Source organism: Symsagittifera roscoffensis, chromosome 1 (assembly GCF_963678635.1).
Source record: "Symsagittifera roscoffensis chromosome 1, txSymRosc1.1, whole genome shotgun sequence".
Taxonomy (NCBI): domain Eukaryota; kingdom Metazoa; phylum Xenacoelomorpha; order Acoela; family Convolutidae; genus Symsagittifera; species Symsagittifera roscoffensis.
The window spans coordinates 52,231,803-52,293,121 of record NC_087062.1 but is presented as its reverse complement, the minus strand read 5'-3'; the positions used below and the strand labels follow the sequence as shown (position 1 = coordinate 52,293,121).

General features: G+C 34.8%; 3 protein-coding genes across 3 annotated transcripts in view; all 3 read left to right on the top strand.

Moving 5' to 3' along the window:
- Positions 1 to 5,493: 5,493 nt before the first annotated feature.
- Positions 5,494 to 16,877, top strand: LOC134845492 (regulator of nonsense transcripts 1-like). The gene is made up of 16 exons (XM_063862392.1): positions 5,494 to 5,668; positions 5,754 to 5,986; positions 6,247 to 6,414; positions 7,338 to 7,595; positions 7,763 to 7,935; positions 8,180 to 8,402; positions 9,967 to 10,192; positions 10,381 to 10,521; positions 13,007 to 13,210; positions 13,538 to 13,895; positions 14,115 to 14,232; positions 14,422 to 14,764; positions 14,871 to 15,367; positions 15,446 to 15,548; positions 16,048 to 16,155; positions 16,253 to 16,877. The coding sequence occupies exons 1-16, from the start codon at positions 5,513 to 5,515 to the stop codon at positions 16,367 to 16,369; spliced, it is 3,426 nt and encodes a 1,141-aa protein (XP_063718462.1). The 5' UTR covers positions 5,494 to 5,512; the 3' UTR covers positions 16,370 to 16,877.
- A 7,753-nt stretch (positions 16,878 to 24,630) lies between these two features.
- Positions 24,631 to 32,298, top strand: LOC134845517 (probable E3 ubiquitin-protein ligase HECTD2). Its single transcript, XM_063862445.1, has 4 exons — positions 24,631 to 24,871; positions 27,120 to 28,437; positions 28,824 to 29,004; positions 31,877 to 32,298. The coding sequence occupies exons 1-4, from the start codon at positions 24,694 to 24,696 to the stop codon at positions 32,273 to 32,275; spliced, it is 2,076 nt and encodes a 691-aa protein (XP_063718515.1). The 5' UTR covers positions 24,631 to 24,693; the 3' UTR covers positions 32,276 to 32,298.
- A 6,541-nt stretch (positions 32,299 to 38,839) lies between these two features.
- The window catches only part of LOC134845483 (innexin unc-9-like), a 50,338-nt gene continuing 27,858 nt past the window's right edge, over positions 38,840 to 61,319 (top strand). The window contains exon 1 of the mRNA XM_063862381.1: positions 38,840 to 38,977. Within this exon, the coding sequence (XP_063718451.1) occupies positions 38,895 to 38,977 (83 nt within the window). The 5' untranslated portion in view covers positions 38,840 to 38,894. The remainder of the gene's footprint in view (positions 38,978 to 61,319) is intronic.

The window sequence follows — 61,319 nt, the reverse complement described above, 5'->3', positions numbered from 1 at the left end:
GAAAAAACATCAGTTTGTCACTTTTGTGGCGACTGCTTTCGATTTTGGCTTTCAGTGAATTTTTCGATGTTTCGTTTATGACTTTTTTATGTATTATTTACCATTTTTGAGATGCAGGAATCTGAGTACTGATCTTTCTTCCGAATTTTTTCATTTGGTTTCAATGCTTCGTCCAAATTGTTCCAGTTACTGGTACATGGAAACAACCCATGTATCGGTACTTCCTCAAATTTCTCAATGTGCTGGAGGGTTGCGCAGCTATGAAAGTTCAAAACAGTTTCAGTATCAGTTGATTTTCGATACCATATGCATTTGATCTTCTTTTGGATTTAGACTGTGGTTAATCTAATGTAAATAAATCGACGATGCCGATTGTATAGTTACAGTAAAAAGACTCCCCTTTTTACAATTTCCAACCACCACTCTTCATCTTAACCGAACCCTCTGTGTAACCTCCCCCTATATAGCCCCCCCTACTTAAGCCGAAAAAACCTAAGCGCAATTGCTGCTGAACCACTCAAGAGAAAACCTGTAGATTCTGTTTCCAAGCTCTGCTCAAGTAAAAACATTTGTTCAAAAATGTGGGGTACCGATTTTTTACCTTTACACTTATCTCCTTACGTAAAAATTGGATTTTAGCGATACCCATTTGACCAAACACCCGTCGCCGGTGATCCCATCTAGTTGTCACTTTGCACTGGTCGCCCTATTGGTCGTCTCCTCCCAGTAGTGTCCTCTCCCGATTACCAGATCTCAGTCCTCCAAACCACATTGCTCTCGTCAGGTCATCTCTTCCTGTGAAGTCTCACAGTGGTTCTCCAAGGTTGCACGTCTATCTGAAAACCCTTTCAATGCACCGAGTTCGAGCACCTGCTAAATACTCGCTGTTTCGATCGAAACGATCGGTTTTAATGTAAAACAGTATAAGTATACTATCAATTAATACAAAGGTCTGATCCGCCTAAACTGGAAATCAAAGTCACTGTCCAATTTCAGTTTTTCGAGCTTTTTTCTACCTATTTCTAATTCTCTTTTGTTCTGCTTTTTGTCTTTTACCGTTTTTCTTCCTCTAGCGGCCCCCAATATTCGGTTAGCTAAACCTTCATTGGAAAGCGGACTGAGAAATTTTTACAAGTTTACTTTTAAAGCTATCACGGTACGAACAGAAGGTGGACACATTCCAGTTGAGCCGTACCACCAGTACAATAGAATGGGCATGTAGCCTATAACCATTGGCTCAGGGGTCAGGGACACTATCTTTTGTGCTCTTTTACCTCATTAAGTCGGAGCCAACTCGGTTCGCTTAAGACATGAGACAACAAAATCGTGTTACATCTTAAAGGCCACTACCAAAATATCCCCCCACTCTAGATATAAGAACGTCCCATTGCTAGGTCTCTAAATAGCTAAATCACGCGAACGCCGTTCCAAACGGTAGGTTTTTTCAATTCAAACAGATCCTTCCCAATTTGTTCTTCATCAAACAAGACCGTTATTAGTCAAATTCGGCACATCATCGATCGAACTCCGTGGAATAAAATTTGTTTGCATTGTACTAAATTGGACGTCATTCTGGTCGAATGACACATTTGTCAGATTTTCGATCTTTCAGTTTTCGATTTTTCCATCATCGTTAATCAGTTTCTTTACTTTTTTTGTTTGATCCCGACAATTCCCTTTTTCTTCTGCTTTTTTTCTTTTAAAAAAAAAAATAACACTTTAATTGCACATCGAAATTAATTTCAATACACAAGTGTATGTCAAATGTTTTCTGTTTTTTTTCCTATCAGTTCATAAAAATATTATCACATCATTAGATACACATAGTTACAATAACAATAAACAAAACAAACTCGATTACAATTATCGATGATTACTTTTCACCTGAGAGCTTCAAGATGGTTGGTAAATAAATGTTATTATATAAACTTGAAGCTTTTCCATGAAACTTTACCATGAGTTGCCACAGAGGGGTCTTCTTTAAATAATAATAAATAATAATTTTTGAATTTTATCTTTGCTTTTCTGTATGTTACTATGTCTTTTAAGTTGACTTTATCATCTGTTAGTTTGTTCCAGATTATGACGGACTTTTTAAAGAAGGAATTTTCTATGTATTGCCCATTGTATCTGTCGCCGAAATATAATTTTTTGTTTCTTGTATTAATGTCTATTTGGTGGTTATCATACTCAATGTTATAATAGGCTGGCAATAATTGATGTTGTATTTTCCAAAAGTGACATAATATTTTATAGTCCAGAAACATTGTTACTGGTAATATATTGTGTTTTAGCTTCAAGTCTGAAGATGAGTTGTATTTTGCACGATCGCAGCAAGTTTTTACTGCCCAGCTTAATTGTTTTTCCAGAGATATCATTAGGTTAGCGGATATTCCACTTAAGAGAGTTGCTGGGTAATGCAAATGACTAATTACCAGTGCATGCATTATCAAGAGTCTTGTTTTCACTGGCAATGGCTTTTTGATTGATTGAAGTGTTTTTATTCCGCATGCCATTTTCCTGAGAATATTTTTGATTTCATCTTGGAATGTGAGAAACTGATCTAAAACTACTCCTAGGTATTTAACATTGGTTTTTTCCTCAATTATTTTATCATCTAGAGTTATAGTATACTTTTATCTTTTTTTCTTGAATGTTTTTTGCTGAAAACGATGAGTTCTGTTTTTTTTGCATTCAATTGAAGTGAGTGTTTTAAAAAATAATTTGATAATAGACTGCAATTGGCTTCGAGTGCTTTAATAGCTTTTTGTGGATCGTCATTTTCGCAGAATAGTAATGTATCATCCGCATATTGAACTATTTTACATGTTTTGTCAATTTGTTTGTTGAGATCGTTAATGTAGAGATTGAATATTAGAGGGCCAAGGACAGTGCCCTGTGGGACACCCTGCTCAAGTGTAATCCAATCGGATTCGGTGTTGTTAACAATTGTTTTCTGACTTCGGTTGGTGATAAAGGAATTGATCATTTCTATAGCTTCTTCGGAAAAATTTAACCCTCTTAGTTTTTGTTTAAGATAAGTATGATCAATAGAATCAAATGCTTTAGAGAGATCCAGTAAGGAACATGCTACAGTTTTGTTGTTGTCTATTGCTTTTCTGAATGCTTCAGTGCAATAAAGAATAGCGTCGATTGTTGAATATGATGTTCTGAACCCAAATTGGGTATTACTTAGTAATTTTTGGGATATCAGATATTCGTTGATTTGTTTATATAACAATTTTTCAAAAACTTTTGAAAGAGCCCCAGTTATAGAGATAGGCTTATAATTTTCTGGCAGTTCTGGATCTTCTTTTTTGTATATTGGTGTGACAATTGCTTTTTTGAGCTTGCAAGGATATGTCTTGTTTTTCAAAAACTCATTGTACAGAAATGTCAGATGTGTGTATATTTCATTGCAGCCATCCTTCAGCGCCCAGGCTGGAATTTTGGATGGACCTGGTGCCTTTTGACAATTTAAATTATGTATTTCTTTTTTACATTCAGCTGATGTGATGAATCGGAATGAAAATTTATTATTATTTCGAATTTTGCATGTAGAAGTCGGTGGATTTTGCCTGATTTTTGAATTAGTCTCATAAAAGCATCCAAGAGTTGAGAACTTGTAATTTAGCAGGTTCGCCATCTGTAAATTATTGGTTATGAAATTGTCGAAGGAATTTTTAAGTAATGGAATGAGGTTGGAAGATTTTTTTGAGTTTCTTGTATCGTTTATTATACTCCATTTTTCGCGTTCGCTTTTTTTCGAATTAAACAGTTGGGAAATAAATTTATCATCTTCGTAGTTTACCTTTGGTTTGTCGTTGCGAATGAAAATAGTCTTCTGTGGGGCACATTCCTTAATGGTGTCAGCAATGTTAGATGTGAAGATGTCGAGCATTATTTCGGGATTATTATTGCTATAGAAACTTCTCCAATTTATAGCTGATAGTTTTTGTTTGAATTTGTAATTGGAGTAATTGGATTTGTCATATATTTTACGTTTGATTGGTCTTACATTGTTGTTCAGCTTAAGTTCTGTAATGAATGCTGTTGCTTGGTGGTCGTTCTTAATTGGTGGTGTGAATACTATTGAATTATTTGTTAGATCTTTTATGCCTAGGTCGGTGATAATATAGTCAATTAGTGCTTTTGAGTGAGTAGGTGTTAATTTGTTAGTGACGTCCAGATTATATGGTATTAGGATTGTATCTAAAGACTGTTTGTCGTCTTCGTTGAGATAGTTGAGATTGTAATCTCCTAGTAAAATTAGGTTTGAATTGAATGATTGTGCATGGTCAATTGATTTGGCTAGATCTTCTAAGAAGTCTGTTTTGTTGTTTCTATTAGGATTGTAGGCCAGGTTTAATAGAGTGGTTCTATCATTTTTGTTGAGTCCGGCTTTAAATTCTATCCAGATGCTATCATACTTTTTGTGCATGTTGTTTAAGTCATGTCTTACTTTTGGGTTTAACTTTTTAGGAACCAGTAACATGACCCCTCCACCCTTCAATTTTTTACTCGATTCATAAGTTCTATCACATCGGAACAACTTATGTTTGTCATTGTCTATGGCCCATAGTTTATCGTCATTTGTATCATTGAACCATGTCTCGGAAAATCCGAAAATTGTATTATCATTAAAAGTTTTGATAAGTTGTTTGAGATCTGAACGCTTTCTAGCTAAGCTTCTACAATTCAGATGTAGTACTTTTAAGTTGTTGTTGTAGTTTTCCAGTTTTTTCTTTATTTGACTGAATTGCATGAATGGTCCTGGATTTGGGTGGATATCCCCTGATGTTAGGAGAGTTTTATGAAGGGACCTTTCTTGTTTTTTTTAAGTCTTGCTTGTGTTTTTTATATAATAACTGTAATAGTAATAGCTTATATTATTAAGTGTAGTGCAATAGTATTTGTTCGAGTATATTGTGGCAACCCATGGAAAAAGATACTTTCCTTTTCTTTTATTCAGTACCGCATAAGCTACGAATTGATCGCTTTCGCAGAAGCTGATGACAGATATGCTAGTTAAGGCAAAAAGTAACAGCATATCGCTTTGTAGAACAATTATAATTAAAATTACAAATAACAGTCGTTTATATTATAACAAATTAGTTCTTCGTGGCTCCGAGGTTTTTTTTAGTTGTTAAATTTTCAAGTTTAATAAGTAATAAATAGCAGTAGGAGCTAATTTGTCAGTCGATGCGGAATTTTTTATCCACAGACTATTCAAAAAAATGTTTTTATGATGAAGGACTAGTAAAATAGTTTCGGTCACCATGATATTTTCTGACCTTCGAATTTTATCAAGTCAAATTAATGTTGACTGTAAGGCATGGCCTTTTACAGTCATTTCTCTATTAATTCATTACATAATGAAAGGGATTATACGAATGGGATGACTTCTGACACTGACGGTCGTTGCGCTGATTATAACAAATTAGTTATTATAAAGTAATTAAGTAGAAATTTATGCTCTGAAATATATATTTTTTAGATATTATTTTTGAAAATGAGTGAAATGTTTTCGTATGGCCCGAGCTCACAGAGTCTCACTTTCTTTGACACTGAAGACGATGAAATAGTTGGCGCAGACACACAAGCAGATGACTACGAATTCAATGACTTCACAATTCCCTCTCAAACGCAAAGCCAATTTGAGCCCCAGGTAATTCGTCATAGTGTATGGTTTCTCGTTTTGAGCAATTTTGAAAATCAAAGAATTCGTAATAAATTAAAGTTGATTCACTTAGGCGCACGATGAAATAGAAATAACAATGTCGACCACATCTGATGCCTCCATGAAAGCAGCTGAGCGAGGAATGACAGATCTGACCTTCGAGGAAGAAGAAGATGAGTCGTTTTACTCCAAAGACCTGCCAAAACATGCATGTCGCTACTGTGGAATTCACGAACCTAACACTGTTCTAATGTGCAACATTTGCAAGAAATGGTTCTGCAATGGTCGTGGGAATACGTCCAGCAGGTATAAATTGTTCTGGTTTTTCATCTTTTGCAGAAAGTTATTTCGAATGACTTTTAATCTGAAAAGCGTAAGATTTTAAACGCTTTAACAGTTTCTGTTAATAGGATTTCCGTGATGTATTTTTGCTTTCCAATGTGATTGTAAACTTCAAAAAAGGCGTTTTTACGCCTTTGAACACTGAATCCGTGCAATTATTTTCTATAATAAGTGATACGAAACATCGTATTGTCTCTGTTGTATTGATAAGCGTATTGCTTCAGTCATATTGTAAACCATCTGGTTCGCGCCAAACACAAAGAGGTTTCGCTTCACAAGGACACGCCTTTGGGCGAGAATCTTCTCGAGTGCTACAATTGTTCGTGCAGGAATGTGTTCGTGTTGGGATACATTCCAGCCAAAGCAGATGCTGTTGTTGTTTTGCTCTGTCGGTAAGGATAAGTGTAGATTTTGACTTCCGTTAAAGTATTGTGCTCTCATTTAGTCTCTTTATTTCTGTTGTATAGAAACAGGGGTACTATTAAAATGAATGGGATTTGGTTTTTAAATTATTTTTTGACACGCTTTGGAAAATGTTTTCAACAATTCTCAAAAAAAATAGTTTTTCTCAAAAACATTTTTCGATGTCCAAAAAAGTGGTACCAATGGAAAGACTGTCTACTTCCCTGTGTACCTGTTTGTACGCTTTGTCTCTTTTTACCGTTTCTCTTTTTCTGCAGCCTTCGAAAAAGTTTTTTTTGGGGGGGGGTTTGACCCATATTAAAATTTTTTCATTTTCTCAAAAGAACTACCCTCCAAAATCTGCGATTTTGAGTTCAATGACTACAAAAAGTTGTGGGAAGCTTCCCTGCATAGGCGACAACGGCTAAAAAGTTTTACAAAAAGAGTTATGATCCTTGGAAAAGTCATATTTTTGATTTTTTGACATTTTTTGAAACTTTTCTCGAAAACTAGCCTCCCAAATCTGGGTTTCAGGTTCAATGGAGAAGATTGGTTTTGGGACACTATCCTACAGTAGTGATTGTGCCCAATTTTTTTTCCACATAAGTAAATGGCCCTCGGAAAAAAAATATTTGTTTTAGACCGTTGTTATAATCTTTGTGACTTCGAAAACTACTCTCCCAAATCTGAAATTATAGGTTCAATCAAAAGAACGGGTTCTGGGAAGCTGCCCTGCATAAGCGACTACGCTGATTTTTTAAACCAAGTCATGGCCTTCAAAAAAGCCAATTTTTCTCCTCTAGTTTTAAAATTGATTTGAAATTAGACGCGTTCTTTGTGTCACTGCAACATATTTAGCCCTACTAAATTAGTCTGGTATGCAGGAAGTACATTTTCATATGTTGTTAAATAGATATCCTTGTGCTGCTGCTCCAAGCACAGCCAAGGAGATGCAGTTTGACCACTCCAAGTGGAAGCCACTGATAGAGGACAGGAGCTTTCTCTCGTGGCTGGTCAAAGTGCCCTCGGAGACTGACCAGCTGAGGGCGCGTAAGATCAACGCTTCGCAGATCAACAAGTTAGAGGAGATGTGGAAAGACAACCCCGAAGCTAATTTGGAAGATCTGGAGAAGCCAGGCGTCGACGAGGCACTCCAAAATGTCCTGCTACGGTATACAATTCTCAATTGTATTAGGTTCAACTGAAAATATCGATTTTAAAAAAAAAAAAATTTGCGCAATTGGAAATGCTACATTTCTGGCGAATTGTATTTTTATCTAGTTATATTAGAATTCAAGCGAACTGTGAAGTTTTGTGAGAATAGGGTGTGCATGTTAGGTATGAAGATGCATATCAATATCAGAACATCTTCGGACCCCTGGTGAAATTGGAGTCGGACTATGACAAGCGACTGAAGGAGTCCCAGACGCAGGACAACATAGTGGTCAGATGGGATGTAGGACTCAACAAGCGGAGACTTGCATTCTTTGTACTGCCTGCCTCCGACTCAGGTAGAAATTGAACAAAAATGTTTCATTTAACAAGTTTTAATCATAACACATGTTCTTCAAACCATCAGTAAGAAAAATTAATTTCTCCGGGAGTTCGAATGATTCCTTATGGTCACTGTGCTCATTGTCATTTTCCAAAGATGTGATGCTTGCGCGAAAGTGAGTGGAAGTGTAAAGATTAATTTTTAATATTAGTTTCGGGAAAACTCGGATGTCGATAAAAAAAACCATTGTTACTGTTTAGCGTTCTTTGAGATGCGCCTGATGCAGGGAGACGAGTTGCGCATGGCGTATAAGGGGGAGCTGCATAAGCACTGGAAGGGGGAGGGACACGTGATAAAAGTTCCGAACAGTAATGGAGAGGAGATAGGGGTGGAATTGAGGAGAGCACACGGGGAGATGCCACCGCTACATGTCACACACAACTACTCAGTGGAGTTTGTGTGGAAGTCCACCTCCTTCGACAGGTCATTCAAATGGAGACTAACCTTTATACTGGAGAAATTTTTTACCTCCTTCCCCTCAATTCTTATTGTAATTAATTCAAACGGTTCCCTTTTTACCAGCGCGCAGCGTAGTGTGTATTAGTACGAACTGTCTTTATAGAGCTGCTTTTTGGGTTCGTGGTAGTGTTTGCAAAGCCTCACATCTCTGTTGGGAATATTTTGCCATCTTCATTTAGTCGACTAACCTTAGATTTGGCTCTTTTCCACTTTCCCCCTTCCATCTGAAATTTAGTTTTGAAAAACGATTTGCGATAAAATTTTGCATGGTGAACGAACTAATTATTTTTTATAATAGCGAACTTAAGTGAGCGTTAGTGTTATACTATAACTATTCTTTTTATCTAACCGAATTCCCATATATTGGTGCCACTTTTGGGCATCTTTACGGCTTTTTGATAGCACGTGCTTTGACATTCGAATAGCAATAATTTAACACAGTTGATGATTTTAAATTAATCAAATGAACAAAAAAAAGCTATTTGTTTTTATACAACATAACAATAATTAACTCAATTTATCTCGCAATTTTTTGAAGTGAATGGTTTATACATAATGTGGCTTTATGCTTTCCAATTTATTACGTGCAAAATTGGTGTCGATGCCTTCAGTGTGTTATATTCCAAACTATTAATTGCAAAATTGTGTGTATTTGTGCCACTTTTGCTGCATGGCATTGGGAATTTGTTAGCATATGTAGTTGCTTTATTTTTGACCGGTTGTTAAGCGTTGGTGGCCGATAGGGCAGGGCGTGAGACTCAAACTCTCGAAGCCTCTGTTTCGAAGCCCATACGTAGCAAAATTTTACTAATTCGAGTGACAGGTTTTTTAATACAGGTACTTATGCTCTGTGTGACAGGTTTTTTCTTCATTGCTTACATCGCAACGTCACTTAATATAACTAAGAAATTTTAAAATTTGGGGGTGGGTAGTGGAAAAGAGCCTTAATTTTCTTCAGTCGAAATTTTTGCCAGGGTATGCTAAATTAAAGGGGGATGCCGGGCGAAAAATAATTAGAAAAATGTTTGTTGGCATACAAAAGTATAGCAAAAAATGGTCATTCTAGGGTTTCTCGGGTTTCGACGAAGCTCCTTCGACACTACAAAGTGTTTATTAAAAGTGTTCACTTATTTGGAAATTTCACAGTAGCATTGGAAATTGCATAGCATCTATTCTCCGCTTTATTTGTGGCCTTTGTTTGGTGTCTAGTAAGTTTCCGTGGCTGAGTAGTAAGTGTGTGAGACTGTTAATGATTAGGTCGCAGGTTCGAATCTCAGAGGTAGCAGATTTTTTTTTACTAATTCGAGGCTTATTTCTAATTTTTTTATTGCATTTTATAGAGCTGCTTTTAATCGTCTTCGCGCAAGTGTTAACGAAGCTTCGCCTCTGTGTAAGAACTGAAATGGGTCACCTAAAAAGTCAGCTGAATTTTTTTGGAAGCTCACCTTCCCATATGTCAAAAACTTTCCTGCATAGACTCCTGTTCGTCTGTTTTAGAAAAGGCAGAAACTGTTGTGTTGTTTTGTAGAATGCAGGCGGCGATGAAGACATTCGCTGTGGATATGACATGTGTGTCCGAGTACATATTCCACAGACTACTGGGCCACGACAACAGCTCCACCGGTCCAGATGGGGACAAGGTGTTCAAACTGAATGTGCCCAAGAGGTTCTCAGCACCAGGACTACCCGAACTGAACCACAGCCAGGTCAACGCCGTCAAACAGGTGTTGCAGAGGCCACTCAGTCTGATACAGGTAGCTAGTTGTTGAACCTAACGCACAGTTTTCTTTCAGTCTCAAGAAGTTCGTAAAAAGTAGTAGATTATTGGGGTCGATGGTATCTGATCTATCTTTTCATTTCAAGTTGAATAGTTTTTCTTCCAGGCTCCCAGGCCACATCCCACTGCCACATCATAAGAATTGAATTATTGGTATGTTTCTAGGGACCCCCAGGAACTGGCAAAACTGTGACATCGGCTACCGTGGTGTTCCACTTGGCGAAATTAGGCCAGGTGCTGGTTTGTGCACCCAGCAACATCGCAGTCGACCAGCTCTGTTACAAGATACACCTCACTGGACTCAAGGTAACATAGTGTTTTTTTTTGTATCCTTGAATTCATTCAGACTTTTCCTACTGTCTGCTGCTTATGTTGTGTCGGTCCGCGAGGTTCGCCCAAATGAAGCTGTTTCCTATTGCAGATAACTTATAATTATACAGGCGAGCTTGCGATCATTGTGTTGTGTAACGAGTTTTTTTCCAATCCAACTTGTATAAAATAATGCTCTTTTTGGCGGCAGTTTAGTGCTGTTTTTGGTGTTCTCTCTCCGCTCTGGGTACATGGGAATTATTTTTCAAAACTCTTTACGCTTGCGATTTGCAAGCGTTATCAAATCGGAATATAGACTTTTTTCGGTTTTACAACAGTTTAACAGAGTCAGTTGAATCACTTATGATGCTGCTTTGCAGCTGAGATGCTCAATTTCATGAAACTTCAGGTACTGAAAAGTTCAGGTACAGTAGGTAATAGTTACTAGTGTATGTTATAACAAGAAGTCAAACCATTGTGGGTATAATTATAGTTTCGATACTAATTTTCTGCTTATGATTTTTCGGCTTCATGGTTGTCGACTTAAGCTCTGTCGGTTTAATTTCCAAATTATGTTGTCTACTTTGCATAAGCTTTTTGTATAACTATCCTATGTGGGCGTTACATGCAATTTTTTCCGATATGATTCTTTGACAAAAATTTTTTGGCTCAGTTTCAAGTATTCGGCCGTCGGCTTTATTTTTTTGGCTTATTTACCGACTTTTTCCTTTAAGTGACCGGCAGTCCTTTTATATCGATAAGACTATTTCACCATTTAACTCAAAAATATATATATTTTTGCTTTTTATTATTATGTTTTTTTTTTCGTTTTTCCACTGACGGCGTCAATTCTCAGCTTGTTTGAAGTTCTGTTGGCTAATTTTTGAGCGTAATGTTGCTTTCATCTTATAATTGTTTGATCAGAAGTAGTGCGAAGCTCAGCTTCGCTTCTGTCTTTTAAAGCTACCTCTAGGCGTTCTGTCGCTTTTGTATGCGAAGTGCTGCTTTCATTCTGCGTAGAAAGTTATAGCGTCCTATGAAATTAGACGAAAAGCAAATAATACATGAACGAAAATATTGAATTTAGACGTCGATGCAAAACTCTAAATATAGGAAATTAGATGTAATTGTATTGTTAACGTGCGTGAAATTTGTTTACTGACTACAATTAAGTTTGGCTGACTACAATTAACTTGCGTTCGAGCTTTCTTAAATGCGGCTCTGATTTTCGCATATCGCAATTGTATAATTTATGCATTTCAAATGTTTCATAATATATCGATTAATGTTGTAAAAATTATTTATAATAAATACTTGGATATGCAATGGGATTATAAATTCTTTTTGTATTGGTGAAATTTTGCTTCAAGTGATAAATTTTGTTAGCCCTTTGCTATTCGTTCAAAATGCTAGATTTGCAAAAAAGAATTTATCGTCCAAATTCCATTTTATTGGAGACGTCTAATTTGCTCGTCGCCTAATTTCCTAGCCCCTAAAATTGTATTGGTAGCCAGTTGTTGATATTCATAGTTGGGCCTAGGCAGTTAGACGAAAAGCAATCTAGACTTGACCAAAATAAACTGAAATTAGACATTGATACAAAACTACAAGTTTGGGAAATTAGATGTAATTGTATTGTTAACGTGTGTGAAATTTGTTTACTGGCTACAATTAATTTTCGCTGACTACAATTAACTTTCATTTGAGCTTTTTGCGAATCAGTTTTTCACATGTCTCAATTGTGTAATTTATGCATTTTAAAAATGTTTCATGATCGGATTAATTTTTCATAAATATTTATAGCAAATATTTTGATATGCAAAGGAATTATATTATACCCTTTTTGTAAATGTGAAAATTTGTTTCAAGTAATAAGTTTTGTTAGACCTTTGCTTTTCGTACAAAATTCTAGTTTTGTAGAAAAAATACGTCTAAATTCTGTTTTATTGGATCCATCTAATTTGCTTGTCGACTAATTTCCTCGCCACCATTTATAGTACATTATTACCGACTGTTCAGCGCTGTTGGTGAAGTTAAACATGACCGATATTTTGATGATATCGAATAAAACTATTTCTTTTAAGTTTTGCTTCGGTTTTGCTCATACGTTTTGCATCAGATAAAACTCCTTTTTTTAATGGAATGGATTATAATATTTTTTTGATGATATTATTTTTTTCTACAAAACTCCACTATCGAACAGCATAAGTGTAAAGATCACGAAAAATGTAATTGAATTCTAATTAAAGACAGCCACATTGGGTCGTTGCGACAAATTTGAACCTTAAAATTGCATAGGATACTATGGCTTACTTAAAAGAGAACATCCTTTCAGTCCATTCCCTAACGCAATCGGTATTCAACGCCACTTCACATGTCTCAATCACAGAGCGAATGAGTTTGATACTTGCTAATTGGTTCTGAATGACGTGTCTTGATTGGCAATTTGAAATGTGGCAGAATTGTGTTTGTCTGTATCTAGGTGGTGCGACTGTGTGCGAAGAGTAGGGAGGCGATTGACTCGCCAGTGGCCCACTTGGCACTGCACAACCAGCTGAAGAAGCTGCCGAACAGCACTGAGTTGCGCAAACTCATCCAGCTCAAGGACGAGACAGGCGAGTTGTCTGAGCAGGACGAGCGACAGTATCGCTTCCTCAAGAGAGCAGCCGAGAGCGAATTACTCAAGGCAAGTCCATATTCATACACTTTCAACGCCTCATTTTCCTTAGCTCCATCTACTGCTCTTATTTGGTCTCTATTTCGAATACTTGTTTTTGTAATAGGTTCACGCTCAAATTTGATTTTCCGTGGTGAAGAATCTTATGTTGTGATTTCTTTTTGAGAAAAGTCATGCACACATGCTCAATTTTTTTTTTGAGCTTTGACTTCCGAGTTCTTTCAAAGTGCAGTTCATTTCTTTGTTTAAGGAAAGCAAACTCCACTATCGAACAGCATAAGTGTAAAGATCACGATAAGTGTCACGAGGTGTGGATTCTGTTGTTTTTTGCTATAGAATGCGGATGTGATTTGTTGCACCAGTGTATGTGCGGGAGACCCCAGATTGGCGAGATTCAAGTTCAGGTCCATCCTCATAGACGAGTCCACTCAGGCGACGGAGCCAGAGTGTCTGGTGCCAGTGGTGTTGGGAGTGAAGCAGTTGATCCTAGTGGGAGACCACTGCCAGTTGGGCCCAGTGGTCATGTGCAAGAAGGCAGCCAGCTGTGGCCTCAGCCACTCCATGTTCGAGCGACTGGTGGTGTTGGGTATTCGACCCATCCGACTACAAGTGCAGTACAGGATGCACCCTTCACTCAGTCTCTTCCCCTCCAACGTGTTCTACGAGGGGTCCCTACAGAACGGAGTCAGCGCAGGTCAACACTCAATAGCCTCTCCTTTGATCGAGATTAGCACCAAAACGTTGTCATGACTTGGTCGGAAACTTTCTTGCTAAATGTGCCTGAAATATCACTATCTTAAGTTTTCTAAACTCTGATTTTGATAAAGGTTACTTCAAATTCATGATTTGCGTGTTACGATATTCATTTGATAAAGGCAATTACACTGTTGGTAAGTGAATATGCGCAATTTAGGGGAGAGAAAGAACCCTCAAGTGGATTCGATTTGGCCCAATGCTGAGCTGCCGATGTTCTTCTACAGCTCCACTGGCCAAGAGGAAATTGCATCATCCGGCACATCATACCTCAACAGGTAACTAATTATCCTCTATTGCATCGCTCTTACATTAGATGTTTGTTAGCTTCTTCGATACTTTTATTGCAGTGCATTATTTCATTAGTGACTTCCGGGTGATTGTTTTTCGAATTTAAGTGTAGCGTATTTTTTGTAAGTTATCTAATTGAATTGAGTGGTTTTATAAATAATTTTTGCTGGTTTTAGGACGGAGGCGGGCTACGTGGAGAAGATAGTGACTCGCTTCATGAAAAATGGAGTGGGTCCCGACCAGATAGGAGTGATCACGCCCTACGAGGGTCAGAGGGCTTTCATTGTGGGTCATATGAGTCACAACGGGGCAGCCAATGCCAAACTGTACAACGAGGTCGAAGTGGCCAGTGTAGATGCATTCCAGGGCAGAGAGAAAGACTACATTATACTGTCGTGTGTGAGATCCAACGAGCATCAGGGTATCGGATTCCTCAACGACCCCAGAAGATTGAATGTTGCTTTGACCAGAGCTAAGTTCGGACTGATCGTTGTGGGCAATCCTAAAGTGCTCTCGAAGGTGAATTTAAAAATACATCCAGGCTGAATAGCAATTTTATTATGTGAACAAAAATAGTCTTGTCGAATTGGAATTAGTCTCGCCTGTATGCATGATTTTGTTGCAGCAACCCCTGTGGAACCAGCTGCTGCATCACTTCAAAGAGAACAAAGTTTTGGTTGAGGGTGCTCTCACAAACCTCAAGCTGAGCATGATGACTTTCGCCAAGCCTAAGAAGTTGACGAACATGAACAACCCAGGAGCCAGCTTCATGTCATTTGCCATGTTCGATGCAAGGGAGTTCTCGAGCAATCCCGCGACGTCTTCATTCGACCGCAGTCAACAGCCGCCCAATAACATGCCACCGAATATGCCCTTCAACGGGACCCAACCTCCTATTTTTGCTCCACCCACTCATGACCAGATGGGAATAATGAACCCGGCTATGCAACTGGCACCTATCCAGGGCATGCCTGTGCCGATTAATATGTTCATGCCGCCCCCTCCGCCTGCTGCCTTTTTCCAACAGATGAGTCAGCAGAACTCACAGCAGCAGCAAATGGGCAACCGCATGCCTCAGATGACCAATGGAGTGAGACCGAAACAACCGCCCAGATACAACCGGTTAGTAATCATTGCAGAATTAGACTGCCTTAGAACGCTCTAAAGGTTGAGCTGAATATAATATCTCTCTTATTGCAGAAACATGGCCGGTCGCAACCCCAGCCAAATGGGCTCCTCGCAGCTGAGCCAGGGTCTGTCGCAGCCAGGACTCTCACAGATGTCCATGGGACTACAGAGTCAGGTAAAGAGCTCTTCATTTTGGATAGTGATTTAGTTTGAAGAGACCGAACCGATTGTAGGGGAAGTAACCTTTTGAGTATTAAAAAAAAGTCATCTCTTTGACTGCCTGCTAAAAACGTAAAGATAATCACAATAATACAATTCGGTGTTTTGGGGTTTGACTATTTTAAAGTTCGGCTATTTGCACTTGCCGCACCACACAAGCATCAATTTTATGTTGTAAGATAACCTGATTGTTGACAAGGTTGAGCATGAAGACTAAATAAGCCTTATTGTTTGATCCAAATAACAAATAAGTCTAATTGCTATAGTCGAATTAGTCAGCATGTCAATTGGACAAAGTGAACAAAAAAATTAGCAGACCGGGAAAAGAAAAAGCCTCAACTTCTATTTATTTTCTTTTGCAATTTAAGGTGATCTGTTTTTTTTTTAATCCGAACTCTGGTTTACTTTAGATCATTGGCTTTTTTTCAAATGTCGTTAACTGATTATCATTGCAGGATATGACGCAGTTCTCTCAAGGCTTCCATCAATCAGTGTCGTTCAACGGACAGAACCCGATGGGACAGGGCGGTGGAGGATTGTCACAAGCAGAGATGCTCTCCCAGGTAAAAATTAAGATTATGTGTGTAAAATGATTCGAAAGTTTGTCTACTGGCGAGTAAAGCAATGGCTCGGGGACACATCGGTCTCTTTTTTTTTCAGGAGAGTTTCTACATTGACGACATGCAGTCGCAAGGAGATGTGCTGCTGCTGTCACAGGACTCTAACGTGCACAGTGGACAGGACAGGTCCTACCTCTCATTCAACTCACAATTCTAAACTAGGGCCAGCAGCAGCCACCCTCAAGGCGCACTGCAGACCACACCTCTCACACGCTGGCTGAAAGGCTAGAGAAGGTCACGGTACCCTCCCCACTAAGTGAAACGAGAAAGTGAGTTGGGTTCAATCAGGTGCCAAGAGAGGTGCAGTGTGTCATTTTGTGCTGTGGCTGACATGAAAAAGTGTCTCTTGAAGATCCGAGACCGCTCGGACGAGAATATAACAAAAACTACAATGACAGATGAATTTAACGTGACTATTTTCATTGAATAAACTCATTTGTTTGATCCTATTTGAAAGTGAACAGTAGCTTATACTAGATTTCACTGTTTGCTATTGTAAATATGTAAGCTGCAAGCAACCACTGGAGGTTTGGTATCCTTCTAAACAGTCATCCCAATCAAAACTATTTCCCAAATATCATTATGCTCAAATAAATTGCGGTATATTTTGAATAACGAACTGAATGGTGATTAGGTTAACAACGAGAACGAGGTGATATGTTTAAGCAGCTTGTAACCCTACGTCATATAAAGTCAACTGGCGAGCGAGAGGCGAAGGCTATTGTAGTTAGAAAGTTTCTGTAGTATACTCTGAAGCTTCTAAGAGCAGTGGGAAAGTTGAGGCGTGTCTGTTCATTCATCTGACAGCTTCTTGTCGGCGGATTAATGGTAGAAAGGCGAAAATTCAGTAAATCAAAACCCACGGAAACGTAAAATAAGGATAGCTGGTTGCTGTGCAAGTAGCACAGAATGTTCCGACCATAGTTATACACAAGCAAAGCTGTGTGATTGTTTGAGCACTTTTTTCCAACCTAAGTTGCAAATAATGAACACTCAAAATGTGTTCATTTTGATCAATAACCAGCTATTAAGTACAGCCAATGCTAAGGATATTAAGACAGACTCTTATATTACAAATAGCACTTAAGCTTCAAGGTATCATGGATCTGCACAGCCTTATTTCAATACGGAGAGAAAGCTTTAATACAAAATAATTTTGAAATTGATTTTCTTTATTACGTCTTAGGTTGCCAAATTCCATAATTTAAGTTCCACTGTTCGGCGAATGAAGCTAAGTGACCTTGAATTTTTGCTCCAAATTAGTCTATCTGCGAATGAATCAAACTGAAATTCTCCACGTGAACAGGTTTTTGCAGAGCTTTGTTATTGCAGCTCGAATCAAGCGTGAAAAGCCCATTGAATGATAATAAAAACTGATGTCTCAACATATTTTTAATGTAAGATTTTCATTCATTTAATGTAAGACTCAGTTTTCATGTTCAATCAGAATAGTTACGAAATAATTATTTCTGAGTTTTACTTGCTGTTCACCTTTTTGTCTTTTAGATTAGATAGCAAGCGTTTTAGCTCCTTGTCTTCGTTTTTTCCTTGCTCAGATTCAAGCCCTCTTAGTCGAAAATAAAATTCTCTCAGAATTGAAAAAAAATGGAAAAACGACGGAAAAACCAGGACAATAAAGTTTCACTGGTTGTAAAGGGGGTTTTCAGATTAAAAGTTTTCAATGCGTTTTTTTTATACTCAAATATAAACTGCGCGAAAACTTGAAGTTAGTATTTTTCAAACTTTGCGGTCAAATTTTGAAAAACTACCTTTTGAAAAAAAAATTAGATGAAAAAGTATTTTATGCGAGTTTGCAAAAATTTAAATTATAAAAAATTGTTGTTTGGCAAAAAAAAAACAGTTTGAAGCCTGATATTTTTTGCTGCCACTCATAGCTGTGTTTCGATAAAGTAATTTGTCAAAGTTTCGATTAAGAAATTTTGACATTTTAATTAGGAAATTTTGTCGGCTTTTTTTAAAATTCAGGCAAACAGTATTGTTGTCCTGGGCTGAATTTTTCGTTAACTATGATCTCTTTTTGAGTTATTATTAGGGTTTAAAAACTGACAGTTTTGCCAGTTTGGTATAATTGTCGCGCGTTATCTTTCACGCTGTTTAAGCGTTGGCGGCCAATTAAATCGGTCCAAATGAAGTTGAAGCGAACAGTTTATTTTTATTATTGCGTTACCAGACTTAAAATATGTCACTTTGTACGTAGCGTGAGGGGGGGGGGGGGGGTCAAAACATGAAGAAAAAATATGAAGTTCTCTTACAAATTTCAAATGACGCCCGATGAAATAAAACAATTTTTTTACTTTAAACGGCAATCAGCACTCAGGGTTTTACCTTGATACAAGCAGTCTAGTTCATATTGTAAGCAACATTTTTTGCTTTGGTGAGGCTTATAAATTATAGTGAGGACGTACTTCGATTTGTCTAATCGGGCGTCAAGTAAATGTTTTTGGCGTTTCGAATTTTGCCCAGAAACTTAATTAATAATATTAATGCAATTCTTCTTTAGTGGGTTAACTTTAGGGAAATTGGGGATTGAGATAGCATTCCATGCTAAAACAGGGAAAATAACAAAAACTGTTCCGACCATTGAAAATAAAGAGGAGTTTAAGATTCGAATCTGTATTAATTTTTTTCCACGCAAAATGAAGTACCACAAATAATCATCGAAATGTGCCGAATCATATAATATATGAAAAACCGTTCAGTCGTGATTCGATTTACACAGAAAAATTTGAAAACATTTTTCTCAATGTTGAGAAAAACACGTTGCTTTTGAAATTGTTGATTTTGGGTTAACTTCGAGCAAATGAAGTAAGCGAGCAGACCTAATTGTTTTTCAATCAAAAAAATACTACAAATAGTCATCGTTATGGTTGGAATGATTTATGATATCAAAGCTTTTTCAGTGTTGATGCAAACGACAGTAAAAAAAATCGAAAAGATCCCAATATCGAAAAAAACTGGTTTGAGTTATTTTGAATTTTAGTCGAGTTCCGAAAGAACAAAGCAAATAAATGGATTGCTGTGCATCGCCATTTTAGATATCTTTGATTTTTTAATTTGTTATTCTTTCGAATCATTTTTTGACAAAAAGTGTTGCCTGATATGGCTGTTTTTCTGTGACTGTCGAATACGCTAAACTTCAGGTTTTCATCAGATCTTTTCATCAAACCGCGCTGAAAAAAATAAGCATTTTTATGTGCTTTTTTAATAACAAATTAGTTGGAGTATTCTGTGCCAATTGCACAGCAACCGGATATCCTTTTTATAGTTTAATTTTTGCCGATCTGACTGTTTTTTTTATAAGCATCCCAGATATCAGAGCTGTTTATAACCAGACTGCTCGCAGGGCAAACCGACTGCCACATAATCAGAATCGATCAGTTTTTGTTGAAAAAAGTCGAAAAATTAGATAATATAAAACATCAAGTGAGCGTCGTATGAAGTTGCTACAGCGGATAAGTTTGCCTCAATTTAATGAATATCAATGTTGTTGTGCGGGCCGCGGGGTAGTTTACCAAAAAAAAATTGCGTTACGCTTTGAGTTTCACAGTACACATAAAATAGCCCAGCGCAGTCAAATGGGCAATTTTCAAACCCTCAAGTTTTCTACAAAAAATATGATTTAAAAATTTTTCTCATATTTGAATTATGAAAGTCAATATCGTCGATGGGGTTTTTAAAAAGTTTATTGAAAACTGATATTTTGAATGCCAAAACCGACTGAAGAAATACACTATTCCAATCCTAAAGTTTTTTTTTCAGGGTCTAGGACCAAATAGTAGTCTAGAATCAATTTTTAAGGATCTAGAATCAAATAATCCGAGAAAAAATCCCAGGGCAGATTTCATCGAATACAGTATCTTAGAATAACACTTCAATCTTTTATCCTGTAAAAATAAATAAAACATTCTTCTGGATTATAATTTTCTTGAGTTGAGTGCCACTGAAATATGCATCGCCATTTTACTTTTCCAAAAAGTTTTAACTAGCTACGTGGCACAGTCAGCAAGACAAATTAATGAGAAAATCTGTTGATCCATTGAGCGTGCAATTGTATCCTAAATATGATGATTTGTGGGATCGATTAAATCAATTTCTTTTAGAAAAACAAGACACAAAAATTCCGCACTCCCACTGTAGGTATGATGAGAACAGAAGTCCTCGAATACTAAAAAACCGATGCGTCAAAAACTCAGATCTCAAGGACCAAAAAATGTTGATTTTGAGGGTTTTAAGTCTTAAATTTTTCTAATGTTAATTTTTGTTAATTTATTAATACTAACAAGTCGTGCATTCCAAGCAAATTCTTTAGTTTGACAGGTACGAAACCATTTTGCGTGACCTTTAATCAAACACCCATAATCTATTAAACAGTTGACTCTTAAAGAAATTTGGTCTTATGGGGGATTGAATTCGCTGGATTTTGCCTAAGAGGTTTGAGCCTGGGACATTAAAGACACCGACCACTTGTTTTTCTGTAGAACTTTTGCATCTTATTCTTGACCTTCTGATCACCGGGTGGGGAAGAAAAATGAATAAATATAATTGATTATTAAACTATTTCACAAAGAGCGTACTTTTGCTGAATCAAAAAACTTCAAATTAGAAAAAAATATATCTAAGAACAAAGATAGCTGAATGTTGTAACAAGTAGCACAGAAAATCCCGCCTTTTCAAAAACCTAAAAAAGTTCTTTTTTCCTCAAAACGTGTCGTTTTTTGTTCCTAATGTATTGAAAGGATATGATCAAAAGCTTAGAATTTATGCATTTTCAATAGTAACTATAAATTATCATATTTACTAAGCAATTCCTTCGCAAAATAATTGGAAAAACGACGGAAAAACCAGGACAATAAAGTTTCACTGGTTGTAAAGGGGGTTTTCAGATTAAAAGTTTTCAATGCGTTTTTTTATACTCAAATATAAACTGCGCGAAAACTTGAAGTTAGTATTTTTCAAACTTTGCGGTCAAATTTTTGAAAAACTACCTTTTGAAAAAAAATTTAGATGAAAAAGTATTTTATGCGAGTTTGCAAAAGTTTAAATTATAAAAAATTGTTGTTTGGCAAAAAAAAACAGTTTGAAGCCTGATATTTTTTGCTGCCACTCATAGCTGTGTTTCGATAAAGTAATTTGTCAAAGTTTCGATTAAGAAATTTTGACATTTTAATTAGGAAATTTTGTCGGCTTTTTTCAAAATTCAGGCAAACAGTATTGTTGTCCTGGGCTGAATTTTTCGTTAACTATGATCTCTTTTTGAGTTATTATTGGGGTTTAAAAACTGACAGTTTTGCCAGTTTGGTATAATTGTCGCGCGTTATCTTTCACGCTGTTTAAGCGTTGGCGGCCAATTAAATCGGTCCAAATGAAGTTGAAGCGAACAGTTTATTTTTATTATTGCGTTACCAGACTTAAAATATGTCACTTTGTACGTAGCGTGAGGGGGGGGGTCAAAACATGAAGAAAAAATATGAAGTTTTCTTACAAATTTCAAATGACGCCCGGTGAAATGAACAATTTTTTTAATTTAACTGGCAATCAGCACTCAGGGTTTTACCTTGATACAAGCAGTCTAGTTCATATTGTAAGCAACGTTTTTTGCTTTGGTGAGGCTAATAAATTATAGTGAGGACGTACTTCGATTTGTCTAATCGGGCGTCAAGTAAATGTTTTTGGCGTTTCGAATTTTGCCCAGAAACTTAATTAATAATATTAATGCAATTCTTCTTTAGTGGGTTAACTTTAGGGAAATTGGGGATTGAGATAGCATTCCATGCTAAAACAGGGAAAATAACAAAAACTGTTCCGACCATTGAAAATAAAGAGGAGTTTAAGATTCGGATGTGTATTAATTTTTTTCCACGCAAAATGAAGTACCACAAATAATCATCGAAATGTGCCGAATCATATATTATATGAAAAACCGTTCAGTCGTGATTCGATTTACACAGAAAAATTTGAAAACTTTTTTCTCAATGTTGAGAAAAACACGTTGCTTTTGAAATTTTTGATTTTGGGTTAACTTCGAGCAAATAAAGTAAGCGAGCAGACCTAATTGTTTTTCAATCAAAAAAATACTACAAATAGTCATCGTTATGGTTGGAATGATTTATGATATCAAAGCTTTTTCAGTGTTGATTCAAACGACAGTAAAAAAAAATCGAAAAGATCCCAATATCGAAAAAAACTGGTTTGAGTTATTTTGAATTTTAGTCGAGTTCCGAAAGAACAAAGCAAATAAATGGATTGCTGTGCATCGCCATTTTAGATATCTTTGATTTTTTAATTTGTTATTCTTCCGAATCATTTTTTGACAAAAAGTGTTGCCTGATATGGCTGTTTTTCTGTGACTGTCGAGTACGCTAAACTTCAGGTTTTCATCAGATCTTTTCATCAAACCGCGCTGAAAAAAATAAGCATTTTTATGTGCTTTTTTAATAACAAATTAGTTGGAGTATTCTGTGCCAATTGCACAGCAACCGGATATCCTTTTTATAGTTTAACTTTTGCCGATCTGACTGTTTTTTTTATAAGCATCCCAGATATCAGAGCTGTTTATAACCAGACTGCTCGTAGGGCAAACCGACTGCCACATAATCAGAATCGATCAGTTTTTGTTGAAAAAAGTCGAAAAACCAGAAAAATTAGATAATATAAAACATCAAGTGAGCGTCGTATGAAATTGCTACAGCGGATAAGTTTGCCTCAATTTAATGAATATCAATGTTGTTGTGCGGGCCGCGGGGTAGTTTACCAAAAAAAAATTGCGTTACGCTTTGAGTTTCACAGTACACATAAAATAGCCCAGCGCAGTCAAATGGGCAATTTTCAAACCCTCAAGTTTTCTACAAAAAATATGATTTAAAAATTTTTCTCATATTTGAATTATGAAAGTCAATATCGTCGATGGGGTTTTTAAAAAGTTTATTGAAAACTGATATTTTGAATGCCAAAACCGACTGAAGAAATACACTATTCCAATCCTAAAGTTTTTTTTTCAGGGTCTAGGACCAAATAGTAGTCTAGAATCAATTTTTAAGGATCTAGAATCAAATAATCCGAGAAAAAATCCCAGGGCAGATTTCATCGAATACAGTATCTTAGAATAATACTTCAATCTTTTATCCTGTAAAAATAAATAAAACATTCTTCTGGATTATAATTTTCTTGAGTTGAGTGCCACTGAAATATGCATCGCCATTTTACTTTTCCAAAAAGTTTTAACTAGCTACGTGGCACAGTCAGCAAGACAAATTAATGAGAAAATCTGTTGATCCATTGAGCGTGCAATTGTATCCTAAATATGATGATTTGTGGGATCGATTAAATCAATTTCTTTTAGAAAAACAAGACACAAAAATTCCGCACTCCCACTGTAGGTATGATGAGAACAGAAGTCCTCGAATACTAAAAAACCGATGCGTCAAAAACTCAGATCTCAAGGACCAAAAAATGTTGATTTTGAGGGTTTTAAGTCTTAAATTTTTCTAATGTTAATTTTTGTTAATTTATTAAAACTAACAAGTCGTGCATTCCAAGCAAATTCTTTAGTTTGACAGGTACGAAACCATTTTGCGTGACCTTTAATCAAACACCCATAATCTATTAAACAGTTGACTCTTAAAGCAATTTGGTCTTATGGGGGATTGAATTCGCTGGATTTTGCCTAAGAGGTTTGAGCCTGGGACATTAAAGACACCGACCACTTGTTTTTCTGTAGAACTTTTGCATCTTATTCTTGACCTTCTGATCACCGGGTGGGGAAGAAAAATGAATAAATATAATTGATTATTAAACTATTTCACAAAGAGCGTACTTTTGCTGAATCAAAAAACTTTAAATTAGAAAAAAATATATCTAAGAACAAAGATAGCTGAATGTTGTAACAAGTAGCACAGAAAATCCCGCCTTTTCAAAAACCTAAAAAAGTTCTTTTTTCCTCAAAACGTGTCGTTTTTTGTTCCTAATGTATTGAAAGGATATGATCAAAAGCTTAGAATTTATGCATTTTCAATAGTAACTATAAATTATCATATTTACTAAGCAATTCCTTCGCAAAATAATTGGAAAAACGAACAAAAAAATTAAACACTTCAACAAAAAAGTTTTCATTTTTCTGCAGAGTATTTCCTTTTTCATTCACAAAGGTTTCAACCAAAAAAAGGCTAAGAAACTTCAAAACTTGTTTTACTAGCGTAACACTAAGTTTTCACGGCCTAATAAAAGCTTATCGTCGCCATATTATACGCCTGCTCACTCGCTTTATTCGCAAAAAAATCGAGGATAAGTTTAATCTAGGAGAATGATTAGAAAAAGTAAGATAAATGATCGAACATTCTGACGCCAATGGGGGAGCCAATGATGAAGATTGATTTCATTTGAATGAAAAGGGAACACGCTTCGCAGGGTTTTATTGGTGGAAACACCTGCCGAGAATGGGATGAAACCATAACTGCACACAGAATGGCGTCCGCAGTAGATGCAAGTTTCTGCGATATAACCTTCCCGAAAAAACTGTTCAAACTGAGTGTTAAGAAGGGAGATTGGAGCAATTTGGAGCGATGGTTCCAACAGACTTTTCCCTCTGTGCCTGAAGAAGTGGTCAAACTATTTTGCGCCAAGTCTTCTGCTGCTGAATCAGGTGAATTGAAATATATAGAATCAATAAACAAGTGTAGCAAGTTTGATATTCCAGTAGCGTATTTTACTATCATTGTACAGGGTGTTTCCAAAAACTTCCTCAGAAAAAGTCAAACTTCTCATTAAGTACGTGAACTGAGTTGCTGAGCGTTTGGCCCACCATTGAAAGTAGATGAAAAATATTTTACACTTTTGAGAAAGTGTTTCACACAATAAGATACTTGAAAAGGCGTGAATTTTCTACACGCACTTTGAAAAAAAAGTCTTTGATCAGGGCAAATGATCTGACTGCCCTTATCTGGTCTCGGATATTTATACGTACGGAAAACTAGGTTGTGATTAGTAGTAGCGTGCCGAGGGGGGCGAACGCCCTTCTTACCGTCAATTCTTGTTGCCAATTTTTTCCAAAGGCTCTCCCCCCTTTTGATATAGTTTTGCGAGATCCATTTTTGGCTGGTCAACATCAAAAAGTTGTAGTAAGGCGCCTTTGGCGCCAATATAACTAAACTTGAGAGGGGAGCGCGCCGAAAAAAAACGCAAGTTTTTGATCAAATATATTTCAAAAATTCTCAGAGCATCATTTTTAGCAAGTTTTTTGAAAAATTTGCCTGCGGAGCAGAAAGTTTTTGACACATTAGGGTCTTTAGAGTATTTTCGGAGAGCTCGGAAAATCAAATATATCGATCTAAAAAAATCTTTCAAAATTTTTTTTCGAAAAACCAGCCCTCCCCTTTCCTAGAAAAATTTCTGCGCACGCTACCGGTCACAGACAGGCAGTTTTCATGATCGATTAGCTTGTCTCAAGTCAATTTGGATTGATTTTGAGGGCGGAATAATTCGCGCTATGCTTTCACCATCATAAACATTTTGAAACTGAGCATAATTTAGGCTAAATTATGGCATATTAGGCAGCTTTCAAATCTTGGGAAACACACTAAGCATAATCGCAGCTAAAATAAAACTTTTTGAATTTCAACGCAAGGAGTTGAAATTTTCATTTTAAAACATTTTTCGTTGAAATTGTTTTATCGACTGCAAAAATTGGTCTGAATAAAAATACTTCAAGAAAATTCATTTTAATCATTTCTTCGAAAGACGGATAAAAATCAATATTGGTACTTCGAGATTAATATTGCCTAGACTTTTGATCACTGAAATACCAATGACGGAATTTGAGCACCAATGACAAAATACTAGCCTATTTGAAAAACCATTAGAACGCTCTTTTTTAAAGCGGATTTTCAAAGTTGTTGAAGGCAGGAAACAAAAGTTTGATTTGAGTTTCAAAGTTTTGCAAATCAAATTGATAAACGACACAACTAATTAGAAACTGAGTAAAAACTGTGACATTCATGGTTAGTTTTGACTGATAAATGCGTATTTTTTGAAAAAACGTGAAAATAGTTTCTGATAACTATGATTTTTTTCCAAATTACCTCATTATTCATTTATCTGATTTCGCTGCTGAAAAAGCAACTACATAAAGAAATAAATTTTCCTAAGTCCTATTCATTCACAGTCTGAGTAACTCAGCTCAAATTATTTTTTTACATGTTATCTTGTGTTCTAAAGTGGCTTGAAGTTTAGGTTCAGGAAGTTTAAGGACATGGATTTGAATAATGTAAATACAATGCTTTGGATCAATTAGGTTGGATTCATCAGAGATCATAGAAATGCCCTTCTGTACAAGGGCGGATTTAGAAGGAGGCGGGGAGGCGGACGCCCTTTCCCTCAGAGATTTGACCACCTCATCAACCAAATTGTCCCTCCTTTGGCATTATTTTAAACATCCATGCTTGGCCGACTAACCCTAAAAGTCTCCTGGGGCCCCAAAATACACTAAATTGAAGGAAAGCGCGCCATAAAACGAAATTTTTGGATCAAAATTTTCCAAAAAGTGCCTAATAACGGATTTTTCAGCTCTCGAATTTTTCAGCTTATCTTCCTGAGAACCCTACCAATGCCATAATTGCTTAGAGGTTGTAACAATTCTTAGGCAAACCTTGTGCTAATTCAATGAATTTCACATCCGCAAAACCCCAACGATGATTTAATAACTCTGCACTACAATTTTCAATTCACACTACAATCAAATTAATTCCATAGATGCTTAAGTCTCCCATGTAGTTGTTTCATGTTGGTAGGAAAGGCGTTTTTGATAATTAATAACGCTAGAGGTCGCCAAGCCTCCTAAAAGGCGTTATTGATGCAAACAACTGCTCCAAACTGGTCGAAACTTTTGTTCACAGGGGTTTCTGAAATAGACTATGGTAAAGTGTACATCATGAGCGAAATTCTGGTAAAATCGAGAGAAAGTCCAGAAATATCTAAAACTGTTCGGATCAAAATTGAGGAATCGCTCAAGTTCCTGACGCACGACACTTCATATCGATGCATGGCCAGTTATTTTTTCATCCTGCTACATTTGCCTGTGTTCTTCGAATCAATGACTCATTACTTATTCAAAAAAGTTTTCGCAGTCATTAAAAAAGCCCCGAGAAAAGTGCAGCATCTTTTGCGCGAACTATTCAAATCAGTGACGACAACCGACTCTGTTAAACTTGTAGTCCCACAACTCAAAATTTTCTTACGGTCCCAATTGGCTTCGAACCCTGGCGTCAATGTAGATTGCGCAACAGCTTCAGACACCGACGGAAACGGGGCTAGGACACAAAATTTCGAACTTGTATGTTGGTTGCTGCAACTTGTTTACACCTCGAGCGACTCGGTCGTTAAACAGTATCCGGATATAGATACTAAGTTGTTCCCATGTGACTTCATAAAAGACGAACTCCTAGTTGAACACTACAATAGCTGGATCACTAGAGGACGAACCAGTGACACTGAGTTCTCAATCTGTAACTTCTCGTTTCTCATCAGCTCAGTGGAAAAGAGAAAACTCCTTACTAAAGTATCGGAGGGTGAAATGATTTCGATCGCGGAGAGCTACTTTAAGGAACAGGTTCAGAAGGCAACCAAAAAGCAAAGGCAGAAAAATAAAGAAATCCAAATTGATATAGGGCAAATATTCCTGGAAATCAAAGTAAGGAGGGATCATTTGCTTACAGATTCTCTCAAAGCTATCAAAGAAAACCGAGAGAACTTGCGCAGGAAGCTCAAGATCGAGTTTGACAATGAGCAAGGGATTGATTTAGGAGGCTTAACCAAAGAGTGGTTTATGCTAGTAATGAAAGAACTGACCGAGTGTGATGAGTCGAAAGGTCAGAGGTCAATTTTTACTACCAATGAAGAGAGAATGTTCTACTGGTTCAATGGGAGCAACAAGAACCTTGAGAGGTACTACTTGTTTGGATGTCTGGTTGGCCTGGCTATTCACAACTCCACAATTCTGGATGTGAACTTGCCCCTGTTCTATTTCAAAAAACTACTCAGTCCAGCTGTCTATCAAACGAACGCGGTGGCCATGGAGAAGTCGGCTGTTGGATCAATAGAAGTATCACTCGAGTACCTGAGGGACTTCCAGCCTGTTGTGATGAAGAGCTTGCAGGAGCTTCTAGAATATTCTGGGAATGTTGAAGAAGATTTTGGACTAGACTTCACTACAAGGCTAGTAGGAGCTAACTGCATCTGAAACCTATAAACTATAACCTAGACTTCACTACAAGGCTAGTAGGAGCTAACTGCATCTGAAACCCATAACCTTTAACCTATAAAAAAATTTAATAAGAATTATTTAATAAAACTAACATGTTCTTTAAAATTATAGAAATGAATTTGTCACATGGAAAAAGTATACTTTCAAATTCAGAAAAAGTCAACACAATATTAAAGATTGTTTTTCAACTTTTATGAACTGACTGAATATTCTCATTTTAGATTGCTTGGCCGATTAAAGATATTTTTACAAGATAATTTTAATAACGGCAGAGTTTGTGACTCCGTCTAAAATTGGTCGAGCTATGAAAAAACTTGGAGCCTCTAGCTCGTTTCAGCGTGCATGAGAATGGGTCAGTGAGCACATTCAGTCTGAAGAGTGAGGGGAGTAGAGTGGGTGTGACGAATGAGAACAGGAAAGAGTACGTGGACAGGTACTTGGAGTTCTGTCTCAACAGATATGCCCACACTCAGTTCACAGCCTTCTACAAGGGATTCCACCAAGTGTGCGACTCACAGGTCTGCATCATAATAAAACCAATTTATAAAATAGAGAATGACAAGTAATTGATTTGAAACTTTTTTTCTTAATTTTCTTAGATTTCTTCAGACATTCCCCTCTGCAAAAGGAAATTGGGAGATTCGTTACTTGGTACAAAAATTACATATGCTTAACCTTTGATATAATTCATTATAGGAGTGACAATTCGTTATTAGGTATCGGCGACCATGTTGCGACCTAATTAGGTAGCCGGAATGGACTTTCTGCGACCAAAACTTCATACACCCGCAAGAGGCATGAGTCGCACAGAGTAGCAACATAGCTAACAATGGGTCGCGCAAAATCGCAACATGGGTCCTGCAAAGTGGCAAAATGAGTCGCGCAAAAAATTAGTCACAACATGAGTCGCGCAAAGTCGCAACATGAGTCGCGCATTATAAAAACTTTCGAGCAGTTTAAGTAATGGAATTGATGTCTAACTGTTCCCACACCCTAAAGTGAAATTCCCAAACTTAAACACCTCACTCATATTCTTTAATACCGCACCCTTGTCACTTAAAAGGTGTCATTGTCCTTTTGATAGTATGTTACGATGTTAAACGTGAATCGGCTAAATTTTTTTCTTTTCAAACTCAATTTCGAACGCAACATTCCACGCATTTTAGAAAATCAACATTCATACTGCATATTCTCAATACTTGCATGTGTGGCTGAAGTGTTTCCGAAATTATGGTCCTCTTGAAATTTTAGTAAGACTTATTAAAATAATATTGCCTGCCGAATAAACAAATAACGGAGAGTTATCCACTTTGCGTGAAATTCGGGCCGCTTTTTTTCTCGTGAAATAGTTAGATATGTCAAAAAGTCGCCCTAAACAACAAATTTCAAGTTAAAAAGATAAAAGAGCTGTTTTTCTCGATAAAAGTTTCGAGCACAGATGCAACGACTCGTGTCCTGTATCAGCAAACGTTTTGACAATTCGTAGCTCTTAATGTCGGTGTACGAGTGAAAAGTAAAATTTTTGGTTAACAACGAGAACTAAAGCTACTACAATACGAGACCAAGCTGTGCACTGGAGAGGCGCACAATTTGGTGTCTGTAGGTTAGTTGTATCTGGAGACAAGCCTTGGAACAAGTTCTTGTTCCAAAAAGTTAAAGGGTTCCGCTTACAAAAATCCATCGGATTCTGCGTAAAATTACCTGTAGCGTTAATTACGTCGAAATATTTGTTTTATTTTGGATTCAGCAGCTTTAAAAAAATTGTGCAGAGCTGAAGTGATGTCCGCTAATTTAAGTGGAATCCGCAAAAGTTGTATGCAGAATTCGCGAATAAAAGCAAACTCTGCAATTTGCTTATTAAACTAAGCTGAATCAGTTTTTGCGCTAGAAACCAGTACAGGGTTTCAATTTTTATCTAGCAAAGACGGGCTTTAAAAACAAGAACTTCATCAGCATCAGCGAAATCCACGAAAAATATTTAAATGATTGGTTAAAAAAACCGTGCTTGTACCCTTTAGTATTTCGGATAAATTTCAAGCAAGCAGTTTTTTGTGATCCTAGTCTGAGAAACACAACACCACACATCACCGAACAAAATATCTGGAATTTTGAGAGAAATTGTTTCATAGAAAGAAATAAATCGAGCTTATGTACTTTTAAAGTTTCATATAGCGCAAAGTGTATTGTCAAAAATCATGCGTCGCCCTGAACAACAAAGTTCAAGTTAAAATGATAAGAGAGCTATTTTTCTCAATAAAAGTTTCGAGCACAGATGCAACGACTCGTGTCCTGTATCAGCAAAAGTTTTGACAATTCGTAGCTCTTAATGTCAGTGAACGAGGGAAAAGTAGAATTTTTGATTAACAACAAGAACTATAGCTACTACAATACGAGACCAAGCTGTGCACTGGAGAGGCACACAATTTGGTGTCTGTAGGTTGGTTGAATCTGGAGATAAGTCTTGGAACAAATAAGTTCCTGTTTCAAAATGTAATCCAGCGGATTTCGCGTACAATCACCTGTAGCGTTAATTATGTCGAAACATTTGTTTTCGTGACCATAGTTTGGGAAGCACAACACCACACATCACCGAACAAAAAATTTAGAATTTTTGAGAGAAGTTTTTTCAATGAAAGAAATAATTTGAGCTTTTGTAATTTTTAAGTTTCATATAGCAAATTCAACGGAAGTTTCATCTATTTGAAAGAATTCAGCCTTTTAATTTTAATGGACTTGAGATGCAAACCAAGGTAAGCTGTGAATTAAAAAAGAAAATGAACAGAACGTAATGTCAGTAGTGAGATGCATCCAATTTTGAGCTGTAATTCGGAACGATCCGAACAAAATGTACTGTCAGTGTTTGAAATTTTTCGGTGCGCTCTATGAATGAACAAACTGAACGGAACAAATTGTCAGTAATTCAGAAAAAAATTAAGGATCATTTTAAGTGTTCCCCGTTTTTGATCCTTGTTTACTAATTCCTCTGCATGTATTTTTTATGCCCACACCAGGCCTAAGAAGCTTTTGAAATCAGCAAACAAAATGCAGATCTATCTCTCTTACAATTTGCTGCTTCGCTTACATTTCCACCAGCGTAATCCACCTACAATTTTCGGTTTCCGGTAACAGTTTCGAGTTTTGCAACGAGGCAATTTTACTATAAACTTTTGTAAACTTGTTTTTGGGCTTCACAAACTGTTTGGATTTTGCAAATGCTGCGGATTCCGCAGATTAGCCTGTTTTTGGAGTAATTTCAGTGTTTTAGCAATTTGTTTGTGAAATCCAAAACAGCAATGAAGATTTTAAAAATTAATTTTGGCCTGTTGCTGAATCCGCTTACAATTCACAAAATGCACAGTTTGGACTCTTTGTAGTGTGATTTTACTTCAGGTCATGATGCTGCTGAGTTCTTTTGACCTCCAGAGAATTGTGATTGGTGAGTCGTCCTCCCTCGATTTTGTCCAACTGAGGAGGGTGTGTACTTACGCAGGTGGATTTGATGACAACTGCACAACAGTTGAGAACTTTTGGAAAGTGGTGAAAGTATTGGACGAGAGTGAACAGAGTTCGTTTCTGTCATTTCTGACTGGATGCAAGAGACTTCCGATTGGAGGTTTCTCCGAAATGAAATTCACTCTGAAACAAGTGATTGATGCTCCTGAGGGAAGTTTACCAGTGGCTCATACGTGCTTCAACGAACTGCAAATGTCAAAATACACTGATGCTGAGGAGTTGAGGGAAAAACTTTTGTATGCCATCAACAACTGTCAGGGATATGGACTCGAATAATTGGCTCAAAATGCAAATCTATAAATTGTCTGATATCTAGATAGGCTTAGATGTATTTTTTTGATGCTAACGGTCGCTTCATTTAAAGATATAAAAAAAATTTCATTTGCAAGAAATATCTAGTTGTCAAACTGTCCCACGAGAAGATAGGCGTTTTCATGGGTACCAAAAATTTATTTCTAATTTTTGAAACAGTTAAACGTAGCTTACAAAAAACAATCAAAACACATTCTACTTTCAAAACCAACAAGACTGCTCGTATCAGGGTGAAGCCCTGAATGTTCCGACTGCCTTTTAAGTTATATTGAGCAGAAAAAAACATGAAAAATTTGAATGTAAAAAAACTAATTTTTTTTAATTGAGATTTTTTGTAAAAATCATCGCCCCACACGCAATAATAATTACAAAATGATAAGTTTCGCTCCTATTAACAAATCAGGTGTGGCATATAAGCTTCCTTGAACCAACTTGGAACGATTTCTTAAAAGGATTAAATCTCCGCTTACGCGTTAATAGCGCGAAATATACCGCGCATTAATTGTCTCAAATCGGTCAAAATTGCAATTTTTAAACCCCCATAACTTCACGAAAAATGATCATAGGTGAAATATATTTTCAAATTTAAGTTCAGGACTACAATACCTTTTGAATAATATTAAAAAATTCCGTCAAAAACGGCTAGTTGAAAAGTCGAAATTTGTCTGAAGAAAAAAACCCACCCGAGCACAAATATTCTGTTACTTTCGTTACAAAAGTCGGAACAAGTGTAAAAGAGAAATTTGGAAGAGTCGAAAAGGGAACTAATATGATCAACCAACTTGACTCAAAACAATTTGGAATGATTTTAGATTTTGAATGATAAATTTATGAAAGCCAACTTAAATTAGTCCAGAACACAACCGATATGTTCATTTTAAACCTCCTACGTTTTCATCAAAATTGCATATAAAATATCTTTTCAGTTTTCACATCTAAGCCCAGCTAGTTGATGCTTTCATTTTGGTTTGAGAATGTTTCGTTAAAAATTATTGTTTCTATCGCCGAAATCAGTCAGAATTAGAAAAAACTACAACCAGCATAATTATTCGTATATATATTTTTTTGAAAATTCGATCAACAAGACTGCTAATTGCAGGGCCACGCCCTAAAATATGCTAAAAGAGCCGACTGTCTTCTTAAGTGTCTCAATAACTTTTGGTATGTAAAGAACGAATTCAAAATTTATGTAAAGTGGTTATAATAAAACATTTATATATTCTGCCCCGCACTGAAACATTCTGCCATTTCCATTGAGAGCCAGAACAAATTACGCAGGAGAAAACACTGAAAAAAAATAGAAAAAAAAAGACAGAAGAAAGATTTCTAATTTGTTTCGAACTCTTGTTTTCGATTTACAGGTTTGATGGAATAAACCCTAATTTCTTAAAGCTATGTAACTAGAGTTTTTAGTAGCACCTGTTTGATGATAAATTTCTTTGAAGAAGCAACTGAGCAAAAACTTAATTGACCAAGACTGCTTTCAAAGATTATGAAAGCGGAATGGTTCTTCTTCAAACGCAAGTTCAAGCTAAAGTGATACGCATCAAACACATGTCAATTAAAAGCCTGCAACACATTACTGTTCCGACTTTCGAAGAACACGAAACATTTATTCTCAGTTTTTTTATTTAGTCAATTTTCGCCTGTCGAAATAATAGTTTTCAACAGAAATTTCTTATACCACATTGAAGATATCGACTTCGTGATTTCAAATTTAAAAGATATTTCACCTCCGATCATTTTTTGTTAAGTTTTGGGGTTTTGAAAATTGCCAAATTGGCCATGTTTCGAACAAAATTATGCGCGCTTTGAAGAGTTTATTCATAATCTTTAGAGCGTAACGCGAATTATCCCGCACAACAAACTCGTTCCAAATTGATTTGAGGCTAGCTAATTGGTCCCCGTATTTATTTTGTGCGACTCAAATTTTTCCACTTTGATTTTGCCCACAATTTATAGGTTTTCAATATTTTTTTCCAAAAACTATTCGATATGAACTAAGGTACAGCCGGAGCAGTCAAGGCTTTGCCCTCATATACGTGCAGTCTTGCCTGTATCAAATACCTCTTATGAATTCAATTAGGAATAAATTTTGAGGAAGAGTGCCCTGAAAGCTAGTAGTTGAAAATTCAAAATGTGTATGAAGAAAAGACTTCATCCAGCGCAAATACTCCATACTCCTTCTTTTTTTGAGTTTTTAAAGCATCGCTTAACATCCATAAAGGGAGAAATTTCTTCTGTTTCGACAAAAACTTTCGCCTGCCCTTTTAATTACTTTCAGTTAGTTTATTATGATTCAAAACCTAGTGAGAAAGTTTCGTTTATTTCAAGAATTTCGCTCGCTAAAAGTTTCTTAATGAAATCTAATGGTTTGTAAGTTTTTTTGTAATTGCCATAAAAAAAGTGTGAGAAAAATTATAGAAAAAACTAACAGAAACTGAAATTTACATAACCATTTTTCCAGTTATTAAAACCCTGTCGCAACTCAAAAAATCTGGCATTTTTTGGAGCTCATTTTCTTAATTTCCATTCCTCGACTTTGGCATAAAAAACACACTTTGAACAAAACTTTCAGAAAACTAAGGAAAACCGAAATTGATTTTAATATTTTTAAGGGAAAAACTGAAAAAAAAAATTGCAAAAAAACTCTACATTTTGCTCGGAACTGCGTTCCATTCACTGGTTTGATCGGATAATCACACATTTTTGAGGCTCTTCAAACCAGATTTTTTTTAGTTGACACATATTTGATGATAAAATTTAGTTAGTAAACTTGATGATTAAGTTTTTATCGTATTATGCCGGAAATTTTAAAAAATTAAATCGGTTTTAAAGTTGGCGTTCAAGAAAAATTGTTCCCAAAACTTTCATAATTTTGAGCAATTATTTTGGCTAGACATTCTATGGCTGCTAATAGAATTGACCAAACAGGCTTTTTCACACAATTCAATTTATTTTAAAGCACGTTAAAAAACCCCAGTCTTGCTTCACGTCAAAAAGAAAATGTTTTCATCTGAAAAAAAAACAGAACTGAAATGCATTGTATTCAATTCATAAGGTTGTATGATTATAATCGAATCGCTAAAACTCAAGATAATCGAATCGTTGAAAACCAAGTTTAGTTCAGATACACATGGACTTAATCCTCATTACTTGAAAAAGATTTGTCCAGTTTTGCTCCCAGTTTTGACGAAACTTTAACAAAAATTTTTCCAGACAATTTGAAAATTGTTAAAACTAAATTTTTTATTCAAATAAAGCAATGATTTAGACCCACAAAATTAGAGGCCTCAATTTCTCTTTTGCCAGTTTTAGATTAAGTTTTTGGCCGGTTAATTTTTAACAGAGTGAACAAATATCTCACACAGTATCAATTTTTACAAATTTGCCAGTTCGGATTTAGATCAAAAAGGAATACAATTGACGCTTGGATAACCATAATAGAAGAAGTTCGTCAAGATTAGAACGATAAGACGACGAAGACACACTGCACCTTCATTGACCTTAAAATGTTTCGAACACTGTTAAATCCTTGTTAAAAACAACATGTTGCCATTAAAACCAAAGTACCTCAATTTAAAAATTTGAGTTATGGAGTATCACAGGAATCCATACTAGGTCACTTTTTTCATCATTTATATAAAAGATATTGAACTAGATGAAAAAAAAAACAATAATCTGAAATTATACGCAGACAAAATTGTCATAAAACCAACAGCCAGAAACAGTGAGTTAACCGTTACTTACCAGGAAGCGTCAGACGAAACAGCAAGTTGACATGAAAAAAAAAACAAGATGAAGATGAAAACAAAAACTAGGTTAGTAACTAAGAAGAACAGCGGAAAATCTGATGTAAAAGTGAGTGGAATAACTTTTGAAGAGAAACAATCGTTCCGTTTCGTACTTGTTCAAAATGACTTTAATCTTTTGTAGATCATATTTCAAAAACTGACAATCATTTGTTTAAGTTTTGTGGTATGCATTACATGTTAAGAAAATTCTTAGGTAGAAATCAACACCTCAAATCATATAAAGATTATGTGAAACCCAATTTGCAGTATGTGGTTTTGGCTAATGCGTCAACAGACAAAAAAAAATTACAAAAGTTGAAATTAAGACCAAACAACTTCTGAGAGTATTTGTTTTAAGAGAAGAAATGAGAGTATAGACAAAATGTTATGAGTTATTGAAGTTTAAATGACAAAATATCTATGAGTTATTCAAGTTACTATGAAAAGTTTTGAGAAAAGAGTGCATATCGACCGTAGCTCAGGAATCTGTAACTGAGAAAAAATGAATACAATTTTGAAAAAAATATATTTCAGCTAAGCAGATATCTGTGCATTCAAAGGGTAATTAAAAACTTCGTTAAATGTTAGATTCAGAAATTTTCCCAACTTAATCTAAAAAAATACCCAGATTTTGTAAACTGCAAGCTGCACAGAATGTCAATTACAAATTTAAAAAAAAGAGTTTTTGAACAACTTTGCTCAGGGAAATTATTACCTGGCTAAAATATTTTTGAGTAGAAATAATCTTAAAAAAGTTTGGACCCAAGGATAGATGTGCTTCTGATTTTCCCCCTTTTTTCGTTCCAAGTTTTTTTTGTTTTCACCAAATCATTTTTTTAAATTGAATAACCGTCAATATTTAAGCCAACTGAAGTCATAACATGATCAGAGGAGCCTGAAAACAGACTGCAAAGTACCACGGCGTTCTCACAATGAGATTTCTGTTGATTGTAATTGTACGAAATTTTACAGTGATTGCAATTTATATTGCAAACAATTTATTATGATTATTATTCTTTCTTTGAAGAATAATTTATGAGCAAAGTGAGAGATCAAGACTGCTCGTATCAAAAAGTATGGATATTCAGTCGCCAATGTTAGGACATAAAGTTTTAACCATGCAACATCGGGTTAACTTGGAAAGTCAGGACAAAAACACTCTAGTTTTTTATACAAAACTTCAAGAAGCAATAATCCTAATTTCCTAAAACATCAAATTATATTATTTATTTACATACTATATTATTTTTTCTAAAAATCATTTAATACTAATAAGAGACTTCAATCCGATGATACACCGCACTCAACAGAGTTGCTGAAAATTCCATAACAACTTTTTTCTGTTTTGTATAGCTTTTGTAAATTGAAATTTAGTTTTTGAAGTTTATGGTAAAACCAAGTACAATTTTTGAACATTGCCAAAAGTGAGCTTTAAATACAACACAGTCGTGTAGCATTTCAGTTGATGCCTTAAAACCTTTATCTGGTTTCTTCCTGTGCAGCTTAGACACCAACTCCTATCAAAAAACCTACAAACAGCACATGAAACTTTGTTTTTTTTTTCTGCTCCCAGTAACCACTTCATCTCTAGCGCTATTCATTTTTTGAACGAGTTAGTCAACACAACTGGTTTCAACAGTTTTGCTCTTCTTTTTAAAGCCACTAGTACATCGCCAATCACTTTTGCGCTGCTTTTGGGTTTCTTTTACGTATTTCGATTTCAAAATTCAGACCAAGAAAGTGTAACAAATGGTTTTCTGCTGCTAGTTTATTCTGTTTTTCATTTTGCGTTAATTTCAAAACATCATCAAAACGTTTTTCTTATCAGACGCTGGTCGTATCTTTTTTTTTCAATTTGCTCTAGACTCCTCCGATTTGTTCCTGATCAGTAAAATCGGCGTATACAAAGTGCGACTTCTTAGAGTTGACTGTTTGTTGGTTTGCTATAAACAGTTAAAGTAAATTCTCGATCCTCAACTCAAACTTTCATGTTAAAAAATAGCATTTTTTCTACCCTGATTTCATAGTATCCTAAAATACATTGAACCAGAACTCATCAAGGTCGAAGTGACACCGTTTCCCAGAAAATAATTTTTTTTTCTCAACGAACTATTGGTAACATTTTGTGACTCATTGCGACTCGTTTGGGAATTCAACAAATGCAATTTATCTATGTGATAACTTCCCCTTAGCCTCTGAGTTTTCTTAGTTGGATAATCTTTGGTTATTGCGCTTATGCACAAAACACAAAGGAACTATTTTTTTGTATGTTCATTTATGGAAAAAATGGTTATCATACGTTGTCATAGAGAAAAATGCTTGTTAATCAACTTCAATGAATAAAAAAATGCAGCGTTTTTATTCAGACGCTTTAATTTCAGATTGTGGAAAAATCGATTTTTATGAACTTTCATTAAATGGAAAAAGGCTGGATCATGCTTTTTTCATACAGTTAATCATTCTTGCAAAAGTTTTTGCAGAATCTTTTTTATGCGGAACGATTCTCTTGACTTCCTCAAAATAAAATCTAATTCAAAATCAGGACCTTTTTCTCCTTTTTCAAAATACTGTAAAAATAATTTTTCAAAAAACTGTGAAAAAGGAAGAGCCTGATTAAAACAGTTTACAAATTTTAAAATTGTTTGTTTCAAGTTTGTACTAATTTTTCAAGTCTGAAAAAATCTGTTGCTTGAAAACTATTTGCACAGAAATCACTTGGTTTGTTACCATCTGGATTTATTGGTTGGATACGCTTCAAAAAATTAACTGGTAAACTGGCCCGGAAAAAAATGATAGCTGAGCTCGCCTCAAAATTAGTTCAGATTCAATCAGGAGGATTCGACGGCGACTTTGCTGACAGAGTCAACTTCAAGTGAGTGTGGGTTTTCACTTAAATTAGGCAGTTATGTTCACCCAAGCTTTAATTGTGAAGATAATAGTTTTTGCACTGCAGTCAATATAATTATGTTAAGGCTCCCTCGCATAACGAAAATTCACAATTACAAAAAACGTCGAGGAAAAAAAACATTTATGAAAGCGAGCAAAAGTTGCCGATTTAAACATTTTTGGAGAGTTTCGACTAAAAAATTGCGTTTTTTTAGCGCACTCTACTTCTTCATTACATGTGTATCTAGGCATTCAGGTTGCCTTTAAAAACTTTGTGATTCTGTAATTTCAGCAGGTAATGTCGCCAGGTTAAGTTTGTGGGGTACTCAGGGTATGAAACTTCTTAGTGTGAGGGCCGGGCTGCTAACCTTGGTGGTAATTCATCGAAAAGTTCCTATCATTTCTCAAGTGTTTTATCATTCGAAATTGGTAACGGGCCTAATTTTGATGGCTGAAAGCTGTTCAATAAAGATTTTTTCCGCTAATTTAGCAATTCAATTTTGCAAATATTATTTTTTTTTTGTTCCGACAACTTTAAGAAGTGAAGTGAAAGAGGTATATAGATTAGCCTGTGTTTTTTTGATCGACTACAGAAAGCTCGTAGGTAATCAGGGGTGATATCATATTACAAAACTTAGCCGTAATTTGGACGCCAAACAAAATCGAAAAATTTTCTGTGTTTAGTGAAAAGCTGGTTCGAATTTTTCCGTGTTTCTGGCTGAATGGCAAAAAAAATGATGAACAATCCTGAGATCTATTAAAACCTAGGACAATTTATAAAATACTTTGGCTATTATTACCTGTAACTTCTGCAGATTGCGATCCAGTTAAATCACCCTCTATAAAAACAACAGAAAATTTGGCGAAAACTACAATGGTATTTCAAAAACAAAACAATTTTTTTTTCCATCAGATTTTTAAAATTGTTTACTTAAACCTTTGCAGTCAGAACATACTGGGTTATTTGCGCAACAGCCAGGTTCATATTATATTGGCTTCCGAAGCAGTTGCATGTTTCTCAAAAAACAGGCCAGTCATTAGTCAAAGTTGGTCCCTCAAGTGATGTTATTGTCACAGAATTTTCTGTTAACTTTTGGAAAGCTGTTTTAAAAAGTGTTTATTTTGTGCAATGATCTAACTTGAAAACATTTTATTAGGATTTCAATTGGTACTCTTTAAAATGGTACTCTTTTTTGGTATTGATTTTTGGAGAACAAATATGGTCGATTTACTCTTAAAATATTCTATTTGGAACCTGATCTAAACTACATTTTATGATTGGATAAATTAGATATTTTACCACTGTAAAGTATTTAATATTAACCAATCATGATCCATCTAACTAACAACCCACTTATTTGTAAGTGCTGAAAATACTTGTAATTTCAGCACCAGAGAGATTTGAAGTTAACTTAGAAATTAGTTGACTCTCCAAGAGAACTTCAGCAGCCGCAATAAACCAGTATACCCTAGATCTATTGAGCCTAGCAGAGACTAGTTAAACAACCTGAGACTAGATAGTATAAGAGTAAGATTAGGATCGGTATTAGACTAAGAAGTTGCACGAATCTATCCGGCCGAAAATAAGATAGCGTGACGAGCAGACGGTGTACCCTATCCGAAATTACTCTATGAGTTAACCACCTCGGTCATAACTCATCTGGTGCGACCATAAGTCTCGAACAAGACCTTAATAGCTTAGAATTAACCAAAAATAGATTAGAATTTAGACAAAACATTTTTAAAATGTTATACGACGATAATTTAATCGAAATGTCTCTACGACTCAATAGATCAGAGCCAATATTCCGAACGATAATAGAACTACCCGGAATTGGAAGAAGACCTCGATCCAGAGACGACATACGACAAAGTAGAAACTTACCAAATAGTTATATGATAGTACGGCAAAAGCCAACACAAACTTTTATATTTAGAATTTTATTAGCAATGAAATTAGATTTTCATTTGCAAACTTAAATCTTGAAGTCAATCTTCATGATCATTTCAGGCGCTAAACAAAATATTAATATACAATAACGATTGATAAAAATATCTCAGATCGTTTTCCTAAAATTCTGCAGTATTATATAAAACATGTTTGGAAAATATTTATTGAAAATCAAAATAAAAATTAGTAGCATGACAATAAACTGTTAGTAATCATAAAATCATCAGTTGTCTCAGCTTCATCACCTAAAACATAACAGCAATCATAAGCTCACTAATATCATTAAAACACTAAATCTTTTCTTAAACAAATTTAAATCATTTTAAACTTAAATTCACTTAATTTTAAAATCAGATCATCAAGGCTTATCCTTGGATCTTAATTCATTTTCTATTTAATTAAATTTAAACTTGATCATCAAGGCCTATCCTTGGATCAAAAAGAACAATTTTGTTCTCCCCCACCCACTTAGCTAGTGTCTAACGACCTCAAACGTCGATTCACTATCCAACCCTTTCAAAAAACCCAAGACTAATAGAAATTTTTGAACAAAACTAATCATTCAAATTAGGATAAACAGTGAAGAACTTCGGTTATTCATCCTTCACTTGAACCCTCCTCTTACCAGACCCAGGATAAATCGTAGACTTAGTAAGTTTAAAATAGTATCTAACGAACTACTCGCGTTCTAATTATACCTGAACCTTGTGGATCGATTTACTATTCTCCAACCCTTGAACACAATCACTACCCTTAAGTAAGATTAAGTAAGTTAACACCTTAGCTTATACTAGCCACGAGAAAGTAAAAAATCATTCTTCGGAATCGATATACTTTTCTCTCCAACCCTGAACAAATAGACCCAGGTTAAGCTAACCAAAAAATCGTAAGGGCTAACAATTTAAGAAAATAGAAATCATCTAACAACTTTTTGCATTCATCATCCTAAACCTTATGTCATCCTAAACCAATCGTTTTGCACAACTGTGAAATAGAAAACAAAAAATACGACCTTGTAATCACACCTCACACACAAACAGTTGGATATATTAGAACAAAACGACAAACACTAAAAAGAAAAATCATAACTAAACAAAGACAAATAACACGAAAAAGATTTTCCAAAAATAGAAACGCATTTTCAGAATCAGAAGCCAACAATTTAGACGAACTCTATAAATTAAAAGAATCTATAGATAAAAATTGCCCCATTCACGATCAATTATATTTTTCCGACTCAGAAACAACTTCAAGTTCATCAAAAAGAGGAAAAAGAAGAATAAAAAAGCAATATAAACACAAACCAGTACATTTATATAATTGAAATCAACCAATTAGACACATCGATAATTACCTATTAACAGTCATTAAACGAAAAAATGAGCCAAACACACTCCAAGTGAAGATAGTCCAGATGATGACGATATCTTCCCCTTCCTCGTAGATGCACCTAATGATAGAGGACAGCATATACTTTGCAAGAATTTACTACTAAATTTATTTGAACCCGGAATCAGCCCATGTAAAGCAGAGTTCCCAGATGTAAAGATCAAAAGACAAATTATTGATCACTATCTGAAAGATATATGTAATTTGACACAACAATACGGAATCTACACCATAGAATTCAGCTCACCAAACCCGAATCACCGCAAATATGTAATTCAAACAGACGACCTTGATTTAGAATTTTCAAAAGTATTCTCAGAATACATAAAAAGCATACAATATCATAACTCACAAAGAGCAAGCTCCATATTCACTAATGAAGTTTTTGCCATAATATATAGTTATATCTCAATATTAGAGAACGAAATTCCAATCCCAAGTGTCTCACCGACAGAGACATCCAAACATATAAAGGTACGACATGAAATCACACTATTTTCAACTTTTCTACATATAATTAAAGACAATTTCACCAAAGATGATGTTTCACAACATACAAAACAAGACTTACAAAAAATTTTGGCATGTTTATAATAGATTATTTCACACATAATATAGATTTAATTTCACAAGCAAGAAAAAATTTCAGACCTCAAAATTCAAACGATGATAACGCCATCACAGAACAGTCAGACTACGTTTGGGACCCCGAATGGTCTCATTATGCATTTATAAATATCCCACAATCAATTGCAAGTCAAGCAATAAGTACAATATCTTATACCAGAGATTATGTAAGAGTAGTACCATTAACCATTGATGCAACACCATTAAACTACAATAAATTTCTACCGGATACGCAAAATAACAGCTTAAACTCGACCGTCATACACAATGAAAACCTTAATGGAACTAGAAATCTCACTCAGCAAGATATTCAGACACCATCACACTTCATAAATGAAGAAATTGTACAAACAACAACAACTACACAACAAAATATTTCACCAATACGTCCAAATTTAACAACACCAAGAAATACAAACACTTCACTAGCACAGGTAACCTTACAATCAACCGTTAAACCTTCCGTTGCTCCAAAATATTCACAAATGGATTATCAAACATATAGACCCATGACAATACCGTCAAAAACACGCAAAACGTTCACAAGAAACACTTTTGCAGAACACAATTATAATTACGCACATTCATCAAAAACAAACTATCCCCCACGAAAAAATAATAATAATCAGATAAGATCTCGATATTGGGATAACCCAATGGCAACAACCAACTCAGTAAATTTTCAAACTAATTCACATCCTCCACAGGATCGTAGTGAAAATTACCCATTCTTTCAGAGTAATAGAATAAAAATAAAAAGCAAGCACCTCATCAAACGGATTATTTATCCTCTGATGATGATTATCTACAACCAGATATATTTGCACCATACACTCAAGAATATCGTGGACAAGGAGTGCAGAAACCGTATACATATCATAGAATTTTTTCTCCACACCCAACAGATACACAAAATCAACAACCAATACAAATGCAAAACCCAATTAATACACAATCTTTTCAACCACTTCAGCCACAAAACCCAATGATTACACACTCGTATCAACCAACACAAATGCAAAATGAAATACCACTTCCATATTACCTTCAACAACACGAAATAACAAAAAATCAACTTTCAAATTTTTCACAAATGCCAAATGCCGCAGAATCATTACAAATGACAATGAATCCATACCTTATGGGTGGATCATCAATAACATCAAACAAACCATTAATGGTATTCACAGGAACAGACCCTGAATATTCTGTAGAAGATTATTTAAATGCAGTAACAGCAAATTTAATTTTAAATATAGGACCTGAACCAATTAATACGCCACTACATCAAAATTGGATACATCGACGCACAGCGTTGATACAAACAACCCTAGACGGCGCAGCCCAAAAATGGTTTTCAGTATTGCCTATAGAAATAAAATCAAATTGGAAAAGATTTACACAAGAATTTTTCAAAAATGTTTGACTCCGAAAGAAACAAACAACAACAAAGAGTTTTATGTAATGAAATTCGCAGATTACCAAATGAAACCATCAAACAATTAGCAGTACGTATCGAAACACTAGTTCAAAAAGCATATTCATTAAATACACACGACTATAAAAACACAAAAATGACAGAAATCTTAATGATGACCTTAACACCTCAATTAAGGAAAATAGCAATAAAAAAGAGAGCATCCCATCCCTCCTCAATTCGAGAGCCCGATTTAGATTTTCGAAAACTAGTAGATAAACTAGAGCAAGCGGAAATCACAATGAAACTTGAAGAAACAGAAAATCTGAAATTACAATATGTTAATCGAATTGAAACAAATACCACAAATATCAATAATATACAGGAATCAGATACAGACCTCGTTGAAAAAATCACTGAAATACTCAATATTTATGAAAAACACCCAAACTTTAAAGGCAAACCATCTTTCAAAAAATGGTGTAATTATTGCCGACGATACGGACATAGTACTTCTGAATGTAGACAAAAACAACAGGACAATCAAAATAAACCTCAAAAATATAAAGAACCGAATAAATCATTCTATCAGTACATGAAAAAAGATCAAAATCTACCGAACAAAAATGTATACAGCAACAACAGTTCAGGAAAACCACTTCCGAACAATACCAATTACACGAGAACTCAATCACCATATAACTCAAGTTATAGAGGAAGATCACCAGAACGAAGAAATACACAAAATTCATCACAAAACCATTATAATAGACCAAATAGTCGAAATAACTACTCCAGATCAAATTCAAATACAAAAACCATTATAATAGACCAAATAGTCGAAATAACTACTCCAGATCAAATTCAAATACAATTCAAATTCAAATACAATTTGTTTCTAGATCTAATTCCCAATCAAGAATTAATTACTATCCAAACAATCAATCACGAAACTCATCATACAATAGAAATAGAAACTACTCCAATAATCGAAATAGAAGTTATTCAAACAACCGAAACCAGAATTACCCGAACAATCGATCAAGGAATAACTCATATAATAGATCAAACTATAACACACCAAACAATAAATTTCAAAACAGATCACGAAATAACTCACAAAATCGACATTCAAGTTATAATAACCGTTATAGAAATTATTCCCAATCACCACACAGGAATAATAACCATTATAATAATTCTAACAATCGCCACAGAAGTAGTACACCTAAACATCAAAGAAATATTAATCAAGTACAATCAAACCCAGAAACAACATCAGACCCCCCAGGTATTGATGACACAGGAAATAACGAACTACAACTAAATCAAATAAACTGTGAATCATCAGATTCAGAAAGTGATACAGAAAACACTATCTCCATCAATATGATAGCAGTCGAAAATGATTACGAACCTATTATATATGAACAACCTCTTTCATCACATATATATGAAAATCAATTAGAACTCCTTCACAATTATTATATTGAACCCATCCATTCTACACAAACGGCACAAGAAACTAACGAAATTAACACTACAAATCAATCCAATGAAAATAATAAAACAAAATGCTTGAATACAAATCACATCTATCAAAATATACAAAAAGAACAACCCAAAGAAAAAATTTGGACAATACCATTTCTTTTAGAAAGTCCAAGAAGCAAAGAATTTCAACCACCAGATCTTGAAATTGATTTTTTAATTGATTCAGGAGCAGAATCAAACATAATAAACATTCCCACATGGAATGAGATAAAATCACTACACCCAAAACTAACGCCCCTTGAAACATCCAGTAAACTAGCAACAGCACAAGGATCAACATTGGTAAACTATGGAAAAATTCAATTATTTCTTCTCCCCACAAGAACAATAGAGCAAAATAAAATTTTAAATAAACCATTTAAACAAATATTCCATATCACTGATATTAAACACAATATCATTGGAATACCATTTATCTCTAAATATATACCAACAATCAACATTTTGAATAGTAAAATACTAATCAAAGATAAATACACAAAAACAAAAGACACGTCCCTAACATTTTTTCAAAGATTAAATAAACAACCACCATTCTTTTCAAAATTTTATCCGATATATAATCAACAAAAAAACACCTGAAACCACTATCAGGAAACATATATAATTTTTCAATAAAACAAGTTCACCAATATGATAAAAAACAAAATAGACAACAACTCTATATGTCAGATTTTGAATTCAAACCTATCCATAAGTTTTTAAATCACAATCTCATCCATAAAATATTTGAAAAACTCGAATTCAGATATTATTTCTCTACATGTATACAACAATACACCCTATCAAGTAACATTACCTTTAGGACTTTTAGGCTATTGCGAAACCAACGCTACGATATCACCAGTACACGAAAAAGCATACCGCGTAAATAATATACTCCAATTATTAGATATTTGTCAATCCACAATTCTTAATGAAGAATTATCCATAAATAATATAATAAGTAATGAAAAAAGAAATACAGATTATTTCACAAAAACCCCATATTTCAAACCTACATTCAACATAAATAACTATACAGAGAATCAACAGAAATTTTTAACAATGTTTAACTTCCAACATTCACAAATAACACAAGACGAATTTGATAAATTAGCCAAACAGCTAATAAAATATTCATCAGTCTATGCAACATCTAAATTTGATGTTGGCAAAATCAGTTCATCACTACATCTCCCATTAAAACCTGACGCAGTTTTCAAAAAACAATGAGCAAGTAAAGTACCAATTCATTTACACGATAAAGTGAACAGATTACTCGATATTTTAGAACAATACAATATAATCTCACCGGTAAACAAAGAAGAACAACCAAAAGGTAACACATTTATCAACCCTGTTATCATCCTAGCAAAAGGAGAATCATTAAAAATAGTTCTAGACGCTAGATATCTTAATTCACTAATAGACGAATCAAAATGCAATTGGCCTATTGAACCAATACTAGTTATTTTAACAAAAATAAACGGAAAATACTTTACAACCGCAGAATTGAATAGTGCATACAATCAAATGCCACTAGATGAACAATCGCGACGCTTAACACAATTTGTAATTGGAAATCAACAATATGAATTCAACCGCCTATTCTATGGAATATCCATAGGACCAGCAGCATTTTCAGCTTTTATGAGCAAAATTTTTAGACCACTAATACTCAAGAAAAACGCAATCACCTATTTAGACGATGTTTTTATGCAATCACAGACAAAAGAAGAAATGTTTAAAGTTTTAGAACACTATCACAAAATACTTCAGAACGAAAATCTGAAGGCCGCCCCCGATAAATCACACTTCTTTTTAACACGAGTTAAACTCTTAGGACATAATATAGAAAGAAAAACAATCACTCCATTAAAATCACGCATTGATGCTATTCAAAAACTCCAACCACCAACAAACAAAAAGAAAATCCAAGAGTTCCCTGGAATGTTGAATTTTTTAAGCAAATATGTCTATAAAATGCAATTATACCTAAGACCATTCTATAATATACTTAGACAACAAAATAATTTTGAATGGAACACAGAACATCAAGCACGATTTGAAGAAATTAAAAAACTCTTAACTGACCAAATTTCGAATACAATTCCAGATCCAAATCAACCATTCTATGCAATGTGCGATGCTTCGAATTTTGGCATCGGCGCAGCATTATTACAATCACACAATGGTACAAATAAAATGAACCTTATATCAGCAAATTCTCGATTATTCACTGAAGCAGAGATACGACTCTCAACTCTATTGAGAGAATGTACAGCCATAATATATACACTAACAGAATATGAATTTCTAATACTTGGATCAAAACATCCAATAGTTCTATTCACAGATCACAAACCAATCATTTTTCTCTTTACACAAAAATCTAATCCAAATCACCGAGTTTATAGATTTCAATTAATTCTAATGAAATTCCCAATCTTACATATAGTTTGGACAGCAGGAAAGAATCTTGCATTACCAGACACTTTAAGTCGAAATACACCACCTGAATTACTTACACGTAAAACTACAGTTGAAATACCCAAAAATATAAAATTTTACCTTGCAGAAAACGAAACATCACCCCGACTAGAATGCAAATATGCAGTAAAAACCGACGTTGAACAATCACAGATAAATAACCTACAACACTTTCCACTTTATTTAGATTGCCAAAATAACCACTACGAAGTTGATCTACTTGGAACATCAACTTTCAAACCAATTCCATACTCACAATGGATAAAAAATAACACCCAACAAAAAAGAGTAAAACGACACTCGCATAAAAAAGACCTTTTTCTGTTGATTGAAAAAGAAAATCTAACTGATAAAATAAATTTATCAGGACCACAAACAAACGATTCAAAATACACAATAAATCAAGTTTTTGACCTCCATGACCCACTTGACACAATTCCTTTATCTAAATTAGAAATTGAAAACATTTTTCTCCCCCCAACAGATAAAATTACAATTAATACTTTGAAACAATATCAAAATCTTGACCCGGTAATTAGACAACTAAAATCATGGCACAAATATAAAACTAAACCCGTCAAGGCAGATACAACTATTTTAGGAAATAAAACACTCCTCAGATATTTTCGAAAATTTAATAATACAACAATTAACGAAAACACAGACCTTCTAGAATACCAATTAAACGAATCTATAGTTCCCTGTCTCCCTCTAAGTATGATTCTTATAGCTTTTAATATTTCACATACACAAAACATTAAAGGACACTCTGGATCAGAGAAAACATATTCAAATTTCATACAAAACTTTTATTTTCCAAATGCACCAATTTGGATAAAAGTACTATGCAATGATTGTATAGTATGTCAGCTAAATAAACCATATCCAAATCAAAAACAAATAGCACAAAAACAAGATTTTAAAGGACAAAGTTTGTATTTTAACCATCGTATTTCATTTGATACAAAAGGACCAATTTCACCCTCATCCGAAGGAAACTCCTACATTATGGTAATTGTTGAAGCGTTTACACATTATGTAGCACTTAACCCAGTACCACATTGCAACGCTTATTATGCTTACACAACACTCTATGAACACTGGATAGCCAAATTCGGACTACCAGAAATTCTAGTTACAGACAACGGTACAGAATTCATAAATAACGAAATCATCACATTATGTCATTTATATAACATCAAACTTAAACCACGTACATCTCATGCACCTTGGACAAACGGCTTAGTCGAAGGTATGAACCGTTCACTACAAGAATATCTTAGATGTATCATCAATGGAAATGATACAAAATACACCGAATGGTCAGCAGATGTAAAACTATTTCCCTTAGCATATAACTCACAAATCACGACAACTCTAGGAATGTCACCATATGAAATGGTTTTTAATCAAAAGCCATGCAAACCAATTATGTTTACAGCAAACTCTCATAAAAATGCACAAAGTTATTGTCAACCGAATAAAGAATCAATTTGTTACAACTTACCTTTACATACACACGATGAAGATCATTTTCATCACCCACAAGTTCTTAAATTAGCCTCCGGTACACACACCGAATGGATTTTAAACAGAGATAAAAAACACAATGAAATTTACCAAAAAGTAACAAAAAAGTTGTTACAAAGACAAAACATTAATGAACAAATAAATTCACGCTTTACACCAGCCTCCGATTTAAAAATTGGAACATTTGTTTTAATACCCAATTTTAACACTCAAAAAGGAATTTCTAAAAAACTACAACCCCTTCGTAAAGAACCATACCAAATAATTGCCAAACCCACTGATGTCACATATAAAATTACCGACTCAGACAAAAAAGAAATTGTTCAACACCGAAACAACCTATTACCTTATTACCCAAAAGAGTACGCACTACGCGAACTAACTCAATTATATTCTTTCACAGGTTTAAAAGTTATTCAAAATTATCCACATACGGAAAATAAAACAAAGGAACAACATGACATTCATCTCGAAAACCAAAATAAAAAATCAACTACAACAAAAAATAATACCAAAAAGCTAGATCAAAATACACCACAAAAAGAAAGAAAAAATTGAAAAATGATAGAAAAAATAATACCTCAAGAACAAATCGACAAATCAGAACATAGAGAGTCATCACGACTTAGAAATCAACCACGTAAAAACTATAAAACGTTCATCCCACAATCTAAAATATTAAAGAAAGTCGAATTTCAAAAACAGCTTTAATTTCATATTTAATAGTCTTTGCAACTCTGAAATATTTTGAACTTTCATTTTTCAAAATAACATGCTGACAAACACGCAACGATTCTAGTTCATAATTAGCCAATAGGATTCATCCAATCCGTCACCTTCTCTAACTCTAACACAGATCAACTAGACGAACGATATTAAACTCCAGGCATATCTATAACTATAACTTTGCGACCTCCAGGTCAAAAATAAGCAAACCATTCCAAGTTGACAACTAAAATAAATACCACCATAATATCATAACCCTCCCTTATCTAATAACCCAAAGATCAACAATATTTCCCCAACTCCGATCTCAAATACCCCCCAAACAAATATGTTAAATTAGCCTAAAGTAAAAGAACGACCATTTTAATTAGCCTAAAGTATAAAAATCTCAAAAATACCCCAGATCATTTGACAAATAAAAATAAAGAAAAAGAAGACCTCCCGATCACCATAAAATTTGCCCCCAACAATTTTTCACAAAACTCAACCCACTTGTCAAAAAACCAATAAATAATTCGACCACACTTGAAAATTGCCTCAAACAACAAAAAATATTCGATCGAGAAGCCATTTCATAAATGCTCTGCTCTCGACCAGTCAACATAATTCTTAACATTCTCATAAACTTTTTAACGATATTTAAACTTTTAATCATATTTCTTTTTGATACCTTTGAATCTTTTGTAATAATCTTAATCATTTTTTGCAATATTTTTTTAATTTTCTATTCCATATTTGAACTATACCTCCAGCTTTCAAAAGCTATTGACTATATCCACAGGTACGATTCACAAAACTTATCTAAATGATACGAACCATCTTTAGTAGAACAGATATTTTTTTACTATTTGTAATTTTTATAACATTTCTATCATCCCTCATCTTGACAATATGCAAATGTATAAAGAAAGCAATCATCATATTCGCCCTAGCAACAATCCTCCTAATTCTTTTTCTAGAAGAATACTATAATAAACATAAATTTTTCCACTAAAAGAATAAATAAAAAACCATCAAAAATTGCTAACCAACAATCACTCAGTCAGTCTTCACCGACATCATCCCAAAATAACCCAACACCATCTTCAACTACCCAAAACCCCCAAACATCCACACGAATTTCTTTTCAAGATAACCCATATACCTTTGAAGAACGACACGCTCGCTTATCTGAACCACTAGAACCAGTTCAACGACAAGCACCTCTAAGCGAACCAACATATAATTTATACCCAACACTACCACAAGAATTAAGTAGAATACGAAATCCTAGTCAAAACCAAAATACAGTCGAAATAAATAGACAAATTATACATCCTCGACGAAACAGAAATTTTCAAACTCCCCGAGTTCATTTTGATATACCTCAATCCCCATCACAAAGTACACCAGAAAACCCCATTGGCATATTACCAGAAACCCGTACGCTTCTTTCACAACGTAGCACCTCAAGCCTACCCTCAGATTACTTAGGTTCAACACCAACATCTGAACAAATCCGTGAAAACCCCTTTAACCCCACAAACCAAACATCACGACTACCATACTGGACAACACATTCATTCACACAAGGTGAACCAAATTTAATCAATGATCCAATAGATATTTCTACGGATACAACAACATCCTCATCACTACCAGAAACATTATCACTACCATCAACACCATCAAAAAGCCAGATTTCACCACCGCCTTTTAACTTAAATTTCCCAAATAACCTCGACGCTAGATATCGAGAACAATCATCAACAAATATTCCTTTAAGACTAGACTGGAATACATTCACAGCACCTCCACCATTATTTGGACAACACCCTGAAAGTAACAGACTCCACAACTGGCCACTAAATCGACTACAATATAGACAAGACATTCACGAAGACATTCGTGATCATAACATCCAAATACTCCAACAAAAAAGTCTACAATTAAAATTTGAAATCACGGTTAAATTAAACAACATTACTCAACATCCCTATCCATTAAACCCACCAAATATAACAGCTCAATCCCTACCACCACCAATTATAACAACTGAAGTAATATACAAATACGACAGATATACCAAAAAGACAATTGGTTACATCACATTTTATAACCCATACTCAGGATTGTCATACACATGTATATTCTAAAAGTTTTAATTTTTCTCCAACTCCTTTTTCTAGTAACCTCCAATGAAAACATAAACCCTTCCCCCCGCACAGGACCCCAAGATTTATTAGTAACACATTACGATTGTGAAGAAAACGAACAAAAAACACTACACAAATATGCAATAAATCAAGTATCACAATGCGAAACAGAACCACAAGCTATAGAAACAACAAATGTAATAGCGACACTTTATTCAAAAGCCCGAGCAACAACAGTTATAGGATATAAATTCACAGCAACATTTTCCGAAAAGAAAGTACATTGTTCACAAGTCTCAAATGGAAATAAAAACCGACTTGACCACGAATCATTTTACCAAAGTAATATCGAACGACTTCTACATCTCAATCCCGAAGATTGTAAAAACGAGTTACTAAGACTCAATATCACAAGAAATAAAAACACAGATAGAAAATTAGTATATTTCCAAGTTTTTGCAGATTCTGTACATCAAGCAGAACTTGAAAGATATCAAGGACATATAAAATTAGATGAAAAATACCCATACAACGGCGCACACGGAAGATTAACTTATGATATACACGATAAACACTGGATACCACACATTGGTATAAATGACCCATCAAACTGCAAAGCAGACACAAAAAAATAAAGGATATCAAGAAATCATGTTTTTCGATTGGAAAATAGAACTCGAAAAAATACAACTCACACGCGATTTATCAGACAACACAATGATCTATCAAGGAATTAGATTACCTTGTAAAAACGACCAAGGCTATTGTGACCCTACAACACGAACACAAGCAACAATTGTTTGGTTCCCCGAAGACACATGTACAACATTTCAAGTAGCAAAAATACACGCTCGTATGATAAAATTTCACGAAAAATATTTTATACAATCAATTTTATATGAACAAGTCCATCCATCACGAAGACAAAGTTCTAATTTTAGAAACATAGACAATATAGAAAATAAATTGACACGTTTTCAAATATATCAAGAAACAGAACTTGCATGTAAATACAGAAATCCACGAAGGACCATCGAAGGAACATCATAATACAGAAATCCACGAAGGACCAACGAAGGAACATCATATATACCAGTTGATTTTCAAAAAAGTAAAAATCAACCTGGTGGACATCTAAAGCCCCATGACACTAGAAGCACACGTTTACAAGAACTATCACTAATGAATAGTACATATTTCGGTAACATCCACTATGATATTCACCTAGATATGAAGTTAGACTACACAATTAGCCGAATTTTTCAAGAAATGTCACTATCTGAATTAGAAACACTTCACCAACTATGCGAATTAGAAAGGACACAAATCCTACAATCACTTGCACTAGCAGTATTAAAAATACCCTACGCAGGATATTTACTATCAGGAAATGGATCAAATTTTTTAGACTACGAAGGAAACATTTTATGGTTTTATACCTGTACCAAAAAAGTATCACCACTATATGTTTTTGAAGATAAACGATGCTATAAAAGAATCCCTATCTTTTATAAGAATAAGGTACATTTCGTTGACACGCTTTCAAGACGAACCTATTTTTGGGATACCGCAGTCCCATGTGGATCAGAAAATAGCCACAATGTAGTTCAACTGAACCCTGATGAAGATAAATATTACCTTCTTACCCCATATCCCACATTAATGCAATCACTCAAAAAATTTTCACCTGAAAGCATCAGAGCTATTGCTCGAAACCCAAATATTGACCTACAATCAATTGGAATATATTCAAAATCCGATATCCAACATCATATTAGAACACAACAATTCCAAGAATTATTAACACAAATGGACACTATACAAAGACAATCAATTGACCAAAACTTACGCAAACTTGCCGAAACCGCAGGATTTGCAGATATTTATACACAAGACTATAGCGGATATTTTAAAGACATTAAAGACTATATATATCTAAACGGTGAAAAATACAGACCACAAGATATTTCACCTATAAATATTTTTAGCTTTGTTACACTAAAAAATGAAATTCTCAATTTTCTAGGATGGCCCTACTACATCTTAGAAAATTTGACTATTTTATACGCAATGTTTAACTTTATAGGATTTCTTTTTTCGCTTTTAAAAGGAATCTATAATACATGCGCTATACACACACAAGTAAATAGACAAGCAAGTGTAGCACGCATACTATTTGCAGGATTTTTTGGAATTTTTTCATCATCAATAAACAAAATTCTTTTAGACGCACAAATAAAAGAATACAACACAAAAATAGCAACAAGACAGAACACATACGACGAAGAACATAACAATGTAGACATAACGCCTACAGCCCCTAGTTACCACCCCTACCACATAACCATCCACTATCACTAGTCCCACGAAATTTTCAAAATTTAGCAATAACACATAATCCAACTTTTAGACCAACCATATCACAAAGTCCCATTCAACATATAATGACACACCATCCACTAGATGAAAATACATATGAACAAATTATAGAACAACCCCATACCACCGCTTTTCAGTCTCAAAATAATAATTTTTTTAGCCCACGATTAGCCGACAACTTGGATCCCTACACCGCTCAAATTCCCACCCAACCAATCTCAACACTCCAATTACAATAATACCACTTTTTGCTTTCCCGCCACCCGATTTCCCAACCAATGATGTAACATCAGGCATGAATTCAGACACTAACTCACATATCTCAGTTTTATACTCCATCTCACAACTCAATAACCCAGATATTGAAACCCCTGATGAATTTGCAGACTCTGAACCATCTCCATCCAATAATTTTCAAACCAACCCCTCAGTTTTTTCAAAACCCCCTTTTCAACCAATCCCGCCAAATAACCCACTCCCATCGATTTCTACACCCTCTTATGCTTCACAAGTTACCCCAACCTACTCTTCATTTCATTCAGACCGATCATCCAATTCTCCAGATACTCCCCAAATCTCCCAGGAACTAGATAATTTTATCACCCTACAACAACAACCCTTCCACCTTGAAAATTCCACTATAAACCAGATTTCATCCACAATAGAATCATTAAACCCACCTACCCCTACACCCTCTTCAGCTTATACCGCATCATTAGCACCATCCTCCACATCCACCGAATCATCAAATAGCACTAATAGAGCTTATCGCACTTTCAAAAGAAAATTCCCGAACCATCCATTTCCGACAAAACGAGGAACAGCCCGTGAATATATTAATCATCCAAATCACACTAACACGAAAGATTTTTTAGCCATCACCCTACCCTCATTTCCACAGTATACCTTGAACACCCCTAACGACACTAACGACACACGTAATTTTGTAGATGAACAAGTTTTAATGCCTAAACTTCATTGGACATCATATTATCATTTTACTAACCCCCTTTGCCTACCTTTATCTAATACTCACATCGATATAGAAAGAAATAAAGATATGCTATATCGACTCACCACACCACTAACACATAGACAATTTACTTATATAGGATATAAAAAGTCACTTAAAACATACACTGCACCCCGAGCTAACGAATACACGCTAGAATATTACGATCACAACATCATCCGAACTAACCAAGACCAATTTTTAGATGATGACCGTTTCGCTAACCCACAAATCACAGAAAAATTTTTCATCAAAACACCATATGTTTTTACACTCAAAATATTTGATCGCAAATTCGACCACATCATTTCTGAAGCACTAACCGACACACAAGCTTACGAAAGTTTTAAAGAAAGATTTCAGTTATTTTCACTAACCTTTCATTTCCTTGCACCACATGAACGAGATTTGCACTGCTCACACGACATTATGTTACGCACTAAACAAACCCACACATATACATATTACCGCTTCATACAAAATCACTTTGACCTACACACTCCATCAAGACAACCACAGCATCGTTTTCAATTTATTAACTCTAAATACACATCGCCATTTTTTCTTAACTTCACATATTGCATCAAAGATGCTAACCTTCACGGTATTCTTTGCAATTATGATCCCATAACCCAAATGTATATTTTTTGTCCCATCACAAAGACCTTCAACGCAGAAGAATCCAGACCCTTCCTTATCCCACATGAATTTATTCAACCTATAGAAATCCCAATATTAGAATTCATCCACAACACTAAATACAATCACAAATTATATAATCTCATCCAAAACACATCTTATGATTTTGCAGTTGGAACTGAAGAACTAAAAACCATTAAAGCACTTCAATTGCTTTGGCCACTGCTTCAAACTAAAAACATCATTCGCATACTAGCAAAATTACTAACAAATTCCAACATAATACACGACATTTTCCCCCACGGTTTTTTTCCCCGACGACTAACAGGTAAGTATAAATTATCATATTCTTAACTAATAAATTCAAATTAAAAAACTAACCATTCTTTATCCATGTCTCATTTTGATTTTAAGTCTTCATCCCACGATCATCTGCAAAATACACAAAAGAAAAATAAAAAATAGAAAACTTCTTCAAATTGTTCAAAACTCTATTAATATTTTGCACAAGCTAATTTAAATAAAATTCACACCAATGTAGTAAATTAATTTATAAATTGTTTCCCCACAAGCAGTAAATCTAATAATGATGATAATTTGTAACTTAATTTTCCCCAAAACTAGCAGTAAAATTGAAATTCTATGTAGTAAACTGATAAGACGAAAATGCAGTACTAACCTTTTGATATTTCCAATCACTCGTACAAGAATTCTATCCATACTCGCACAGCTCGCCCACGAAGAATTGTTTAAATAATGAATTTCAGTTTCAAGCTTACACACTCAACAACTCTAACACACGATAACAAGTTTCAAACTTTCCTTTAACCCGGTTGGAAAGGAATTATATACTAAACAAAACTAACCAATGCAGCTTACTAAACACCACAACACATAGAATAACAGCATGATTAAGAAAAGGAAACCAACGGTACCCAAACCGGATTAACCCTGTTTAAAACTGGATAATTTATTCTTTTGAAGACTATTATAAAGCCTAAGAAAGAAATAATAAAACACAAAAAAGTCGAAAAACAAACCCATACCAAAAACAATTCGATTTTTGAAAAAAGGACACAACCAACGAAACATAAGAAAAACCACAATAAACCCAACATAAAACGTTATCACATAACAGGACCTCTCACAGAAACCGCACGAAATCATACTCCCACTCCTGGCCTAACCCACCAGAGAGGACGTCCTGAGCATGCTCTATAGCCGGCCTAACCCACCGCGCTACATCCACGCTTTGTGACCACACTTCTATTTTTAATAAGAGGTACTCAAGGGTGAGTAACTCTTCAAAATAACTGAACTAAAACAAAAAGCTTTTGTGAAAACAACTAACCAAAATCATAATTAAAACACCAAACTAATAAAAATTTTATAAAATGTAAATTATACCTTGCAGTATTTAGATCATCATACAACACCAAAGACGAACATCCAAAGACAAAATGAACCCACTACACTCGAAAAAGAATGGCCAACCACAATCAATATGCCGCCCACAATCACAACTCAAAGGATTTAGAGTACGACTTGACTTCGCAGAAAAGGACTTCATTGAACTAGACCAATGACCACCTCGATATTCAAGTATACGTACAGATCCGAGTAACCACGCATCCCCTCCAAGCACAATCTCCACGCCATTCCCAGACAAGGTCAAACACAAAGAAGTTCTCTACATGAAACGAAAAAACCTGTCATAGCCAACCATTCTGAAATCAGATTTGAGTTTGTTGCGAAAACCCAGTCGTTGTCATGAGAAGACACAGCGATTGAACCTGGAACTTCTCTAACAAGAGAACCCAGAAGAATTATGATGTTCGCCAAATACCAACGTCCATCATCCATCCTTTGAATTGTAGAAAGACTATTCTAAAAAACTCTGTAAAACCCGGATGGGTGGAACCTGATCTAAACTACATTTTATGATTGGATAAATTAGATATTTTACCACTGTAAAGTATTTAATATTAACCAATCATGATCCATCTAACTAACAACCCACTTATTTGTAAGTGCTGAAATTACTTGTAATTTCAGCACCAGAGAGATTTGAATTTAACTTAGAAATTAGTTGCTCTCCAAGAGAACTTCAGCAGCCGCAATAAACCAGTATACCCTAGATCTATTGAGCCTAGCAGAGACTAGTTAAACAACCTGAGACTAGATAGTATAAGAGTAAGATTAGGATCGGTATTAGACTAAGAAGTTGCACGAATCTATCCGGCCGAAAATAAGATAGCGTGACGAGCAGACGGTGTACCCTATCCGAAATTACTCTATGAGTTAACCACCTCGGTCATAACTCATATTGTTGACCTTAATGGGGATTGCAGAAGATGAGAAAACAGAAGGGGCTTCCTTAAACAATCAGAGAGATTAGATTTTGTCAAAGATCTTTTTTTTGTCATTTGCTTAAGTTTATTTGAAAACGGAAAATTCAAACATTTTTTTCCACAAGAAAAAAAAACAATTTTTTCGAAATATCAATAACAACCAAAAAACGCCAACATTGTTTTCTTGTGGATGAAATGTTTGAACTTTCCGTTTTCAAATAAACTTAAGCCAATGACAAAAAAACTGTTCCCATCTAATTATATAATTTTATCACTTTAAACTCATATATTCACCTCCTTTTGTCAGATTATTTAAAAAATAATAATTCAAATAGCTAATTGAAAAATATAAATCACTAATTGAAAAAAATTGTTTTTTTTTATATGTCATCAATTAGTTGCTTCACCTAAGCTACGGTGACCGGAACATTCTGAGATTTGCACGGCCTTTAGTTATATTTTTGATGACTAAGGTATTTAGTTATTTGCACAATTTCAACTAAAATCTATTTTAATGATGTCATGGCTTCGAGACCAGTTATACTGAATGATGAAGCGTTTTGTGTTCGCCAATAACTTTTGAAATGTAGAACAAAAAAAATTTTTGGCCCGGATTTTGGGCCTGAATCTTTAGTATTTGTAGTCTGGAAAATGATTTCGATCAGTAAAATCAATTTTTTGCTTTTTTGACCTTGTTTATAAAAAAATTCGTTCTTAATTTTTTTGAAAGCAGATACAAAAGGAAAAAAACATGTGATCTTATTTAAAATTTAGCAATGATTAGTTTTCTAATTTTATAAAACTTCTGATAAATATTGAAGAAGCACGTCTTTTCTAAAATTTTGTACAGTATCAGGACGGAACTTCTGAGCGTAAAATTTCCGTGAAAGAGCGTAAAATTTCCGAAAATTTTACAGAAATTGAAACAACAAATTGAAGTATTTTCATCCTACAGCTTTTCGGTTTCTCAAGAAACTTTTTGGTTATTTTTTTTAATTACGACAAACAATTTCTAAGGTTTTTGTGTATTTGAGCAAACGCAATATAAAGCAAGGCTAGCCGGTTGCTGTGCAAGTAGTACTGAATGTTCCGATTATATTCATAAATAAAAAAAAGGTTTCTATTTTTTGCTTCAAAATAGTGTCATTTTTTTTGAGTCGGGTAGAAAATTAGTAAGTAGACATGATCGACAACATTTATGGTAAAAAATAACAACAAATATGTTTTGTAACTTTCTCATGTCAGATAAGAGTTAAATCAGACATCCCAATCTAGTTTTTTCTATAGATAAATCAAGTTTTTTTATTCAAAAAGTTTTTTATAAAATAAACTTTCATATTACGGTTTTCGAATAAATTTTTAAAATTTCAAAGCAGTGTTTCTCAACACTGGAATAATTTTTTGAAAAAGGTTTGAAATTGTTCGATTAACGACTTTAAGACTATAGATTTTATTTTAATAAGTCACTCGAACCATTACGATGATTATTTGTGGTACCTGGATTTGCTTGTAAAACAAAGAAAAGAAACAAAAATAAAATACATCCGAATACAAAGTTCCTTTTCATTTTCAATGGTCGGAACAAAAATCTGATGACAGGGGCGGATCTTGGATTTTCTTGAGAGGCAGCATACATTTTTTATAAAGGAAAAGTTTAGTGGGCTCTTGGTAAAAACAAGTTTCTTTTGAGAACTCCCCAAACGTTATTAATGTTCTATTTCGCAGAAACATTCTGCGACCTAGACGAAATTTTGAACACTTAAATTCACCAAAAAGAATGTTAAAGAACACTTTTGGGAAATGTTTTGACCATGAAGCTGCGTTCACAATAAGCAAATGTCGGCGCTAGAAGCTTCTTTGGAAAAAATTCAGAACTGGTCGATCTTGAATGAAAGTAGTAAATAGATATCAAATTTGGACCCGCGGGGTATTTAATGGGAGTGGGGTCCTAATTTCTACTAAGCGGCCTAAGCCTATTATGAGTTTTAAGGTTTTAAGTTGTGTTGCTTCTGCCTTGTCTGCTACTTAAATATTTACGCTTGCGAATAGCAAGCGTTATCAAATCGGAATGAAGACTTTTTTGGGTTAACAACAACTTGAATAAAATCAATTGAATCACCTATTCAATTTTGACCATGAAGCTGCG

What these genes read in the sequence shown, in the direction of transcription:
- LOC134845492 (XM_063862392.1), top strand. Translation starts at nt 5,513, where the DNA reads ATGAGTGAAATGTTTTCGTATGGCCCGAGCTCACAGAGTCTCACTTTC. An exon ending in AAGTCCACCTCCTTCGACAG is followed by an intron (nt 8,403 to 9,966) that starts GTCATTCAAATG and finishes GTTGTTTTGTAG; the next exon opens with AATGCAGGCGGCGATGAAGA. An exon ending in TACACCTCACTGGACTCAAG is followed by an intron (nt 10,522 to 13,006) that starts GTAACATAGTGT and finishes GTCTGTATCTAG; the next exon opens with GTGGTGCGACTGTGTGCGAA.
- LOC134845517 (XM_063862445.1), top strand. Translation starts at nt 24,694, where the DNA reads ATGGCGTCCGCAGTAGATGCAAGTTTCTGCGATATAACCTTCCCGAAA. An exon ending in GTCTTCTGCTGCTGAATCAG is followed by an intron (nt 24,872 to 27,119) that starts GTGAATTGAAAT and finishes TTTTGTTCACAG; the next exon opens with GGGTTTCTGAAATAGACTAT. An exon ending in GGACTAGACTTCACTACAAG is followed by an intron (nt 28,438 to 28,823) that starts GCTAGTAGGAGC and finishes AGCTCGTTTCAG; the next exon opens with CGTGCATGAGAATGGGTCAG.